General features: G+C 47.8%; 1 protein-coding gene across 1 annotated transcript; it reads left to right on the top strand.

The window, feature by feature from the left end:
* The first annotated feature begins 21,667 nt into the window (after window positions 1–21,667).
* Window positions 21,668–51,055, top strand: LOC119405006 (vitellogenin-1-like). The gene is given in 26 exon segments (XM_037671754.2): window positions 21,668–21,759; window positions 24,552–24,575; window positions 25,679–26,001; window positions 26,738–26,866; window positions 28,558–28,833; window positions 29,404–29,897; window positions 30,446–30,614; window positions 31,499–31,783; window positions 32,508–32,747; window positions 33,276–33,493; window positions 34,754–34,845; window positions 35,502–35,626; window positions 37,257–37,400; window positions 37,912–38,029; window positions 39,250–39,490; window positions 40,714–41,008; window positions 41,990–42,199; window positions 42,910–43,085; window positions 44,571–44,631; window positions 44,633–44,761; window positions 45,331–45,468; window positions 46,120–46,314; window positions 46,838–47,135; window positions 48,173–48,333; window positions 49,344–49,604; window positions 50,396–51,055. Coding segments are annotated over 26 exon segments (5,349 nt in total). The 5' UTR covers window positions 21,668–21,719; the 3' UTR covers window positions 50,903–51,055.
* Window positions 51,056–58,544: the final 7,489 nt, after the last annotated feature.

Below are 58,544 nucleotides of genomic sequence, written 5' to 3'. Positions count from 1 at the left end.
GAAGCTTGTCAGCTTCGTTGGTGTTGCACGTGGTTTTACGAGCAGTGGCGTAAATCATGGGGGGTGGGGGGTCAGCCCCCCCCCCCCCCCCTCGGCCTGACCACCATTGTGTTCAGGCCAGGGGGGGGGGACACCCCTTGCAAGTGTCCCCCCTTGAGATTTATCCTTCAAAAATAATATTTGTATTTCTTGGCAGTAAGGGTTGCGTACTCTCCGTAAAAGCAACTCTGAAATCTGCAGTCCTTCACTAACTCTTGGGTACGAGCTTTCCGAAGTTACTTCTTACGTTCCGCAATCATGTATTATGCTGGGCTTTGAAATGCGAAGTAAACGAAAAATTCCTGATCATCTACCGTTATTCACGTCGACGATTTCTCGGAAGCCATTCACAATGAAGTGTAAGCGCAACTGCTGGACTATGATTGTGTTACATTAAGAAAATCGCCGGTGAACATGAAAATGCTTTAGAAGAAAGATTCCAGAGGGAAAACGTGGGAGGCTATTTCTAAATGGTATACACGATCGGCGAATGGAGGTGAAGTTAAAAAAAAAAAACTGTACCTTTCGCGTTGCCACAAGAAAACGCTAACACTTTTACTTCATGGTCCAACAGGAACGACATACCTAAAAATATGCTGGAGCTATACCTATGAGTTACGCTTTGAAATACAACGTACGCGTATACTATTGGCTGAACATGCTGATTTCTTTTTCTAAATTTCATTTGACAGCATGATTTTAATTTTTATTTAGTTAAAACAAGCATATCTAAAAAAACAAAATGGCCGTCATTGCCAGATGTGTGTTCCTCCTTGTGATTTCCCTGGATTTACGCCACTGTTTGCGAGGTCCTTGCGTTAGTGTTCCTTGAGAGGAATAACGTGTGCAAAAAAAAAAAGAAGAAAACTCAGCGACCGTCTGAACGGATTCGCGCAAACGCACGGACAAAGAAGGTATGCACAAGGACCGTGTTTTGTGCCAAGCGCTGCAATTCGGGATACAGAACAGTGTGCGGAAAAGTGTCACTTTTCCGTGCGCCGGCATGCAGACAGATTTGCAGTTTCGAAGCGGGCCATCCCAAACGCCGACAGAGTGGTACAGGAGAACAGGGGCGTAGCCAGGGGGGGGGGGGGGTTCAAACCCCCCCCCCCCTGGCAGTAAGGGTTGCGTACTCTCCGCAAAAGCAACTCTGAAATCTGAAGTCCTTCACTAACTCTTGGGTGCGAGCCTTCTGTTTGCTTGCATATATACACACGCACACATACAAACGCACGCACGAACATACATAAATTATGGTTGAAATCCACTCCCCCCCCCCCGAAAAAAATTTCTGGCTACGCCCCTGCAGGAGAATTCAGCCATCTGTTAAAAAGACATTTTGACACAAGGTGAATGTACTGAACCCGTTGAAGTGCTGTAAAGGTTTTTACGTGCGTGTGTTAGAAGCACGGGCAAGTGGTAAGTGAATTAATCTGAACGTTTCATTTTCTCCTCTGGTTTTATTTCATTTATTATATTTTCATCGACTATAAATAACAACGCAGCGATGCTCACCTTGTGTACTTAATTGCGGGCTACGTATTTACAAAGCGCATTCTGCTATCGGGCTGCACAAATTGCAAAAATGCGTGCGTTGCGCTCATAGAAAGCACTGCAGGACAGCTGCAAAGTGAGATAACTAAAAATGGGCTATTTGAGGGCTGCTGTACACATCAAGGTTACTATACAACTTGACACACATATAATGTAAAGCAGGCTGACACTTTTGTTCAGCACAGTGCGCTTGCATTCAAAGCGAAAATTGTAGGGAGCTTTTTGCAGCTCTGTAAAGAGGGTGTTGCAGAAATTGGCTACGTCGAACATGTGAAGAATTGACCATATCAATGGTGAAATTCTGTTGAATCACGATCGCGGATTCATTTTCCTTTGAAGGGGCTCAAGCAGGCAGAAAGCGAGGGCAAATAAAAAAAAAGTTTAATACATGCATAACCTAAAAGGGTATCTACCAGTGTATTGCACATAAAATGACGCTAATTAATTTTTTTTGAAGCCATGAAACTAATCGCTGTCTCAATTTCTATTCAACTTTGAGCATACTGGCTCTGGGACGGCGCGACCTCGAGTGTAATGCAAATTCAGCATTGAGTAAATGGCCAAGAACAAATGGACAAGGCAACTCGCACTCTCAAGATATATTTAGTAGTGCGAGTAAATAGAAGATATCAAAGGTTATCGCGTGTGAATGTTAGAAAACGTCGTCAAAAATATAACGCTCCTGCAGGAAGGAGCTTTCATTTTTACTCCGTAAATGTGCAGATAAATCTTACGAAGATGAAGATCATTTTGCCTTCATCAAACATGTAACCATTGGCTCATTCGAAATAACACTTAATGGAAGAATGGTTTCATTATGTAGGCTTGAATTATGTCTGGTCGTTAGCTGCCGAAAGGTTCGCACTAATGCCGTGATCCTTGAGTGAGACGTAAGCCTTTTGGTAATTCGTAAATATTTTTATGTTCATAAAGCTCTTTTACCGGCAAAAATCTAGCAACGACCCACGAGAGTGCATGGTCGTTGGTAGGGGGCGTAAAAAGGACACTTCCCCCTAACTTCCCCGCCTCCCTGAAGCCGCGCCAGCGCTCCCCCCCTCCACCAGACGTGATTCAGCACGGGTTTGCACTCCTGAAGACAAAATCCTGCCGACGCCCATGCGCAAGTGCATTACCACAGCGCAAGCTGGCAGAGCCTCCGAATGCAGCGCCACTTCTGCGGGATGGCGAATGGGGGCCAACTTAGAGCAGCCGGTTTTTCCTACCAGGGGTGCTATCCTGGACACTGTCGAATTCCGCCATCTTGCCAAATTTTGTAATGGCGGCCCTTTAAGCCAATCGGAGGGGCCGTAGCAGCCCTCCGAGCCAATCAGACTTGACCAAAGGCGGAATTCGACAATATCCAGAACAGCACCCCAGCGCAAGCTAACACGCTCGTAAAACCATTCCGCCGCAGCACCCTCTGCGAACTTCAATGTGGAATAAACGTGGTTTTATTCATTCATTAACGTGAAACCAGACAAACACTAACGCAGTGTGTCTGGTTTCACGTTTGTGTCAGTGTTGCGCAGGTTATTCCTTTTTGTGTTAAAATGCACCAACTCGCCCAGCAAGTCCGTCTAAGCTCTTCCGCTAGACTGCGCGGCATATCGGCTTTTTTTTTTACTTTTAAACGCGATTTGAAAATATAAATCCTTCTCACATCACGAAAAAGATGCTTGAATGTGGCACTATCAGTCACAAGCTTTTCATTTCTACCAGGATTTAATCACACGTCCTGGCGCGAAATATTGCCTTTCTTTGCGAAGTACTTCCTTCGCTGCGCAGAGACGTTGCACAGATTCTGCAATCGCGAGAACGACAGCACTGATACTATCTCCTTATACTTCATCGACTCCCTATCAGTCTAACTTGCAAAATGCCGACATCTCAACTCATCAAAATACTGCAAGGGGTATGCAAGCTTTTAATGCAAAGCGGTCGATCTTAACTTCACCGCAGCGGTGGTCGAGTGGTTAGAGCGTCCGCCTCCAATGCGGGAGGTACTGGGTTCGATTCCCGGTGCCGCCGGGTACCCACCGGTTTATCTAATGGGGAGAGAGGTACCCCGGCCTGGCGCTCGGTGTTGTGGGTACTCATATCTCGAGGTGGCCTATGTCCTTTCGCTCTTCTTAAGCCTGCTCCATGCTCTCTTGTTGATAGGTTGCAGGAAAAATCCGAAAAATCATTACTATACCTTCGTGAATATCGTCCTGCAGATCCACAAGTATTGAACTGTGTTCATCAACTCGTTAACACTGTCTAAAAGCGACACACTGTCCGTTGCTGCGAAACCAGGCACACGTTGAGAGTTCGCGATGCAATTCTGCGCTGCTAGAATGCCAGTGCTGAGGAAACCAGCGTTGAAGTACTCTCCTCGTAATATACTGTAGTTGTAGGCAACTACTTCGCGCCACTTTTTTTTGATGTACTCATAGTGGTTTGGCTTGGTTAGGCTTGGGCTGTCTGGCCGAAACGATTTTTTAAAAGGGATCTTGAACCATTTTTCCAAGTAATGATCGGGTGATCACACTGTCGGAGTTTATTACAGCGAAAGCTTTTATGAGATCACAACAGCCGTCTTATAGCGAAAGCTGTTATATCACAACAGCAGTGCCGTAGTTTTCCGCCGCCGGTGTCCGTAACCGTCATTGCGCGAAATAAGAAGTAATGAATATAGAAAAAATTCACAAGGAGGGGATTTGAACCCTGGCCATTTGCGTGGCAGTTGAGTATTCTACCACGCCACGCCGGTGCTTGGCACTCCTTCTCAAAAAGACGCTATACAGGCGTCATGTCGGGCAAGGAATCGCAACATATGTAATACAGCGTAGTAGAAGAGTAAAATAACAACCAGGCGTCACACGATGCTAATTGCGCAACGAGTGTGTGGTTTAAATCTTCCTACCCACCACAAAGTTCTCCGCCATACTTCTTCAACGTCATCAGCCACATCATCAGAAAAATGCACATATTTCCATACAGATGTGTAGCGGATACCTCGCTTCTCCGCGGGATGACGAACAATGGCATAGTGGGGGGGGGCTTCCCTATACTTCAGAAAAATGATGATTTATGGCGTAGTGGATACCCTGCAAGTGCACTTGTATCAGTTGCCGCAAAGGAGTTTACAACGAGATGTAGAAAGGCCGCTCTTCCAGCTTTCGCGGGGACTGTGCTGTGTGTTCCGCGCAGGCCTGGCATTTTATGCCTCACAAATCAATCGCCGCACATTTTTAACGCGATAGCGTTAAAGAGCTCGTATCGCAGAAATTCCGCCGTCGGCGTCGGCGCTGTTGGTTGTGAGCGAAAAATGATCATCTTGTCCGTGACCGAAAAATCGAAAAAGCTGCAAATAAAATAAATAATAAAAATGTTGGGTCCGAGTGAGTATCGAACCCAGGCCGTCTGCGTGGCAAGCAGGTGTTCTACCACACAGCCACGCCTCTTTTTTTTTTTTTTTTTTTTTTTTTTTTTTGATCATGGTATTTAATAGAATGCGTATGAAAATAGTACACAGTACCGCAACAGTAGAGTTACACTACTACAGACACTTAGCGACAATGAAAGTACAAGCACTTTCACAAAACTGGAAGACTAACTTATAGTCTGCTTGGAGCTGCACTGAAAGTAACTTTCATGCTTCACAAAAATACGCGTCCTGTATACAGGTGTCCCAGTACGAGATGTAATATCCCAGGAATATTGCGTGGTACAAGCGTACATTGCCATCTGGCGTCACACCATGTCAATATCCTAAGGACTTGGTGGTTTAAAGACAGCCGCCCATTACAAAAGGCACACACATTACTGCGCGTATTCCCTTAAGACCGCGTAGTGGGTGCATGCCAACGTCGAAAAAGTTTCTCGCGCATAATTGCTCCTGGTTTAAAGCATGCTACCCATTACATAAGGCACACACCTTAGTGCGCGCATTCTGTTAAACACTCGTAGTGGTCGAAGTAAGCACTAGGGGCAGGATATCGCTATCGCGTTCAACTCTTAAAGGCGAAGCTTAAGCGTCCCCCAATTTTTTTCTCGAATCCATCAAGTACGAGCGGAGTTGTAGGGATTTGTCGTCCCCTTTCAGCGCTTTCTCCCATCTTTCGTCAGGACGAGCGAGCTGGAAGCTGGACAGAGAGGGATAACAAATGCGAAAGAAGCTATCACGCACGGGTCATGACCTTGAGCGCGCGTCATATAATGCAAATCGCTCTCTCCCGGTGGTATTCTGGCGCGCGCTAGTGCTTCTCCTGTGTCCCGACATGTGGCAGCACCCGGTGGCAAGAGGCAGATCATGTCGGAACGCCGCTCTAACCACGGATCATATCCTCTGGCTATGCCTAATAGAGCTTTTTCAAGCACACGAGCACCACCAACGGGCGCGCAAGCACTCAAGTACTCCGCAGCAGCCGACGCGACGCGAGCGCAGGCCTCACGCTTTAGCTTTCCGCCTGCGTCGTGCCAGCACTTCTCATATCAAGTGAATTTGGCAAAGTGCAACATATTACTGCGCAATTTGATCAATAACTTCTGTTTTGATCTCTTCCACGGCCAGGGGCGGCGCCAGGGTTTTTTTTTTTACGGGGTGGGAGGGGGGGGGGCGCTCACGACAAGCGAGTTCCTTTAGGGGAGCAGGGAGGCGAATAACTTATGGGTTGAGTTTTAAATATATTGCCGCTTAGGGGGTAAGGGTGGGGCAGGCGGAATTTTTTTTTCGGGGGGGGGGGGGGGCTGTTGCCCCGCCACGCCCCCACTGGCGCCGCCCCTGGCGCCAGTTGGGACGCCAGGGGCGGCGCCTCTGTACGATTTCCGTTTGTGTAGCGTCTGTTGGACCAGCTGAGTGGTCCTGAAGCGCCAATATATACACACACACACACATATATATATATATATATATATATATATATATATATTTTTTTTTTTTTTTTTTTTTGGGGGGGGGGCAGTATGCCCGTAAAGCACACATTAAATAAAATGGCGCAGCTTCGTTTCCTATAGATGAAGTCCAGGAGCGGTCAACGCAATTGGCGGATTCATTTGAAATCAGCGTACGTCGATACTGTCGACAAGCACAAGGTCAGATTCTGAGATTGAAAGATTGCACGAGAGAGGATAGTCGGAATAATTAAGATACATTGATTAAACGGCCTGCGCGTCGCTCGCACCGTAGGTAACAATTAGTAAGCTTCTACCACCCTTTGGCGGCAGGTGTTGCGGTTCGAAGGGTGGTAGAAGCTTACATACGCCCGTTATGTTTTCGCGTGTTTGCTCACAGGTGACCATATACGTATAGAGTTCGTGCGCGAAAACGACGGTACCCTGACTGTCATAGATTTTTAGAAAGATATGTATTGTCTTAAAAAAAAGCACCCTGTATATGTTCTTCGTTTTATGCTAAACAAACTGAAGAAACGTTCTGTCGAAAATCTTTCCACTCCCCTTTCCCATTACCCCAGCGTATATATAGGGTAGCCAACCGGGCCGGGCATGTTTCTTGTTAACCTACCTGAGTCTGTCTTTTTTTCCCTTCCTTCCTAGTGATACACCCATGTATCTAGCCAACGACTTCACGCGAAAGTCGCGGCGACCGGCCAAAGCTTAAAGTGGCATAAAAAATAAAAGTAAAATCAGAGAGAGAGCCGAGAAGCCGTAATCTTACCTACCCTCAGCGCGATATGGGCCGGCCGCTAAGGCAGACCGCGTCAGCCGTTTCCCAAAGAAGCCGATACGGTCGGGCGTGCTGTCACGGCTTCACCCTGGAGAAAAGGAAAAACTAAAAGAGACCTCTTGGTTTCCCGCAAAAACAACGTGATCGCACACGTCGGCGGCCGAATCGGCCAGGTGAAGAGCACGAGCGCGCCTGCGTATATCCTGGAGCAGTGCGTGCTTGTTTGCTGCGCATTCAGTGTTCACTGAGGCCCGACGGATCGTTGAAGTAGCTACGGGGGCTACGGTCTGAGCATGTATAGCGTGGGTTGCGGCAACACAAAGCAAGAAAAAAAAAAAACAAGTCTCTTTATTTTGCAGAAAAGGCCGCTATAGCTCGCCAGATTTCACCCACATTGCTGCCCTGTGGACACCGTTAGGTCTTGCCTGTCCCCGGTATCGCCGTTCATGATTTACATGATTTACATGAATGTACATGATTTGGTTTAACTGAAGCTTCAGGATGGCGGAATAGTCACAGTCTAGCGGGGCTCCCTGGGAATTGTTGAATTCCCAGGGAGCCTAACGCAGCACTTCTCAACATCATTCATCCCGAAGCCTTCGACCAACTCTGCCCGGACTGTGGCGAGGTTAGCAATCTAGATCGCATGCGCTGGCGGTGCCCCTCGTTACGGGGTCCCAATCAAATCACCGAAGTAAAGTGGTGCTCTCACCTAAGGAGCTCGGACCTATTCCGGGGCCTCCAGAGGGCCCACGATGCGGCTGTTAGGCTTGGCCTATCCGTCCCACGTGGGACCGGCCCGACATGCTGCCTTAGGGCGGCCTGGCTATCTCTCAGGATTCTTGTCAATTAGGTTCATCGTATCCGTATCCGCATGTCAAATTCGCCGTCTTCTATGTTCCGATTGGCTCACGGCGCTGCTGTACATCCTCTCTGAGATACTCAGAATGCCACTGTCACAGGCGTATCCAGAGAAGGGGGGGGGGGGGGTGCGGCAGAAAGGGTTCAGAAACCTCAAACAACATGGATGGGCGCTTAGTCTTTCGCGCACAGCCTGCGGACACTGCGGGGAAAAACTTGAGCATTCGCTGCTAAATTGCCCGACCTTCAACTCTTCTCGCTACACTTGCGCTGCTGGCAAAATTTTAGCAACTCAATTTAGCTCAAACTACTCTCCATTATTTCTTACTTCCTGAAGGTTCTGCACCACCTTGATATGGGGCCCACAAAGCTGTCCTATAAGTCTCAGACCCGGCGCTAGACTCTCAGCTGTACTCCACTTGCGTGTGATATATGACGTGTTGTTCGTGTGGCTCTCATCACGGTTTTTTTTTTCTTTCTTCATTTCCTTCCTCTTCTTTCAGCTTGTTATTCGGGTGGGCGTTATGTTCATTTCAGTAGACACTCGCTAGCCCACTTCTATTTATCTGTGTGTGGAGTCGACATATGTTTACGCGATGACATCTAACAGCGTTTATTCTCGTTGGCGATAACTCAGATAAACCAAAACCTTCTGACACAGCCTTTTCGGACATGTAGACCGATGCGAAACTAAGCAGATTGCTTGTATTCTCGGAGCGCCGACCAATTATGGAATCGTGCTCCGGAAGATGAACACTCTGTAGCATGTCACTGCATAAACAATTACGCTCATCGTCGATGTAAGTGTCTGCGCTAGTGTTTCGGGACCACACTTATGCTCGACACTGAACTTTTCCTGACCCAACCAATGTTCACCTCTGATAAGACGGCACAAGCTTGTGCGCAATCTTAAAAATGATTTTTTTACTGGCGTTCTTGTACTCTATAATAATAATTGTTGCGGTTTTACGTCCCAAAACCACGATATGATTATGAGGGACGAAGTAATGGATGGCGACAGAAATTTTGACCATCTGGTGTTCTTTAAAGTGCACTTAAAGCAAAGTACACGGCCCTCTAGCATTTCGCCTCCGTCGAAATGCGGCCACCACGGTCGGGATTCGACCCCGCGACCTTCGGGTCAGCAGTCGAGCACCATAACCACTAGAACACCGCGGCGGGTGTCAGTGTGGATTATGTCATAAGTTAAATAAAGAATATATAACTCAGTTTCCTGGACGAACTCTGCAGGAGTGGTCGGTGCAAAGGGTTCAACCCAAACACCCTGGCAAGGCTTGGACCCTTGCCACAATAATGAAAAAAAGAAGGCAATTGACGTTGGTATACTTCCTTAATATCTTCCTTTCCCTCCGCAAGCATTTCTTTTTTTTTTTTTGTTCTTCTGAAGAGCCCTTGCTATGTTGAGCAGATGACACGTGCAGTCCTCCTAGCGAAGCGCTAAGTCGTTATCGCCAAACGCGACGTTTTCTCTTCGAGGTGATACAAGCTTGGAAGTGGAGCCGGACAAAAAAAGTATAAAAGCCGCCTTCGAGCTGCGAAATTCAAGCTTTCCTCAGCCACTATACGTTTTTCTCTGTGAACAACTGTTGCGAGCGGGCGTTGAACCCAATGTCTTGAAGCGAAAGCACTGCAGAAAAGGAAGCTTCGAGACAACAATGTGTAAACAATGCGCATCAGCAGTACTTTGTAACATCTTTGTAGTATGATGACATTTTTTTTCTAAAACTGCCAAATCGAGAAACTCAAACTGGGCTAAATTTCACGGGAACGTAAATTACGTCTAAGTGTCCATCACTTTAGAAGCATTTGTAATGAGAATGGAGCAATTCCTGGTTGTAATCCGGTATCAAAAAAGCAGTTTCGAGTAAAAAAAAATGAGCGGCATCCTGTACCTGTTTGAGTCTAACTGAGCCAGATCCACTAAACAAGCGCGGAGTCAACACCTCGTGACCAAAACAATCAACAAGGCCGCATACAATCTGCTTCATTTGTGATCTAGTTGCTTTGCTATCGTGCTTTCGTTCCACAATTACCTTTTCTTGGGCGAGTTGGTACATACTGAAGGAAATTATACTGTACCGCGAAAGTCGAGCAGAAAGAATAAGAGGCAGAATTTTCCACTTTTTTTCTGTCTGTTAGTGTCCTTTTCGAGTTTTGTGCTACGGTATCATGTCATTCTTTCGCTCAAGACGGCATATTCGAAAAGTTGTCGTTGTTCCTCGGACACTTGGGCAACCCACTCCGGGGGATAGGCCATGGATCGGACGGTGCCTTGCTTAAGAAGTTAATTCGATTGCTGAAGGAAAGGGTTTGAAATTGTATAATTTAGCCATTACGCATTAACGATATAACCAAGTAAAATAAAAAAAAAACTAAAGAGAAACGACTAAAAAGGCTAGATAACATACAGATATACATATAGATAAATGAACAGCTGTGATTAAGGAAAGAAACGTTACAAAAAGAAATTGAATTAAGTTACAGTTAACATTCAATTCTATATTAGACTCTCGTAGGAAGTTGAATACAGCGTCGAAAACATTCCTGTGTCTAAAGCCAAGTATGGTAGCACCAAATGAAAGAACCACCGGAAGTGACAAATTCAAGCCCATCGTTCGAAGCGGTTCTTCTAGTAGACCTTTTTTTCTTTTTAGTTTTTAAGTTTTAAACCTTCGGAACGTCAAGAAGAAGTTATCCAGAGATTCACTGCCATTACAATAAATGTGACTGAGCCAGACTTTCATTTGAAAGGGAAGACAACGGAAATTAAAATATTGGGCACCGATCTATTCACTGGAGAAGAAGTGATCCCAAAAAACAATATTTTTTGTCATGTCGAAGATATTCAATTATTAGAAAAATACTTCTCATTACTCCGCTTTCAGATATAGGCTTAAACGTAACTGCAGAAATTGTACTAAGCTTCGGTGCATTTGGTTTGATATATTGCCACAGGGATGCTTTTAATGCGGTGTGTAATTTCATCCAAGCTGCTAAACGTACACCCTTTTAATCTTGATTTCAACGACTATTCGTAAAGTAAATAAAAATGCGTTAAAATCTAACAATTCTATTCGAAATTTTTCTGGTCAGATTAATACGACAGCCTGGTCTACTAGTGAAATCGCATAGTAATTGCAGCAGCTATTTTATATACTACCCAATATTTCCTTTTTATTATTTTTTAAGATTCAACATTGTTCAAATTACTTAACTCGAACCCAATTAATTACACCACGACTTGACTAATTAATTACCTAATTAATTTTAAATTACGATTTCTTGGCCAATCCCCCATAGTGTTGAAGGAAAAACAAACAAACAAACGGCGCGGCATAAAACCAGCTAGGAAGAAGCTTAGAAGGAGCAGAAGACCTGAAGCATTTTTGAAGACCTTATACAGATGTCAAAAACAAGAAGACGCTGCCGACAGCCCAGAAGGGCGCCCCTGTTTCCGGGAAGGACCCCTCACTCTACAAGTCAAGTCATCGCCATTACAACCACGCAACAAAGTGCTGCACCAATGAAAACACAAGGATGGTGTCAATTGTGTCGCAAAGTATTGCAGCATCGTTCATTCGCTGCCATTTAGACTTCTTTTGCCCATCCAATTCAATTTGTTATTCAAGCCCAAATGAAATTGTCCAATCTATAAGAGCCAAACCCAAATGTTACTCCTGAATACCGACGATAGTGGACTGTATACATTTTAACTGCAATATAGGTTTGAAGTATTTTGGTGTAATGAAAAAACTGGCAAAAAATATATGTAGTAGGCTCGACCATATTGTCAGCAGCAAAAAAAACTGCGTTTTTCTAAGTTTCGCTTAATGTGGACTTGGCTCTTCTTTTTTAAATGCCTCATGCATTCTTGTTTTTTAATCAAAGGAACCGAAATTTATTCATAACTCGGAAGGCCCATCGCTGTGCAAGAACACGCGAATACAAAAGAAAGAAAGAAAGAAAGAAAAGAAAACGAGTACTACCGAAACGAAAAATTAACAATAAGTGTTCAAGACAACTTGAAGTAAAGCCCCACTGGGCTTAACAACAAATATGATTATTTGCGAAAGTTGATTTCTGCAAAGAGAACTTTCCTGTTGTCTCTAAACACAATTTTTTACTGATCATGTTGACGCAACAAAGGCCATGGCCCCATTGGCCGCGCACGTGGCGTTGAAGGCACAAGCTTAGCTCAGTGTATTGCAGTATCAAGGCCATTTGTTTCTACCACACTATTCCACCCCAATACAACATAGCTAATGTGCCAAAAACCACATTGCCACAAACCACATTCACCAAAATGGGGGGGGGGGGGGCACCACGAAATTTTGGTAAAGTACGTGGGTTTAGATTAAAATAGGTGTTTGTCTCAAATAGTCAACCTTTTCAGCGAGTGACCCCCCCCCCCCCTTCTCCCGAAAAAAATTCCTGGCTACGGGCCTGCTCCCAAGACAACGGTTCTCTCTGCCCCCTCCCATCACCGTTCGCTATGGTCACGCTATTTGTAATATCACCCTCCCCTCCTCTTCAACCTCACTGCCTTACTCACCAGTTTACATAGCGTACAAATCAGGGCTAGTTAAGAAGCACTACGCTATTAAGTAAGGCAAGAAAATGAAAACAAAGATGGCGCGGTTCCCGAATTCGTCAAATTTAAAAGCTGTTGCAACTTATGATTTGTTGCTCAACCGGAAAAATTTAGACATCATACAGTGATTACCAGACTCGCGGCTCTCGTTACGCAAGAAATCATATAAGAAAAAAAAATGCGTCAATTGTTTAACATCGATCTAAAGTTATTCCTTTGTGATGGACAAAGCCGCGGATTTTCGATTTCCTTGCGAAAATGGTAAACATGTGATTACCAAGAAGTTTTCCTCCAGCATTGCTGCAATCCCAATATGCAAGTCTGCGCTATCTGGACGTTGCTGCGACTAGTCAAGGTAAGAAGTGACGTTTCTCTGCAGATTCCCGTGTCTTCTATCGCCCGAAAAAAAAAAAAAAAGGGATGACGGCTTTTCTTGAAGGCGTCTCTAAAGGCAACGTTGCTGCCTCTCGCCCAGCTGGCGTTCAAGGACCTTGCACCGAGCTTTCCCAGTCAGTCAGCGTGCCAGCCTCTCGGTAAATAGCGATAACGGCCGAAGCGACAACCCTGGTCAAACCGGGCAGCCGGCGCAGCTTGCAGCAGTTCTGCCGAAGTGAGCGGCAGACCTCTCTTTTTGGGTACGAGTATCAGTCAGATTTTAGCATCCAAGGTGATAAGACCTGTTGGGTGAGAAAATTACAGAAAGATGCGCCCTGCGTAAAAGAAAGAAAAAAAGAAAGAAAGCAATGTGGCTCAAACAGCATCCTTTTTTTTGTTTTTTTTTGCCAAGTCTAAGGAGTTAACTATACAGAAAGCCTACGCTTGCTAAGATACATCAGAACTCAAGCGAGCAAAATGGGTAATCGGCACTGTCTATCACAGGCCTAACACGAGGCGCTGCACTCTAGCTCCTATGGATGGAGCTGCGTCTTCTCCTCGTACCAGCTGCTATTGAAGACGAAGCCACTTACAACGCGAAAGCGCGCAGCATACGGAGATATTGGCGATCTGTGGTGCTATTGTGGATACAGTCGAATTAAGCCTTATTGTTAGAATTCGTAATGGTGGTATTCTAAGCCAGTCAGAGAGGTCATAGCAGCCCGATGGGCCAATCAGAGTTGACCAATGGCGGAATTCGACAACATGGCGGAATTTGACAATGTCCAGAAACGCAGTAGCGGTCAACGTAAGGCGTGTTTTGAACGTCCGTCGACAACATTGACCCCGCTTCGAGTTGCGAGTGTCATATGCCGTCAGCACCAGCAATGTTGCCGTCGATTTGTATAAACTTCGACGACAAAGCAGGAATGGCGAAGTCACGCGGAAGTTCTCCGATATGGGATGGTCATACAGTGCGTAACATTCTACAGCCGACTGTAGGATTGGGCATGTTAGTACACCATGATTAATAGTGCATATCAGCGCAAACGACCAGAGGGGACAGAAGAGAGGACACCGAGCACTGAACTTCCGACAATTTATTTCTTTGGAAAGCCTTCGCTTTTTACATAAACACACTGGTGCCACAGCCATGCCCGGAACACAATGATATTGCAAGAATTCATCACGTGGACAAACATAAGTACATCTTTTCTTTATCAGTGAGCGCGACAGAGGGGGTACTGACACAGTCATCCTTTAAAGAAATAATCTTTCCTGCCTCGATGATTTCGCGTGTGGTGCGATCTCTGCATTTTGCGACAATACTACAATCTGAAAATCTACACCTACACGTGCTAGATTGAGCAAAGAGCCACCTTTGCTTTGACCGATCAACGTTACACAAATGTTCTTTCAACATATCGTTTAAACAACGACCCGCTTGGCCACCGTAATATATTCCACATTCCACAGAAAAGGGTAGCTGGTAAACTACATTAGGAACTACACAAGGGTAGCTGGTAAACTACATTAGGAACGCAATCTCTAAACTTTTTGGCATGGTTGGTAGTACACCCACGATTGGGTCTGGACATTGGGACAGACAATTTGCACAAGCTGCTCAATTTTTGTGGGGTCGACAAAAGCACGTTCCCGTTCACTCACTGCGCTACTTTTTATGATATTGTGCACTTTATGCATATATGAAATTAGGGCAAAATTCTGTTTCTCTCTAGAAGCTTGGACTTCGTCAGTATTCTCTCTTGACTGAAAATCACGCAACAGTCCTTCGGTGACAGAAACTTGCACATGGTCAGGGGTCCATATATGCATAAAACAGTGCACAACCTCAGAAAAGTAGAGCAGCTAGTGAACGTGCTCCGCAGGTTTCACGTTAGTGGAGCTGAAACACCTTTGCCTACGTGCTTCGCCAGTCCCCAATTTTAAATGCGCAGCAGCTTTTGCTCGGGGCTGTGTCCATCCTTCCCTCACGCGTCCGCTCCTCACTGCGTATGCGCCAACTCTCCCCCCTCTCCTCGCGTGAGCGCGAGGAAGTGGGGTGGAGGAGGTGACGTAAGCGCTGCCTCCGCTTCGTTTCTCCTCTCTCATTTCTCTCTTTCCGCCACAGCTGTGCGCTTGTATATAATGCGTTGCGCTCTCGCTCCCGTTGTACTCTCCTTCGCAACGGCGCTATGGACGCTCGCGAAGCTGAACGTAAACGGCAACGCCGGCAGGCGAATCTCAAAGCTGCGAGGCAACGCGAAGCCGAAGCGCAACGGAAACATCGAGCTTGGGGGGGGGGGGGATATAAGCGGTACACAACATATACACAACTCCACACACAAATGAAACATACACGGAAACATACAAATGGAATAACAATGGAAATACAAGTGAACACCAAGCGCTGCTTCGCATCCTCACGTGGCTTCCCTTTAGTGGGAGATGGTGTAATCTTTTTTTCTTACGTTTTAACCAACTGTAATATGTTACATATTGGGATGATAGAATCGATTATATAGTGTAAATTATTTTCAGCCATGGCGATTACGTACCGGCTAGGCAAGATGTGGAGACTTCAGCACGTGACCCACGTCTCAAGATTGTGACCCACGTGACCCACGCCCGAGGTCGGATCATTTTGCTGTGACACTGTCCACGGGGTTGGCGCGCCCACTACGGGTGGAGCCATCCTGCAGATAGAGCTTTACCGGGCCGGTGTTTTGTGGCAATGCCTTTTCCGGTGCATTTTCATCTTCTTTCCCGTCATTCTGACCAATAAGCAAGCGCGGAGCATTAAAAGGCATTGGCGTAGGAAAAAGCATCGCTACAAAATGCCGGCCCTTAACGATATCTTGCTTCTGAGAGACAAACCAAGTAGGCACACGAAACCACAAAAACTTGAGACAGGAGGCATATTGAGGTTCCTTTTATTAAAAGAACTTTTGAAGAAATTCGTATAGAAAAAAGGCGTCAATACTGGCACCCCTGTACGTATCGTTTGGATGTGGCTATATAAGTCGATTCGAATGGTGTGGTATTAATGACGCGACAGATTCCGAGTTATACAAAGCACGAAACTTCGATACTGGCCAAAAAAAAAAAAAATCTCCCGCATCTTCCCACGGGGGGAACTCGAGTAAATGCGCCGCAGAGTGGTGGGGGTATCGCGTGAATGTTGCGTAATTGGGTATGGTTTGGGAATGCTTAATTGTTACACGATGCGCACACCAAGTACGACTTGAACGGCTCCAGCGTGTACGAATTTCCGTGTCCGCAGCTCGCTTCAAACGCTTGCGTTCAGCGTCGTATGCTCGTCTCTTCGCAGATTTGTCTTCTGCGTTGCTTTCTGTTGTTGACGCCGACGACGGTGAGGGTGGGGTAACGTTGCCTTCAACGAGTGGTGGGACGCTGATTGAAGGTACTGTTGCTTCCATCGCATCTACTCGAGTCAAGCAAAGCGTCAAGTCAAGCGAAAGCCAAGTAAAGACGCCCCTGACTGAATTCCGAACGCGCGCTCCGCCGCTTATATACACACCGCCCGCGTTCGAGGGAGAGGAGGGAGGGAGGAAGAGAGAGAGGGAGAGGAGAGGCTTGCTGCCGGCACGAGACGAGCCGAGCATGCGCAGTGGGGGTGTGGACGGCGCCGCCGACGCCGCAGGTGCGACTAAGAAATGCTCCGCATTTAAAACGCAAGCCACGCATTAACGAGACAGAGTAAATCTAAAATCGGGTCGCTCGATTTATATAATTAAACTTCGACCGTCATTCGAGCATTACTAACCTTAAGCAAGAACTTCTTAATTTAATTATAATTGTTGGGGTTTAACGTCCCAATAGCACGATATGATTATGAGGAACACCGAAGTGGAGGGCTCCGGAAATTTCGACCACCTGGGGTTCTTTAACGTGCACGTAAATCTAAGTACACGGGCCTCAAGCATTTTCGACCCCATCGAAAATGTGGCCGCCGCGGCCGGAATTCGATGCCTTGACCTTCGGGTCAGCAGTAGAGCATTAAGCAAGAACTTGACCTACAGCCATTGGAAGCCCGTCACTCTTTTTCATTTTTACGTCTCCTTCATAAATACGTTCATGTTCTGCCGTGTCATCACTTACTAATTCACACCCCTACGCGTACATCACGACGTTTACATAACGGCCTCAGCATTATAGTTTTTGGAAGGACTCAAGCTTTTAATTCATCTGCACTACCACGCGCAATCGCACTATGGAACGATCTTCCGAAGCTATTGCCACAATCACTGACTGTAACTATTTTCGTAAGCAACTAAACAGATATTTTAATATTGTATAAGCTTTTCATTGGATACTGCTTTACTGCTCTTGGCCTGTATTGTACTTTGGTTTGTATTTACTGTGCTTCGTATTTTGTTATTTATTGCTCTGTACCCCCCTCACTCAATGCTTCTTCAAAAGTCGTGCGATCTACCTATTCTAAATAAAACATAAAAATAAAAACGCCAGGCCTGTGCGGAAAGCGCAGCACAGTCACAGCGAAAGCTGGAAGAGCGGCATTTCTAGAGCCCGTTATAAACTCTCTTGTGGCAACTAATACAAGTTCACTTGCAAGGTATCCACTACGCCATAAATCATAAATTTTGTGAACTTGGGAAGCACCCACTACGCCATTATTCGTCATTCTTCGTAGAAGCGAGGTACCATCTGTAAGGCATTATGTGCACTTTGTCGATGGGACGGCTGATGACGATTAATAATTATGGCTGAGCCTTCTGTAATGGGTTGGAAGCTTTAAACGACCCACTAGTTACGTAATTCGCGTTGTATGACGCCCGATCGCTATTTCACTCTTCCACCACGCTATATAACATACGTTAACGTTAAAGGGACCGACAACTGCCCAGAATATGAAATGAAATGACTCCACGGACGGAAAGATTGTCCGTCGTATTAACTCAAACCAACCCTGCTTTTTTCGTTAGAGGCGGATTTATATTTTTATTTCTTAATTGAAAGTCGCGAAAAATGACCTGTGGCGCCGCAGCCGTCGACAAAGTGAATGCCCTTGGCGCCCGACGCGCATGCCAGGCACGTTCAACGATGTTCTGGTATCTTGTAAGATAAAGTAACGACTATAATTTTTTTTCTTGGCGGCCACAATACGGCGGCGACGGTGGCGTACGATCGGTAACCAAGTGACGATCACAAACCAACCAGTTATTTGTCCGAAATACACTAGTGAAGCTCTAGGGCAAAGATTAAAATTTTAGGATCGAAGTGTCATGGATATAGGTTTCTCATTTTCCAAGGAACTGGGGTGGAGGAGGAGTTGAGGAGGGGAGTCAAGTTGCATTTACTTTTTTGCACAAGATAAAAAAATAAATATGGTTTGCTGCGACCAAAACTCAAGTTCGGAAGTTTGTTTACAGAAGGTTCATCAGTATGGTACATGTCTAGAACAAAATGACGTCGCTGATGAAGAGCGGCTGTAGCAGCCATACACCTAGAAGTAGAAACATGACCAAGATACATGCTCCTGTTGCACATCATACGATCACAAGAAGAGAACTGGCATCGAGCAAAAAGAGTATGGAATTTTCGATATACATTCGGCCTTTTCGGAAAACGATCTATAACTTTCTAATTGGATATTGACTAGCTTCGTTGCTTCAAATGTTAGTTAATTAATTTTGCCTAATTAAGCAATTAATCAGAACACGAAAATTGTGTGTGTGTGTCTAACTCCATGCAATAGTCGGGAACATGAATTTAGTCGCGTCTTCATAGAGTGCGTCGGCATATTTTTAAAGGCTAATGTTAGTTGGGGCACCCTGCATACTACCTACACACGCATGCACGGAATGCGAACCTCCCCCCTCCCCTCCCGAAATAAAATCATGGATACTCTTTTAATGACATCGTTCATATAGAGACCCTCTTGGTGTGTTCTTTCATACGAGTACCGTAACCTGTCATCAAGCCAAGTCTCACCGCTATTTGCGGATGTCTGCTGGGGCTTGTACCGTCGAATTTGTCCACTATTTAGAATCCCCTTTCCTAATTATCACAAGCCAAGCTTGGCGGCCCGTTCGCGGGCACTCTGAACCCTACGTGGGACTAGCCGGGTGGCGCGGGGTCTCCCCTGCGTCTTCTCTGGACCCCAATAAAGTTTGCATCATCATCATCATCCTAATTATCACAAAACATGCGCACCGCAGACCGCACTCACCTGTCTCGTTTATAAGAGTGGTGACCACGCATTTTTCTTGATGCCCGTATAGAGCTTCATGCCACCCTGCAGTAATGATAACCAGAGCAACATCCATTCACACACGTATAAAAAATTATGGAAATAATTTTCAGCTTCTTATTCAATGATTCCATTTACACTGCCGTTCTCGTTTAAAATAAAAGGCAAATTGTTTTAAACGCAGTCTTGTGCAGTGGTCCATACATATTCAGATGTATGGACGGTGTGCATGTATTTCCAATAAATAACCTCTTCAGCACTGTGCGCAAAATCGTGCGCGCCAAGTGTGTGTGCCAAAGGCGAACGAGAAAGAAACGAGATTCCGACAGATCCCACGCATTGCGGGAATCGATTTCATGCGAAGCAGTCAGCGAGTAGCTGCCTATGCCGCATTTCTTGAACTTGAGATAAGCGTTATGATGTGGATCGACGTGTTCTTGCAAAATGAGCAGTTGTGGGCATATCGATGATTTACCAGGCACGTCGACTACACTGGCGCCTACAAGGTAGCTTATGGTCAGACGTGACGTCGGCGCTCACGTCAGAGCACAGACGCCAGTTTTATCGAAAGTAAGTGCAAGCTACGGTGCGATGATGTGGACATCATAAGGAGCGATCGCCGGCGTATTCCTCCTGGGTCGAGCAACGCTTGGCTATAGCTTGCCGAGTCATAGGGGTACGTATGTAATGTTTATTACATTGTTATAAAAGCGAATAGCCAACACTGCAGGTACAATTTATATTGCCCCAGCATGACGCCTGTATGGGGTCCTCTTCCGAAGCAGTTTAAAGCACTGACTTGGCTTTGTGGTAGAGTACTTGACTGCCATGTGGAATCCTTGGGTTCGATTGCGGCTCAAACCGCGATAGTTATTCTTTGCGTCCGTGGGGATTTTGCGCGTACTGACAAAGCCGCCGACGCCGACAAGAGATTTTCTTCGAGACAGGCTCGTTAACGCTATCGCGTCGAGATTTCAAACGTTGATCCTTGACGTCCCTGGGTTGACCTATACTGTGAAGCTGGAGTGGCGCATACCAGCGTTCCGCAGGCTGTGGTATGGGGGTATGCGCCGCACGTGACTGAGAGAAAGGGTTTCAGGTCGCACGCGACAGGCATGCCACATTATTCATGTCATGGCCCGTTAATCATGTACGTTCTTCATGCAATGCTAATTTTGGTATATACCAAGTTAAGGAGACGGCCACGAGAGCGCCCAGACATAGGCGGCTAGGTAAATAGATACAAAGATAGATAGAAACGGTCAAAGTGTCTTTGGTTCGCAAGGAAACCTTTGGGACTTAAAAAACTTTACTGAATGACTGGATTTCTTCAACTTGTTCATAAAGGTGGGTGGTTTCCTTAGTCCAGGTAGTCGTGCCTCGAAGCACCGACAAAAAAATCTTTCTACTGCATTTGAATACTTAGGAATTATCAGAATGTTACGAATAATATGTGCAAAGTGCTTCAATAAAACGAATTTTACTCCAACTGTCAGTACGTCGTCGTCATGTAACGGGCTCCCTTATTTTAGTTTATATGGAAGTGTTTTAAAACATGGGGCACATTTTCGAAGTGACTGGACAGGTGCTTTCTAAGTATGTTAGACGATCTTGCAAATAGTTTACGCGGAGTCTGTAAACCTCCTGCAAACTTGACGAAAGTCACTAGAGAATGGAAAATTCCTGGAAGGTTCTGGCGGCTACGCGTTTTTCCCAAATGTGAAGATGCTGGAATCTGCTTAGAGCTAAAGTTTCTGCGGGACATACTAAATCGGCACCCATATGGGAACGAGATAGTCGCTAGCAAGCGCTCCTACTGCCCAATCTGAGTTTTAATAACAATTTACGGGGTTTTACGTGCCGAAATCGCGATATGATTATGAGGCACGCCGTAGTGAAGGGCTCCGGAAATTCCTACCACCTTGGGCTCTTTAACGTGCACCTGAATCTAAGAACAAGGGCCTCTAGGATTTCGCCTCCATCAAAATACGACCGGGATCGAACGCGCGTCTTTCGGGTCAGCAACCGAGCACCGTAACCAATGTGCCACAATGGCGGCTGTATGAGTTCTACCTTGCCGAAACAGTGCACCCAACGTGCTCCAACAATGCACGCAAAGTACCGTACTCTCTTTGCAACGTCCGGATGAAACTGCAAGGAAGCGAAGAGGTGCCGCTTCTCCTCACAAGCACAGGCCGCAGCAGCAAGCACACGGATCGGCAGAAGAGCCGCTTCGGCTCCGTTAATCTCGGCTGCTGAGCCGAGCAGCCGCGGCGTCAGCCCTGTATCAGCAGCGGGTCCCGGGATGCTATATAACCGGGCCCGGTCGGCGGCACAGAGCAGCACGCTCGGTGGTTCCCGTGTACGGCCCAAGGATGCGTGTCCTCTGTGGTCTCCCGCTGCTGCTTCTTGCAGGTGAGCAGCGCCGCTCGGCGCAGGGGATACGCGGTGAAGCCCTTCGCTCGGGCTCGTCCGGGGACTATTTTTCGGAGTACGCGTTCTCGGAGAGGACTGTAGCCATCGCCCGCCGCTCGCTGGTCCCTTTGCTCACTGACCGACTGGCCCGTCAACGCCCTTGGAATATAGACGGACAAGCAGTGGTTACGTACTCCTAGCTATGACATCGTTCCGTGAGGGACTCGGAATTGTGGGGTTTGACGTCACGGAGCTTCACAGACGGTTGGTTGGTTTGTAAGGTTTAACGTCCCAAAAGCGGCTTAGGCTATAAGGCAGGCCATAGTGGGGGACTCCGGGTAATTTCAACCACCTGAGGTTCTTTAACGTACACTGAAATCGCAAACGAGCCTCAAGCATTTCGCTTCCATCGAAATGTGACCGCCGCCAGGATCGAATCCGCGTTCACAGATAGGTTATGAGGGACACCCCACTGTAAGGTTTCGTGTTCCTTAAGATAAAGGTGGGTTTTTTACGTGCTCCAAGAGGGTGGCAAACGGGGGTCTTCGCGTTCCGCTCCCATCGAGATGTGGCTTCCGTTGCAGGTATCGAACGCACGACCAGGGTAGCGCAGCCCACAGAGAAGTCGCGATAGGCATTATGCCTCGAGTAAAAATGCCTCAGCGAGGCTTCAGGCCATGGCTTAGGCTAGCTGGCCATGTGCGACTGCAAGCGTGACTTGGTCACAAGTTTTGAGACCTAATGGAGAGTAAAGAGGGAAAGCGAATTTGCTATTCATAGTTGCTGTTTTGTAGATAATAGAATAAGCAATAACGTCGTCTGAAGAAGGTTAGAAAAGGTTAGGTAGAATATCTATGTATAGCCGAAGGTTTATTACCGCGCCACTGACCTAAAGCAGCCTTAAAAGTTTCGTCGCAGAAGGTGTTTATTTCATTGAAAGAAGAGCCCGTTGTAGATCAGTGGGGCTGTAGCGTGATAGAAGTCACTCGATCGATGGCATACAGTCACTGCTCCGTACGCTCTAATCTGGACGCTGTTGGAGTAACAGCAGGAATCGCAAAGTCCTGGTGCCTGTCCTGGCTGTAGCTATTGAGCGCTTACCCGTGTCCGAAGTTTGGGGCGTCTGTTGTAAATAATGTAATGGTAAGACACGCGTTTCAACATGCTTTCGTCTATATGCATTGTCGATTTAGTTGGCCGCAAGGTTCGCAGTAGCCATCAAAGCCAACGCAAGCAGATAGCTGCGTGTTTCACCTCAAACCGAACTCTAACTGGAATAATGCAAGCGATGGCTGTAATTTAAATGATGATTTTAATAACGTGTAATCGCTAGGGTATTACGTCCCAAAACAGCGATATGATTAATATATAACAATATCTGGGTTTAACATACCAAAAGCACGATATGATTATGAGAGACGCCGTAGTGGAGGGCTCCGGAAATATCGACCACCTGCGGTTCTTTAACGTTCATCTAGACTTAAGGAGACGAGCCTCTATCATTTTGCCTCCATCAAAATGCGGCCGCCGTGGCCGGCATTCGATCCCGCCACCTTCGGACAGCAGTCGAGCCCGGTTAACCATTCGACCACCGCGGCAAGTAATCATGATTTTTTTTAAGGAAGCGACTGCACTTTCACATGGATCCAACAAGATTCTGCGATTTTCATTGCGTACAGTGATCGCCTGCACGACAGCTTTTCTAAGCTTACCCGTTACATTGTTCCTTCATGATTGTACCTAGCTGTGCAGAGTTAACTCGTCGACGACTGCGGCCTGTCAGTGGTGCGCAACAGTCACGTGCTACGATTAAATAACAGCGTCGATTAAATTATGATGTCTTGTGAACAAAAACCACGGTCTGATATGAGACACGCAGTCGTGGTGAATCGAAGATTTACGCTGATGATTCGTAAATTTCAACGCGATGCAAAATTAAGTGCACGAACGCCGTTGCATTTGGACACTCATGAAAATATGGCCGCCGCGGCTGGCATCGAACTGGCGACCTAGAGCTCAGTAGTGTGACGGTACGACCACTAGGTTATAGCGGCAGGTAAGCGTATGCACAAGCTTGCGTCACTTATGAACATAACACAATCGCTTACGTTGTGTAGCAGGAAAAAAATTTCATAATAAAGAAAATACCGTACACGGAGCTACACTAACCTAAAGATAATCGATGATGCCAAACAAGAACTCAAGACCGCGAACGCGCGTGCGACGAAAACCGCCAGAGTCGGTTAATTGCTCATCTCCATTTTGCGGCGCACTACTTAACTTTGCTATCAAAATTTAGTAATTTGGTCGAACCTTGAACATATTGTGACAGCCCACAATTCTTACGTTGTGCTTATGAAAGATAGGTGGCACTTCTGCTTTCACTTATTGTATTCCCACGATTTTTGTTTATTTTTTTGCGGCTGTGCGATGTTTAATCTCAACACCGCAGAAAACAAAGGCATTCGCATGCCGTTATCTTTATTCATAGCAGGAATAACGTAGGCAATACACATTCAACAAATAAGCAACGCTACGTCAGTTTCAAGAAATAACATAAAAAAAACTCTTTGAGTGTGAGCAAAGCTGGTTAGGAAATCAAACAGAACTTGTTCGAAAATGTTGCCATTTGTCGTATGCTCTAAGACCGATATAACTTCGAGTGTAGGTCGTTAAAATCAGGGAAGTGTTCAGGCTGCTGTTGATACATGTTGTGTACTAACTATTATCCCCTTGACTGTACTGAAGTTACGTAATCAATTATATTCATTCCATTTTTCTTTCTTTTTCAGCTGCGGCAAATGGCGTCCTCTTCGGTGAGTATCTTCGACGATTAAAAAGCGACATCTCAGTGTATAACTATATAAATGTAAAATATTCATTTCTACATTGCGAATTCAAAATAAACACATGCCAGCGCACGGATGACGCGGTTGTCAAAACGTCACTTTATTTACTTGTAACTAATTCGCTACATAGGGTTCTTGCGTTATCACGATCCTTACACAAAGCTCGCCAAGCCAGGACCTATAGCAAGAATCTGTGCTTCTCTGCCACTTGCTTAAAAGAGCCGCATTGCCGACAGCAGGGGCGTAGCCAGAAAAATTTAACGGGGGGGGGGGGGGGCACCTCCTTGATCTGGAGTGGGGGTCGGGCAGGCAGATGTGATAGAGCGTCATATTGAGCTCTGTATGCAATGGCAAACTAAAGTTTCGGGGGGAGGGGGCCCGGTGTGCCCCCCCTTCCCCCCTGGCTACGCCACTGGCCGACAGTGAATATTTACAGTAAGAATTTGCGAGCACACCACTTGTAGGGAAACAGCTTTAACTTACTTTTCCAGCCGAACGACGAAGTTTTCGAAAAACAAAAAACAAAGAGGTTGCCGGTGAACATTGGGCCCTCAGAGACTTGTTGGTTCTCCTGCGATCGCAACTGGCTTGCAATCGTAGCGATATGACACAGAGACCTCAGTCACGGGGCGAGCAGAGGTGCGCTCGCCTTCTCCCCATCCCCTCGAATTTATCCACAATAAGGCGAGCCTTCCCACGCCCCCAATGCCGTATAATTTAGCAGCCCCAACTACAGGCTGAATTTCATTTTAGTTAAGTAACGCAGTGGTGGAATTAACCTTGCGTAAATAAATTTCCAAATTTTTATCGCTGCATTGTTGGACCTATTCCGTGTGCCTCCCTCATTGCACAGTTAGTTCCCCTTTCTGCCCCTGCCCCCCCCCCCCCCTCTCTTCCTCCCGCCCTACTCCTGGGAAAATAGGAAGCTACGCCTCTTAAAGGCATACGAGATGCGATAACTTGTAGATAGGAAGGAGAGCGAATAGGTCAAAGACCATCAAATTTTCTGCACCCAACACGACCACCGACAAAGAAAAAAACTACCACATGGCAATGCGTGTGCATCGCAGACGTGGTGCCTCCGACCCAGTCGGGCGGCGTGGTCTACAAGGTTCGGGCCACGGTTGCCCTGAAGAGCCCCGACCTGAGCGTGACCGAGGGCGCGGGACTCCAGTACGCGGGAGACCTGGCCCTCTACTCGTCGGGACAGGACACGTACTTGGCGCAATTCCTCAACTTCTCCGTGGTCAAGCACGAGAAGCTGTACGGCGGCCTGGACAACCTGACCGCCGTGCCCCTCAACGAGTCGGTGCCGCTGTTCAACGAGAGCAGCGCGGTGGACTACTCGCAGAAGTTCCGCCTGCCCGTCAAGTTCGTCCTCAGCGCCGGCAAGGTGAGGCGCCACAACGTCCAAACAAAGAACAGTGTCCTATCTAATGGCACGTGCGGGTCATCCTTTAGTTCAGACCACTCTGGCAGGGCTACAGACGTCATGTAAAAAGAGGAACAAAGAGTGGCTGCTAGCGCAATTAAGCTCCTTTGATAATAAGAACGCGGGATAACAACTTTCACATGTGATACATTCTCGTAGAAGAGCTTTAAAGCTGTTTCTAACGCTGTACGCAGACAGCGCAATAAGTGCAATGTACAATGGCACTAACGAATTTAGATTATAGAAATCGGTTGGCCACCTGAATAAGCGTCTATAACTCTATAACCGCCTGCCCAGCTAGCGTAATAAGTACAATTTACAATGACAGTAACAGAGTTAGATTATAGAAATCGGTTGGCCACCTGAATAAGTCCCTCTATTATTAACGGGCATAGTTACTTTCACCAGCACGACAAACAAGTCTCTACTAAACAGACATTTGAGAAATAATTATACCTAGTGTGCAATTCAGTGTTAATTATGTATACGCCCACAAAAACTTCTACAATTTCTCGAGACGCGTCGAAAATGACTGCCCCTAGCAAGCGTAATGTGGTTGTTACTGATCAAAGAACTACGCTTACAGAAAAAGACCCCCAAATAACATCATACGGATCCGTCAGCCTTTTCGATGGGGTAGCCCTTGCATCATGCCTTACCTGACGTGTGCTTGTGCGCATACGCTACATTTCGACAGGTGGTGAAGTACGAAGTCAGCCCTGAGGTCCCTGTCTGGGCTCTCAACGTCTACAAGTCCGTGCTGACCCTCCTCCAGAACCAGGTTGAGACTCCCCAGGAGGTTCCGGTCGCGGCCGCCTATTACGAGGTAAGCATCACGCCGAATTGAGGGGGATCGATAACAGGGCACCGCTATTAAAGGGACACTGAAGAGAAAAACGATTTTTCTCTTAGTAACTTACTCTCTCACAATACCAAAATCACCACGCTTGCAGCGAGAATACGCTTCGCAAGCGAGAAAACGCGCCAAAACAAAGTGCGGGTGGCGACGCCACTCTGAAATTCCCACACCAATCACCGTGACGTCATAGAATTTGACGGCGTCTACTGGGATCTATGTAGTACCTAATGGGTAAAAGATGAAGTACGTTGTTCTCTAATGGAGTTAGAGGCTTAACATACCAAGTTTGAGGAAACTTCGTTCATACAACGTCGCCAAAGTAAGAAAAATACACTTTCAAACACGTGATGTCACGCGCGGATATTTCGGCTCGAAGTTAAAAAAGTGAAACTCTGACCTCGATTTTCTCCTATATTATAAACCTACGATGGCGAAGTTTAGAGTCATCAGAGTAAAATTAATCAATATTAACAGATTCATTGTTTCACTTTAGCGTCTCTTCAACTGGTCAAGCTTGAGCTCTCAAGCTGCAGTAGAGAACGACGCGCCGCCTAAAACACGCAGCTGAAGCAAACAGAAGGACAACCGGATGATGTCTGCACAAGGTGTGAACACGCGACATAGCCTTACGATTTAGCTTGACTGTTAGAACGTGTTATGGGTTTTATGCGTTACAGTAAGGAGCTTAGCCCTACAAATCTAAAACATTCGCTTCTACTAAAGCATACGCGCATACTGTTCTTGAATTCCTGGGTATGCCAAGATATTAAATAGCTGGAGCCGCGACAGCACCGTCTTCCGGTGCTGTCGAAAATTTTCAGTTTTGCTTGCATATATATACATGCGCACATACAAACGCACGCACGAACGTACATAAAGTATGGTTGAACCCCCCCCCCCCCCCCCCGAAAAAAATTTCTGGCTACGCCCCTGGTGCGACCATCCTGCTCACTATCGAATTCCACCCTACCACCAGATCCGCCATCTCGTCAGCTCAGTTTGACTGACGGAACTGCTATGGCTTCGCTCACTCGCTCAAGACGCCAACGTGGCGGAATTCATCAGTCTCACGTATACAACTTTAATACGTTGAACTATCTTCAGAGACACGTACGTTAAAGTATTATTGCCTTTGCATCGTCGAAACGAAGAGCCCATATTATGGCCTTCGACCATTGTAACGAGGCGTTATCTTATCAGACAGAGACCCACGAATCGAGTTGATAAGTCATCTGGTCCCAGTATTCCATAGGTTGACATGAAAAGTGGAGTACACTCAGACTCATTCAAGAAATATATTTTGCGCTTAGGGGTCACTCAGGCTCATACTTACCAAAATATTACTCACCCAGACTCACTCGGACTCACAGCTCGATCTGAGACTGAGTGAGTCTGGGTGAGCCGGCTCATGAGTGAGTTAGCCGAACTATTTCGTACTGACAAAACTTTTCGCCAATGAGCTTGCCAAAGCTGGTAGACTTTGCATATAATGTGTCCAACATCAAATCAGGGATGGCTGCAAACTGCACTTCCCAATAACTGACTGCCCACGAGCTTCTAATGAATACGAACCCTGATTCCTTCTGGCTGGCGCGGGTATTAACGATGTCGTGAAAACTGGGATTGATAGTTCACATGGACGCATTTCCCGTGCGCAGGACGGCGTGAGCGGACACTGCCGCGTCACCTACGAGGTGCACTCGCTGACCAAGTTCCTGCCCACCGAGGGCAAGGTGTACAACGTGACCAAGACCAAGTACCTCGACGACTGCAAGCTGCCCCGTCCGGTGCACAGCGTCAGCGGCGCCTACAGCAAGGGATACCCCGCCGTGTGCGCCAAGCACCTGCCCAACAACTTCCTCCCGGGATTCCAGGAGGACACGTCCGCTTACGAGAGCAAGCCGCTCGTCGGATGCCCCGAGGGACTCAGCCCGGTAAGGAGGAATCATTGACACAAGGTGGAGCATTCAATACGCCTAGTGAACCCTTTCAATGCGCCTGCCATACACATCTGAACATTATTCACTCAAACGTCACCTATAAAATCGTAATTAATCCGATCGCCGAATGTAATGAAGTAATGTAACCGAGTAATTTTAAGAAAGTTGGTCATTACCTTCCTAATTACTTTTGACTAAATTATAGATTGTCCGCTCCCCTTATGGCATAAAAATTGACCTAAAAAGGGGAAAGAAACATAAGAAAGACAACTTAATCTTAGTGCAAAACATTAAGCGTGGGACGTTGAACAATGATTTCAGTGTAGATGTGTTACAACTAAAGCGAACATGAGTTAGTGACTGGATGATGACCTTTTGGTACTGTAATTTCAAAGTAACTTCATTGCTTTTCAAAAGTAAAACTAAAGTACTGTCATTACCTTCGGCCAGCTGTAATTTGTAAAGTAATCCATTACATTTTAAATATTTTAGTAAAGTAATTAGTAATGTAATTTAGTTACTTTTCAGGAGTAATCTTGCAACTTGCCCCTGCTACTTGTTCAGGTCGACTCCGTGGTGACCGCCCACGAGGTCTCCTACTACAACGTCAGCGGCAGCCTCCTCGAGAGCGCCCTCTCCGACAGTCTCGCCGTCCTGCCCCTTCTCACCACCAGGGTCGTGGTTCGTACGCGCCTTCAGCTCGAGCTGGCCTCCCTCTCGGTGCCGCCGACCAACCCCGTGGCCTTCAACGGCGAGCCTCACACCTCCCTCGAGCACCAGCTGCCCGAGGTCGCCGAGTACCTCGATCTCCCCGTCTACAGCTACCTCGTGGGAAGCCCCGAGCAGGTCAAGCCCGAAGTCTTCACTCAGGTCCTCGAAGAGGTCGCTGAAGAACTTGTCAGCGTCGAGCTCGACACTGAGACCAAGAAGACTCCCGCGCTCATGCTCAAGCTCGTGCACATGGTCTCGCTCCTCAACACTGACCAGCTGAAGCAGGCCCTGCCCCAGTCTCTCCTCGCCAACACCAGCGTGCTGGAACCCAAGCAGCAGGTCCTCAGGTACGGCCCGAGCACCAGCTGCCTCGAGCACCAGCCTTTGAACATAATTAGCAATCACAAATGGTTTCAGAAGAGATATTGTCACGCTTACTTTATTGACCTCAACTTCAACGTGACAGAGGTTAAGAGTAATTTCGTATGCGTATCACTAATGGAGGAATGGAACTATGTCCTGCAAATAGAAGCTCCGAGAAAAGGGTACCTACGGTTGATGTTAATCCGAAATATCGAACAGCTGCCTAAATGGTGGTTAAAACACACTGAGCCTATTATTAGCTACGGTTTAGTGGGATCTTGAGATCGATTATCGCATCCAGTCATTAGACAACAATGAAGAGATGAGTCGCTCTGTGACAGCCACCGCCGCTCTCTAATCTAATAAAAACCAAGCAGGACGTACACAACCCTACAAATAGGCACGGGGATAGTGGGAGGAGTGGTTGGTCTACCATTGCCATTTGATTCCAGTGCGCAAAAAAATGATACCTTCGGTCTGTGCAATGAGCGTGTGCGGAAGTGGAAGCCCATACTTTCGCTTCATTTTGCAGGGCCCTGTACGTCGACCTTCTCGGCAAGGCCGGAAGCAAGTCCGCCGTCGAAGTGGCTGTCCACCTCGTTAAGCAGCAGGTGCTGAGCTTGTACGAGGCTACCCGCCTCCTCCGTGAGCTCTCCGTCTTCCAGGCTTACGTCGACAAGGACACCGTCGAGCTTCTCTTGGTAAGCATGGCCGTCGGAGCTCATGCAATTCTATGTCCGAAAGCTGCCCGCCACACTACTCCAAACTCAACCGGGTTCAGTGCGTTCAAAGCGGCAACTACAAACAGGCACCTACACTAACCTCGTCATTATGCATAAGATCTACCCTGATTTACAAAAGACCAAGCCATGTAGGTACCGTACTAGTCGGACCACACTAGTTCATATTCTCTGAGAGTGTCCAGCACTCATTGCCAAAACTGGAGACGCGGTTCCCAATGAGGACAGTCGGGCGCATTGGCGGGCCGCGCTGCTCAGCTCAGGACTAGACCGCCAACTCTGGGCGATCCAGCAGGCCAAGAAGCTGCTGAGACACGGTCTCTCGGCCGGCTCCTAGGCGGGAACCCAGCCCGGAAACCTGCAAGAACTGAATAAAGTTATTCACCCACATTCTTGGCGGCAATTAGCTAACGCTTCTTCTCACGATTTATTCATTGTCGAAAATGAGGAAAGAACGTGAAAGTGGGCTTAGCACCGTGAATACGCACGCGCGCATAAAACGAGGAGAGAAAAACATTTACAAATTTTGTTACCAAGGCCATTGGCATCGGCATTTGCGAGCCCACCCAACCGATTGCGTAAGCGAACAAGCTCACGAACTTCAAGCGATTAAACGTAATCAACTGAAGTGCCTGTACAAACGGGGCTACAAGCTCGTCAAGTTGCACAGGTGCAACTTTTACTTGCTGTCCTACCGTCAACATTTGCTGTTCATGGTGGCTCGTTTGCTGTTCAAGTAAACTCGTTTTACTTCAGTGATGTCTTTGAGCGAAAACATCACATGTTGGCTCAAGGATGACACATTATGAATACATCACAAAACCATTGGGGGCACTTCTTTACAGGAGCTCTGCAAGGCCACCGAGACCGTTCTGCACCCCCTCGTCAAGGTCGCCGTCTGCGACACCCTCGGTGAAGCCGTGAAGAAGGCCTGCCCCACCAAGGTCCACTTGGAAGCAGTGCCCTACCCGACCTACAAGAGCAGCTGGCGTCGCATCCCCAAGCTCAAGACCCGCTACGAGCAGACTCCCGTGGTGCCCAAGCACCTGCTGCCGTACGAGTCCGTCGAGAGGCTGGTTCTTCCCCAGGAGAAGCAGTGCACCGTCGCTGACCTCTACGAATACGTTAACGTAAGTAACGAACCGCAAACGCATTCACTTTACGGTAACCAAGCTAGCATCGCGTGCCTCCGGCGCTGTGGTATAGCTTGACATCGTGTTTTATACCTAGCACTCACAGTTCACAACTAGTACATCATATGTAATCAGTGCCCACAAGTGGCCTCTATGCGATGTAGTTTCAAGAAATCATCCATGCGGCCTCTAGTAACTGTTTTCCACCGCTCTGACTACGCAGTGCTAGATCAAAACTAGAAACCGAAGGCACATGGCTGCATTTTACTTTTTTCAAGCCTAACAAATGGTGCCGGGTGACTTCAAGCAAGCACCGATCGAACAATAGTAAGCAGTTGATACAAAGCGCTCAAACAGTAGCTCTGCATAGCTGCATTAAAACAAGCATTACGTACTTCTTTGTTAATGATACGCCACCTTTGTTAATGATATATGTGCAATATCAGAATTGACAAATTTTTTATCTTGTGAGCAATTAGGCCTTTGAAAAGGACGTTTTTGTCAGATGCACTTAAGACAGATCGAAAATACCCCGTTTTTAAATAACGTTGTAATTGTATTCTGGAACGTAGCTGCTCCACAAAAGAAATCGAATTTCATTGTTCTTCATTCGCAGAGGTTCTATGGCACAGGAGATATCAAACAACTTGATTGATTTCACTCTGTACACCAAATCTTCCTGATCAAATTGATAAGATGATGATGCTATCCAATCCACCAGGCTCTTGAGGAGGCCCTCAAGGTCACCAAGGACTTCAAGGTCCTGGTCGGCTACCTGAACGCTCTTGGCAAGGTCGCCAAGCCCGAAGTGCTGCCCGTCCTTATGAGCTACCTGAACGGAAGCGCCGAGAACCTCTACGAGCTCGCGGAGCAAGAAGAGGATGTCACCGAGACTGTCTACTTTGTCAAGAAGGCTGTTCTCCTCGCTCTCAGCCACGTTGTGGAGTACTTCCCCAAGGAGGTCAGTATACAAAACAACCAGAGATGTTACGTTGCTAACAAAAATAATGGATGCCATGAGAGCCTTCTACCGCGTTGCGATGCAATCAACAAAGTACCTTCGAAATTACTTGATGCTTGGCGGGTTTCTTGTGGAACCAAATGCAAAAACAAAGTCGGTATTTTTCAAACTGCCTTACACAAGCCGTGCTTATTATACGGCTTAAGCGCACGGAACATTTAGGAACAATGTTCACTCTGCACAAGATATATGGGTTTGTGCAGTTTTTTGTAGCCGGACAACTATGCTAACGTTAGCTTCCACAAAATTTACAAAATGCAGGTTTCACGTGAACCTTGCAAAGGGCTCATTCACGTGAGGTTACGTCCAACCATTCAGTGTTCTGTAGATACCATGATGCCTCTCCCCGAACCGCAGAAATGCGGGGTAGGAAGTTCGGCGAGCTACCTATTGCGATGATAATCGACTCAGCCACTCCTACGAATATGCGCGGGCGCATAGCTAACGCTTGTCTGACACGGTGTTCAGGTGAGCCCCCTGGTCCGTACCGTCCTGCTCAACGTCAGCGAGCCAGTTGACGTGAGGACCCTGGCCTTCGACGTCTGGCTCAAGTCCGTGCCCACCAAGTGGGACCTGCAGACTGTGTCCCTCGTTGTCAAGCTTGACCGCAGCCTGGAGCTTAAGAGCTACGTCTACTCCGCCCTCGAGTCCGTGGTCAAGGACAAGCACCCCGCCAACCACGTTCTGTAAGGACACTGCGTAACATTCGCATGCTACGTTATACGCTTGCACCTTGTTGGGAACCGACAACCCGGGAGAGATGGGGGACCAAGGACACCAACTTTGTATGCAGAAAACATGCGCTACCTCAGACAACTATACGATAAAAACTTTGGCGGTGAGGTACTTAGGCGACCCCCATTCATTAAATGTCACGCTTCAGACAACGATTATTAGGACTTTAGTTCAGGGAAATGGCGTGCTTCAACAGCCAGGGTTATGAAATGAAGGAGGATTATGTCGATAACGGCGAATAGCGAGGCGAACAGTTTTTGCGATGCTTATATTTGCATCAGTCCTCTCTAAACAACACGCTATGCCGCATCGTTTTACTCAACAGTCACGGCATACTAAATGTTATGACTCTTCTCTAGATCTTAAACGTGTTATGCAAGCGAAAATTTACAACTGCGGAAATTTACTGAATGACATCAGACTTCTTACACCACGGTAGCAGTCGTTTCAGTTTTTGACACGAGGGATGCCGTGCGTAGTTGATGTCATTTTTCAGCATCACACCTCGGGAATATCTTCATGACGACAACTATTTCGCCTAGATCGCGCGACGTAGATGTTCCCTACGTGTAGCAAACCTTGTCAGACAGTAGAGAGAGAGAGAGAGAGAGAGAGAGAAATAAATGTAACGCAGAAAGGCAGGGAGGTTCAACAGAAGATAACTATCCGGTTTGCTACCCTGCACTGAGGAAAGGGTAATGGGAGGCAGACAAGTAATAAGGAGCAGTATGAGTCGACATTTCTCCGTTAAGGCTTCTTTGTTTGTTGCTCAAAATCAATAATTGGCTGGATCGCAAGGGACCACACTCAGGCATTAGGAAGCCAACACTTATGGCAATGCATTACAGAGGCCTCGCGGGACGACTACATAAAGAACTTGTTTCGTGAATGATTGTTACCATTGGCCAATCGTATCCGCTAATTATACAGGGGGCGGGGGTGTAAAGAAGGCACTGGCCCCTCCTCCTCTCCCAAGCCACACCAGCAGCTGCCCCTACAGCCCCACCGGCGCTAACTCCACACCCCCCCCCCCCCCCCTACCCATAAGACAAATTCCTGCCGACGACCACGGTCCGGTGTTATGATTTGCGAGAATTTTCGCTTTCGAGTAGTTCTAGGCCGGCAGCACTTTATGAATGCAGTCCCAGATGCCTTGTAATTTAGCACGCTAGTGAAACGTGCAGTAATAATTGTGTTCCCGTACTTCGCAGGGCTAGCCGCGTCCGTGGAGTCTTCGTGCACTTCGAGGCTCTGAACGTTGGTCCTCGCTACTCCAAGTACGTCAAGAAGACCTACTACAACGGTAAGCACGGCTCTATGCCACACGTGGCGTTTTGGTGCGTAACACAAGCCGCGATTGTGCGTTTCGGGTGACACCTGCCTTCGAGTATGCGCTAAGTCCGACAGGCATACAAAAAAATTGTACGTTAATTACGGAGTTCAAAGAGGCACTGGGAAAGGCAGCAACAGTCAAGTAATGATACTTATGCTTGGATGCTGGCTTGACATTTTTCAATGTGAATAACTTAGGTACCAGATGAGGCAAGTTGTCCTAATTAACGACTTCAGTTACGGCAGCACCCGGCGCTTACATGTCTGCACTTTAACTCCTAGAAGCTTATGAAAAGAAGGTGCAAGTATATCCCTACTCACGTAGGCATCGTACTGATTACGTCGCCACGATCAATTCTTGACAAAAACCAATAACCATCAAAAGCATGTGTTTGCTCAGTATAATCGGAACGGTTAGTTCTGAAGTGCCCTGTGAGCCTATGGAATAAACCACTAGTACAGCCAGGAATATGGATTCCTAAATGGCTCATTGGCCCAGGAAAGGATAAGCGAGATCAAAGCAATTATTGCATTCACTGAGCGTAAGAACTGGTGTAGGGAAAGGGATGCACTCGCGGATCAAGATGTTCAAGCGCGCCAGGACACTTTCTCGCCTTCGCTTTGCAGTCGCCAAGCAGTTCGGAGTCGAGTCTCTCTTCAAGCACGTCGCCAACAACGTTTCCTACTTCCCCACTCACCTCCACGCCGGACTGAAGTACAACCTCGGCCCCTACGTCAAGACCCTGCTCGAGGTTGGTCTCAGACTCAGAAAAACTTTTTTCGAATAATTACTTGAAGGAAATGGTTTCACGTGCCAAAACTATGGTGTAAACAAGAGGCATGCCATATAGGGGGACATGCACGCTTAATATCGACCACCCGGGGTTCTTTAAAAGGATACTGATGTGAAAATTTTCAATTGTCGTTTTTTTTGCGTCAAATGAAAGGCCAAGCCCTCAAGAGCCTAAAGAGGGTAGTGCTAAGCGCGAGTGCACCCTGAAAGGGTAATTGCGGTATGTTTTTAACAGCTACTTTTGGTTCCTACTGTGCCCTGACGTCACAACACGGTACGAGCTTCTCGTCAGGGGCTCGCACAATATATAGCAACATTTGCACGGCCGCTCCGCAATGGTGATGCACAAGCGATCATTTTTAATGTTTTGGTGAACCACAAGCGGCTATCTTGGAAGTTTTGGTAGCTGACGTCATTACAACTAGCCAGACTGCTGCGTGAAGTCACCAGAATTGGTACTGTAGCATGACGTCAAGCTTGTGTCGATGAGGTGCGCCATGGAAAAATTGACTTTAATATCAAGCTAAAATATCTTATCAGCATTTGCTGAGCTTCACACTTGCTCAGAGCCGTCTCTGCATACAGGTGATTTCTGTGGCAGAGTGAACTCACCTTAGAAAAAAGGTGTAAGTACCCCTTTAAGTAGCACGGAAGCACACGGCCCTTCTTTATTTCTTTTTTTTTTTGCATTTCATTGAAATGCAGCCGCCGTGGACGAGAATGGGAACCGCGCCCCCTTGATTAGTAGCGCGAACACCTCAACCACGGCAGGCAGCATTGAGACAGCGAAATCTCGAAGGAAAGGCTAAAGGTTATAAATGAAGCAACACTGACGTTCGACATATGCGGGTGCGAGACGAAGTGAAATCACCTACCTACCCTCAAACAAGGCAATGCCCCGTAGCAAGGAGTGTATTTAAAGCTGCAGCGGCTGGTCCCTTATTTCATCATGACTTCAAACCGATGAAAATTATCACGTAAAATGTTAAAAAAAGTCCAACAGCCTGTGCATCAGGAAGAAAAGCGTTGCGCCGTTCAGCAGTCCGCGTTCGAATTCTTCTCAGTACATTTTCGTTCCTGCACATTTTTCAAAGTTCTGTCATTTAGATTGACATCTCTTTTCGAAAAAGATACACAGTATATTGTACTGACAACTCTTTCCTCAGGAGCGTCAAAATGAGGAAATCTTACACCTTCTATGTCCCTTAGCCTGTTCCCTTGAACGCATCGAGCAGTTACTTCCGCCAAGGTCGTGTTCTAATACCGGAAGCAGAATGCGTCTCCAAACATAGCAAGCTTGAGAAAATAGAAAACGTTATTAAAGAGTCATAACATGATTGGTTTGATTTCGGTTGCGACGGCCCAGGACGCGGCCCGAGCTCAACGTGTCCTGGACTAAGGACGCCTCTTCTGAGCTCCCAACTCAAATAAAGACGTTTATTCTCTCTCTCACTCGAGCAGCTTTACACAAGAAGCAGCTACCTCTGTTGTGTATTGTCATTTCAACGGTTCAGTTCCATCGAAACCACTTGAACTGAGATGGTCCCGCTTTCCTAACGTGTCCCGCACTTTATTTTACCGTCTCACAGGGCAAGCTCCTGCTCAAGGGTGGTGAGAAGTTCCTTGCCGAAGTCTTCTCTACCTATGGCACCTCCACGCTGCTGAAGAGTGTCCCTACCAGGAAGATCGGGTCTACCTACGAGAGCGGCGCCAAGTACTCCGTCGTCAAGGAGGTAAGGCTAACGGCCAGCTCCCCGTGGACGTCATTTTGGTTAAATAGCAGAGACGTCATCTCGGCCCCCATACAACGTGTGCTAAATGAGTAGAAAGTTAGAAACAAACGACCAGCTAAAACACAACGTGCAGAGTAATAGCACTAACGGTACGAACAATCGCAACTCATGGCTGAAAGAAACGGAAAAAGAAACGTGTCCTCTGGTACTTCAAGTATGTTCCAGCTAGCCCAGCTTTCGAACTTACCCCTTGAACATCGGTTAGTGAAACATGATTTAGGTTCGCTTTGACACAGTCAGAAGGTAGGCTCTCGCAGAAGGCAGCAGTCCATTTCCAAAGACAAGTTCGCATGCGAGAAACAAATAACCAAGCAACGAATTTCGGTAACGTTCGAGGCTATGCATCAGTGTTTTGGCCTGGGGCCTACTCGTAGCGGCTATCGTTGTAAGGTGGTGGATATTCGGACGATGCTCCTACACAGGCGCCTGACACCTGACTATGTTCTTCCAGCTGAACCTTGAAGCCCGCAAGGTGGAATTCCCGAAGGCCGTGCTGTTCGCCAAGTTCCTCGGTGGAGACGCTGTGCTGCCCGTGGACAAGGAACTCTTTGAGCAGCTCAAGAGCGAACGTAAGTTATCTTTCAACGAATGCGCAGAAACTTGCGAGCAGACTAAAGAATAGTGGATCACTATGGGAGAACTATTTAATACCCCCGCTTTACATGGCTAAGTCTCGTTACGTTGAGGCGATACACCGTTAAAAGCGTTGATTGTGACACTGCACAACAGGGCAATGCAAATGTGGAGACGCGATAACGCGAAGTGTGCGTTACCACTATGAGTTTTAGGCTAACCTTCCAGTGGACATTAAACGGGCCCTGCAACACTTTTCAAAGTAGCCATAGAATGGCTTCACTAAAGGAGCTTATTGCCTGACGAATCGACCGCCGCAATAATTTTTCGAATCCGTCCAGACGAGCGGAGTTACAAAGATTTGTCGCACGCTGTAATTGCTTTTCCTCTTCTCTCGCCCCGACAAAAGCGCTGGAAGCTAAGTAGGGAGGGATAGCACAGGGGGAAAAAGGTACGTCACGCGCGCCTCGTGACCTTGAGTACTCTTTCTTTTTTTTTTCTTCGAACATGCGGCGTACTTCCCGTGCGATCGCGCGCGCGCGCGGGCAAATGACGGCCTGACCCGGCGGCCGCAGTAACTATCGAGCGCGCCATGTTCAAATCAGCCAATGGCGTAGAACTTGAGTCAATGACGTAGCGATTTTGGGTAAATAGCATCATCTGTCGAGAGAAGAGGAAGCGATTTTTTTAGCCGACTTTGAGAATTTATTGTAAATCCCAGGCCGCGTGCTCCGCTATAAAGTTTGGCTCGCGTGTTCTCGGGAGCCTCGGCTACCGATCGGCAGCGTTTTCTGATCATGCTGAAAAAGTGTTGCAGGGCCCCTTTAAAACTACCTCTTTCTCATTAACGTTGAACATTTATCTCTGCACCGCCACACCAATGCGTACATTGCGTTCCGTCACGTGCGTTATTGGTTCCTAGGCCTAGTACACGCACAAATTACCACAAGGAGTGGGCGTCTATGGACCGTAATACTGAAGCTTTCACAAAATGAACGATGACACACTGGCGTCTGGTTTTCGCGTGCCCATAGAAATTACTTGCCAATTGGGGATAGCGGGATGTAGAGGTCTATGAGGCCACCTGAACGATTCCATTCTATTCGCTACCCTCAAGCACACATCTCACGCACAGTGCGCACGATCACTCACAAAGAGGTAAGGCATCCGCGTCAAGTGCATAAGTAACCTCGTTCCGATTGCCGCGCTCTTGCAGTGGTCGAGTACCTCAAGAAGGTCGCGTCCTCTGGCCCGGTGACCACGCACCTCGTGCGCGTGCTCCTGCCAAAGAAGTACGTCCACGTCGAGCCGACCGTCGTTGGTCTGCCCGTGGTTCAGACCGTCCTGCACCCGATTGTTGTGTCCCTGAAGCTCAAGAACGTCTCCCTGCTGGCTGAAACCTCTGTCGACTCCCTCCTGCCCGTCACCCTCAACGTCACCGGAACCGTGCAGCCCCTGTAAGTCGCCGCTTCAGTTGCCCTTTACTTTCTGTCTCCCTTCTTCTGCGAGAGGATGATGATGTTGCCGATACATTCAGATCCTCTGCATTTGTGACCTGTGCTTCCAGCACAGTGTTTGGTAATCTTGCACTAGTTACCTCTTTTACTAGGAGAGAAGGAGCAGAGGAGGGAGAGGGGGAATGCAGCAAAGGCAGGGAGGCTAACAAGGCAATGTCCAGTTTGCTATCCTGCGCGTGGGGAGGGAAATGAGGGGTAAGAAAACGTGAGTGTACACAATTCACAACACACAGACACAGTGCAGCGTATCTTCAGTCGATCACACAGTTCAGCTGTCTTCACGAACTGCAGAAGGGCTCACAACTCATCAGCCCAGAGAAGAAGCAAGTCACAGAAGCAAACACGGAACGTTTTTTTTTTTTAATATCCGGGGTTTAACGTCCCAAAACCACGATATGATTATGAGGGACGCCGTAGTGGAGGGCTCCGGAAATTTCGATCACGTGGGGTTCTTTAACGTAACCATAAATCTAAGTACACGGGCCTGAAACATTTTCGCCTCCATAGAAAATGCAGCAGCCGCGGCCGGGATTCGGTCCCGCAGCCTTCGGGTGAGCAGTCGAGCGCCATAAGCACTATACTACCGTGGCGGGGAAACACGGGACGTCTCGTCGCAAACAATAACTACGCGCCTTCGCACCAAGCTTACGTGTTCGCAGTTGAATGTCGACACAGCGGTTTACGCGACAAACAAAACGGCAATTTTTAAAGAAATGGAACATCATACAATATAAATATAGCAAATGTCAAGATATTGTGAGCAGATCGCACACTACAGGAACTACGGTTGTGCGCCCAATTTAGGAAGAACAGGGTCCATGAATAAGCACTGCTCACCCACCTCATTAATGTCGACTATCTTTTGAGAGCCCAATAAAATCAGTTTTCAAGCAAAGGCGAAAGTTGTTATATAGAAAATAGCGAACATCAGTTTAACACGTGAATGTCAAGTCAAGCGCAGTACGCGATCGTCAGGTCAGGTGAAATCATTAGGTTTCTTTTTCAAAGGGCAATCTCTATGGGCGCAATAAGGGTGCTTATGGTCATGCAACCTGCTTCAAGCATCATAATTATGGCCAGGTGCAAAAGCCAGTATGCCTACAAGACACATTATTCTAAGCAAGAATGCTCACCGCCTCCTTTTCTTTTCTTCTTGATTACAGCGTCCTGAGCGTCAAGCAGAACCACGTGTTTGTGCCCGCCGACCTGACTGAGGAGTCTCCCAGCGTTGTACACACCAGCGTCAAGCACCTGCACGCCAAGGCTCACCTGACCCTGGGCTACGACAAGAAGTACGAGAAGAAGGTCCATGTCGCCGTGAAGCCGACCTTCGGCAGCGTCCTGCTGAGCGCCGTCAGCACCGAGCACGTCGTGGAGACCCCCAGCCCGTTCCTGCTGCTTGAGAAGCCCGTCGTTGACCCCAAGAAGGTCGTCGACAGCCTCGTGAAGCCCTTCACGGTGCGTATGCATTCTAGCCAATCGCACGTAACTCTGGAAACTCGTGTCGTTGCCATCTTTCCCCGATTGGACAATTGAGGTGGCAGAACTTGCGGACGTCTGTTCCGCACATTGGTTTGAATCTACTTTTAGCTTTCTCAACCCCTTTTTCTACCATTCTCCCTTCCCTCAGAGGCGAAGTTGAGGTGACCACCTCTGATAAGGCATGGGACGTGCCTCCTCCTTTCTGCGTAATCACCGACAAATACTTCATTTTATTTTCTCATATAACGCATCATCTGGAGGAATCTAATATTCCAATGTTTTCTGTGAATATGACGCTGGGTCTGATGCTTCCTAAATATTCGAGACGCAGTTTAATTTTCGTCTACAAAGTTCGGGTAGAGTTTCCAAAAGGACACACATACGTAGGACTCCCTCACAATCGCTAACAATTCGCAACTGAAGATATTAATAAAGGCGATAATTTAATTTAAGAAACACATTTCCAGACTTGTGCGGTGGGGTTTTGCGAAGAAGGTATGCCACTTTCTTACAAGTCAGACAGCAAGAGAGGATTAGGGGAGGAGCTAGACGCTCAGGATAAGGTGACAATGAAGTGATTGCTACGACTAACGAGCTGCTTTACCCAACGAATAGACCTCTCTGTTTGCAAACAATGTAACGTCACTGTGAGTGTCACACCCACAAGCCCCACGCTCGGAGCAGGCACTGGTTGGCAAAAAAAGTTTCTCTAGTGGGCAGAGAGGTGACCCCGCCTGGCTCTCGATCGACGCTCTGGCTACTCACATTTCGAGATAGTGGTCTCACCTTCCCACTCTCTGTTTTCACTCCCCTTCCCCCAACGACGCTGCGCCGTGCTTCATTATGAATTGCAGAAGTAAGCCTCTTCCCTGTCCTCAAAACCAATACCACTACTACCCAGCGAGTCTTTGCATGAAATCCAGGACTACACAGTGACTTCGCGATCCCGTTTCGCAGTACCACAAGGTCTACGAGGCCAAGCTGGTGAACGTGGCGGTTGACGCCGTGAGCCACGGTCCCCTCCTTCCCCTGCCTCTGTACGGAAAGCTGTACCACCTGCCTACCGAGCGCATGACCAAGTTCGTCGAGTACCTGACTCACACGGGAAGCAAGCAGCACCTCCTCAGGGTCAGCGTCAAGCCCTACGAGAAGGACCCCGTCAACGAGGTCAGTTGGACAAAAGTGTAGACGTGAGATCACATCACCTCTTAAAAGAGGCTTCAGGGGACTTGCTAACCTAGTAGGGCAAATGGAGATGACGTGCCTGAGCAGATGGGGGTAAAAAAAAAACCAAGTGTAGCTCCATAATTTGTGTCAACTTAAACATGAATAAGACGGTTTATATTTATTTTATTATTGTAGATTAATATAAAACATGCTGGCGTGGTTGATAGATGGCTATACGGTCCAACATTTTTGTGCATATATTAATAATAACAATAATAAATGTGGCAATTGAATGAATGAAAAAAAGACAATAGTATGCGTACTGGAAGATTCAAAGTTGTCATAACGACTATGACAAAACTGGCTGCATGAAGCGCAAAGCGCGAGCACCACTGGGTTTTTTTGCTGAAGTTTGAGTCTTGTTTTTTGCTAAGATTGCATTAACCGATCACCCGCTCATTCTAGCTTTCGACTACGCTGCAGAATGATTTCGGAGTGGAGGAAGTAGCGAAGTTATTTAGCTAGCCTTGTTGTAGTTAGAGACCATAATTAAACTGGGTACACACCTGCGACCACCACATAGTACAGTTATCGTTACTTATGTACAATGGTGGAAGTCTTATAGTACGTAGAGCACACAGTAATCATCGGATTTCCTGTAGAGTGACCAGCTTTTTCAATGGGCCTTCGTACTTTAACTGGAAACGCAGTGGGTGGCCACCTTCAAGTACGAACACAACCTGGACTACCTGGCGAAGGCCACCCTGAAGAAGGTCTACACCCCGACTAAGTCGTCCGCCTACAACGAGAGCGACGAGACTTCCTACGAGCACATGAGCTACAGGCCCTCGACGCCCGCATACGAGAGCTACGAGCCCGAGGAGAGGTGGGTACACTTGGAGAAATGGGTGTTAACCTTTTGACTGCATCCATTAAATGTAAATTGGTATATGGACAAATCAGTTCCGCCCAAATTTTTCGTAGAAATGTGTGATCACCTTTGGGCTATAGCCGATGTTGACCATAAGCTTCCTTTACAAGAAACCTAGCGGATTTCCGCAGAACTTGTTGAGTGCATTCAATTGCCGATCGATTCGGCCTCAACCTGCGATTTGCTGTGTTCCACGTTAGACCAGATGTTAGAGCGACCTCCCCAGAAAGTCGTTTGTCCGGCTCGGGGCTCGACCCTCGGACCAGAAAGCTTTCGTTTTGAGAAACCGGGATTGCCTACACTTGTGCATTCGTGACAGCTGGAGTTTGCATTAAGAAACAGTTCTCAGGGCCGGAGCCGCAATGATTCCTTGTTTTTCACAGAAAATCATTTTTAAAAAAGACGCACCGTATGAAACATTTGCGACAAACTGCTGCGGAAGCGACGCGCCCATTCCATCTACAATGTTTACCTAATGAAGGGTGCACATGGTATACATATTATTGTAGACTCTTGATAGATACCTCAGCCCGCTTGTGATTGGAAGTTTGGTTTAGCGCGTAGCATTCCTTCCGCACGCGTTATTTAGACCCGACGAAGGCCAACTTTTAACAGCGAAGCTGTTCTTGGTCGAGCCTTTCATGTCTGGGATCCGTGGTAACGCTTGCGGGCACCACAAACGGGTCTGCGCCACAGACATTGGGTAAATCTCACTACTCACCGCTGGTCCACTAAAAATGAAGGCAACAGTTAGCCCAACAAACGGGTATGTGCCACAGAAAGCTTTGCGGCCTGTCAGAAAACTACCATCATCATAAACGCGTATGTGCCACAGAGATTGGGTAAATTCCACAGCACACAACTTCCACTAAAAGGGAAGAAGGTAATAATTAGCCCAACAAATGGCGTGTGCGTTGCCACAGTCACACCACTGTCACGTCATACTTTGTGGTTATAAAAGGTGGTGGCTATACTACCACCTCAAAGCTTAACAGAGAGTGTTTAATAAAGAGCAGTGATGCAACATATCGAAGCATCTTAAGCGAAGGCTTCTGTGTAAACCTGTGTATAAGAGTGGTATGGTCAAGCTGCAATAAAACTATACTACCACCTCAAAGCTTAAGAAAGAGTACTTAATAAAGAGCAGTGATGGAGCATATCTGAAAGACTTGCAAAACATAGAAATGCGCTAGCCTGACGAAGGGAACGCCATCAGCTTCGCTGTTTCATCGGTGTCCGCGAAGCGCAGGACTGGTTTAGAACATTGATATCGTTTTAGGCTTGTTAAAATAGCTGATTGGGCGAGTTGGTGATTCATGATACTTGAAATACGAGCGCGTAACTTAAACAGGGACTTCGGATAGCAAGATGTCAGTCATTCAATCAATCAATTCTTACTTAAAGAAGGATTTAACACGTCTTGCTATTTTTGTCGAGCAGCTACGACTACTACCCCGAGTACCACCAATGGAACAAGACCCTCGTGAAGCACGTGCTCAACTGTCACCCTGGAGGGCAAGCAGGAAGGCTCCCTCAAGAAGCTGACCAAGCTGGACTTCGCCTACTACCACACCGTCAACAAGACCCTCAAGCACTACTACGTCGACGTCAAGACCCTCACCAAGCCCCTGGTGAGTCTTTCCTCACTGCAATTCACTATAAAAAAAACTTCCTGACATTCTATGAACCGTTCGTTGCCTTCAACAGACATTCCGTTAAGATGCGACAGAATTCGAGAGGTATCGCGAAATAGGCTGCCGATCAAGGAAGCATTACTGGGGCGTGACGGGTGACGAGGGCTGGCTTCTAGCCGAGACGTAATTAAGGTTCTGGTATTCACATAAAATAACTATTAACAAGGCATGGCGACTCAATACGCGTCAATGCTACTCGCGCACCACACACCCTTGGCTGCCCCTAGGCTTGTCTGCTGCGAACGGTAGGTGTCGCTAGCAGTGAGATCGCTTACAAGGGCACCAATAACGAGACCTGCCTCTCGTACATCAGGTGTAGACACTCAACAAACATTACTTAGCTTGCTGTCATGCTGGAATATACTTCGTACTGTAATTGAACTGCAGTTACTTGGACGGTAAAGAACCGCCGATATGTGGTGTCAGCAACAGCAAGATTCAATAAACTCTTCTCAAGAAACTCATGCCTTCTCTCCATTCTTTATTATGTTCTCTGCCTGTTTCAGGTGTCCGTCTTCCTGAACCTGTCGCACCCCGTGCCCCCGAGCCCCTTCTGGTACGAGCCTTCCTTTGTTGGCAAGGACCTCGTGAACGCCACCCTGTACGTGACCTACGGCAACGAGCCGGAGCCTTTCGTGCTCACCGTAAGTATACTGCGGCCTGATGCGACCCAACCGACTCAATTTCGGCTCAACCAGCCTTAATTTCTTTCCGTATACATTTCTCTTCGGTCAGATATCGGACGCTCGTGCAAGTTCGTGCACAAATGGCCGTCGTCGGATGATGTGTGAATATTTAAGAGGTTATCACGACATTGTAAGCTGAGTCGTACCACGTCGGGCTAGGGTTCTTCCATTCGCATATGAGCTCACAAGCGCGTGCAATTGATACGCCTGCACGCGAACTGAAATCAAGAACACTGACATTTGTAATATCATTTCGCGAGTGTTGCTTCCCTCAAGGTCATTCGTAGAGCCTGCAACAATGTGAGCACTGTAAAATCGGTCTGACTATACTAATTGAAAAGAAGGTAACTATTGTAACGCGCGCGACATTAAGCCGCGACCAAGGATATGCTTAACCGAAAGAGAGATATCGAGCCTATGATAACCACAGCGGGCAAAGTACACTCATTCGGCCCCTCTACATAAGGAAGACGGCTCAGAAACTCCGCTCGATTTGGACAGCAAATAGCTTGTGTCACGCCTGTGCCAAATCTAGCACCTCAGTTCGTTCGCGCTGTATACGCACTCGCCAACGACCCGAGTGACACGGGGACGACGCGCTGTTCGCAGTACAACGCCACCAAGACCGTGGAGCAGCTCAAGGGCCTGCACGCCTACGACGCCACTCCCCTTCTGCACTGGTTCGTGCCCCAGTGTCTGGCCGACCAGTACGCCGGTAACACCGTCAGCTACGCCTGCAGGCTTGCCACCGTGCACGACGCTCACCTGAACAAGCAGGTCGTCGCGTTCAAGGTGCCCACTCAGGTACGCATCTCGGAGCCTATCCTTTTATGCCCTTCGCGGTGCACCACACTCAGCGTGAATGTTCTAAAAGGGGGAGAATAATGATAAAGGAAGGCGGGGTAGTTAACCAGGGCTGAACCCGGTAGGCTACCCTGCACTGGGGAAGAGGAAGAAATGTTGAGAGGAGAGGAATTTTGCCAGTGTTTTCACGCTCAGGATGACATTGACGGTGTCAACAGTAAGGACGGTACAAGCAGGCGCCTCCTGCTAAAACAAGTCGAAGGTAACGCTAGACCCTGAGGCACAAAACAGCTGGTACGATTAAGCCAGAAAAGCATGCTACCAAGCAGCAGCGCTTAAATAATGTTTCGCGGCTACTAAAGCTCAGTCTTGCACATGATACCACTCTTAACAGTCACAACTAGTGTGTAGCTTTCTGTGCTATTCGAGAATCGGTCTACATTCGTACTAAGTAAACACGACGCGTCTCGAACGGACAGATGAGGCAGTATGGACAATGTGACGCTGCTTTCTGCCGCTACAGGTGAGCCCCAAGGTGAAGAGCGTCGCGCTCAAGGTCCTCTCGTACCTCAAGTTCAAGCTGTTCCCGTACGCCAGCTTCTACGCCCTCCCGCTGACCGAGCAGGAAGAGTACCACGTCGTGTTCAAGCTTAACAAGACCGACGTGAACCCGTACGTGACCGTGGCACACGGAGAGCTGCTCCTGCCCGGCGAGAAGGTTGTCCTGACCGACCTCAAGCTGTCCAAGTACCTTGTTCCCAACCTGGTCCTGTCCGGCTTTGACCGTCTCAAGCACTCGCTCTACGAGAACCACCCGCACCGTGAGTTGAGACATCTTTTTAAAGCCAGAAACGGCAGGAGCTTTTATTACTCTCCAGGCACGCAATCAAAGACATAGCTTACGAAGAGATTCATGTGCTGATACGCGAATCAAGGCAAGATAAACAAGATGCGGAAGGAGCAGCCTTCCAAAATATGTTTGCTGCATTTCACAGCAATTGCGCGTATAAAATGGGAAATGCAAAGAGTACAGGTTCAAAAAAACGGGGGACAGAGCGAGCAAAACCTTCAGAAGCTTCGGCAGAGCGGGAAACCGGGCTAATTGGCATGGTTGCATAATTAATGGACAACGCTCGTCCTATCTTTTTACGCTACATACGTGTCATTTTTTGTCGCGCTGTCCTTTAATACTTAAAAAAGCTGCATGTAATGATTCGGCTTCGTTTCTAATACAGAGGCAAGTACTGTAAACGAAATAATCCATTAAAATACCTCAGATAGCGAAGAATTCCATGCTCATGCAAGCATTACTTTCAGTCCATCATAATTGGGAAGGCCCCATATTGAGCGCACGTACAGAGATTACGGTGTACAGTCCCTGAAGGGCAACACACGCAACACTGAGGTTTTTGTTGCCGACCGATGTTGCTAAGGTATCGGCGGGTGTAACAACACCCAGACGTAATCCCATACGTGACTGTGCCCCCACCCCCCGGAAAAAATAACACGGAAATTAAAAATATTACTCTGCGATCGCGCCAAGCTTGAAGCAACACCCGTGGGCGTATCCGGATTAGTGTTTAGTTAAGTCTGAAAACTGTTGACAGACAAAACCACAGTTGTTTGAAGACGCATCAAGTAGATGACATGTCTGCCATGGACTCCGATGCACTTGGAAAGCACCCGAATGAATTAGAATTTCTGAGCTGAAGAAAATCGCGATATATTTCTGTATGCAGCACGCACACATGGCGGGCAAATAGAAGTTTTCTTGGTCTAACACCATCACTTACGTATACTATCAGTTCGTTGATCGCTGCTTGAAAATTAAGAGTTTCTTGCCTCGTGCTCGTCGCAGCGCCCTGCAGCGTGGGCAAGAACTGGGTCCGTACCTACGACAACGTGAGCTACCCGCTCGAGGTCAGGCCTAACTGCAAGTACCTCGTCACCAGCGACTGCAGCGCCAAGCACGACTTCGCCGTCGTTGCCCAGCCTCTTGACCTCACTGTCGGAACCAAGGTAACTAGCGTGTCCTAATTAGTTCGCACGGCGTAAAGCGTCGCCATAATAGCTTCCTGAGAAATTAGCAGATCAGTGCAGATATTTTATGGCCTTGAAGAAGGTTAGCCCTAGTTCACGCAGTAGGAAATCGCTCTGCTAACTGTATGACGATGCCTGTTCAAGTCGCCCTATAAAGGGTGCGCCAATGTCCTACCATGCATGGGCCTAAATTTCCTTACCTCTACTTGGTCTTCCAGTTGCATGCCTGTCTAGATGGGACTGCCGATATAAATAATTTCTAGAGGGCGTTACTGACGCATCTTTAGAGGACGAGTTACACGGCCTTGAATGGAAGACAAAATTGACAATGCTATTAAATCGGCAAAGCGAGGCTAGTAATAATATCTGGGGTTTAACGTCCCAACACCACGATATGATTATGAGAGAAGCCGTAGTGGAGGGCTCCGGAAATTTCGACCACCTGGGGTCCTTTAACCTGCACTTAAATCTAAGTACATGGGCCTCAGACATTTGCGCCTCTATCGAAAGTGCAGCCGCTGCGGCCGTGATTCGATCCCGCGACCTTCGGGTAAGCAGTCGAGCGCCATAACCACTAGACCACCGTGGCGGGGCGCAAAGCGAGGCTAGAAAGTTTAGTTAGCGTTTAGTTTAGTTAGTTTAGTTAGACAACGCGGTCCGCGAAATAACAACGCACACAAATTCCTAAGTGCGGTGATGAAGAAACGGATAGTTATGGTTCAGCGCCACCGAACCTCTCACGTTCGTTCTTTTTAGCGTTCACGCTCTCACGCTTTATTCAGCGCGTCTTCTTATAACGTGCATTTTTACGACATTAGCGTATTAGTTTCCAACAATTGATCGTTAACCGACCGTTTCCTCAAGCCAACACTCAAGTTTACGCTCAGATTAGCACGAGGCACGTGGACCTCCAGTTAATTACCACTGTAAAGTATACTACAGCGTTTAATTTACTTAAACCCCTTGGTCGTACGGTTGTCCACTTGCAGAAGCTCGTCGTCCAGCTGGGTCCCACCGTGGTGGAGCTTCCGCCTCCCGACCTGTACAAGGCCGAAGTCCTGCTGACCGTCAACGGCACCTACTACGTCGCCAACGCTACCCAGGATGTCGTGCTGCCATACAAGTGGGACCGCAAACTTCTCGTCACCGTGTACCCGACCAGCGGACCTCACGACCCGCCCGTCGTCAAGCTCACCAACTCGCTCAAGACCTTCAAGCTGCTCTTCGACGGTGTCAACTTCTTCGTTTGGGTGAGAAACTTGAACAGTACAGCCGCGATTCTGTGAACCTGCCTTCAAGATTGACGCTGTTTAGACGCAACCGTCAAGTCTCGTTCGGCTTCAACTACTGTTGCCGCTTTTACTACTACTACTACTACTACTACTACTACTACTACTACTACTACTACTACTACTACTACTACTACTACTACTACTACTACTACTACGGATTAAAATGTAAAGTACGCCGGGATCTGCATTTCAGTGTCGCCAAACGCTTTGCGGTTAAGTGGCTTTGCAGTCAACTAGGGGATAGTCACCTAGAATTGCTGATCAGTCGGCGTGGAAAGAAGGAGCACACTTCTAAAATATATCCGGTCCTGGATAATTTACTACCATAATGTACTAATTATGTTTCATCAGTAATGACTGATTGATGCTCCATTCCCCACAAAAGGGACAGTATAAAGGCCATAAGCACATCCCGAAAAAAAAAAATGTTCCCGGACGACGACCGCATTAAAACTCCGCGAAGACTAGACGGATTGCCTATAAATCTAATGCTTGAAGTTTTGCTCATTGCGTTCGTACAACAGTTTTCTCATCCAAATTGTTTGCGTATTTTTTTGATAGTTGGCTATCATTAGCATTCAACGCATAGCCCGTAGTTTCTTCATTTAAAGCTGCTCTGATGGCACTTTTCCAGAGTGCTAAAATAACTTAGCAGATGCGAGCACACTTAGAGACAAGTATACGTGTTCTTTACGGCACGCTCGAAACACCGTGGAAACTAAAACGGCATTGTCGTCCTGTCCTTGCAGGTGAACCCGCTGTACCAGGGCAAGACCTGCGGTCTCTGCAGCAACTACGACAACGAGCCGTACCACGAGTTCGTCACCCCCGAGAACTGGCTCGTGTCCAACTACTCGGAATTCGTGGCGAGCTACGGTTTCGGCCTTCCCCAGTGCAAGGAACCCCTGGTTTCCGCCGTCCCCGTCCACTACCTCGAGCAACTGAAGAAGCCCGTGGGACACCAAAGCGTCTACCCGACCCACCACGAGTACCCCAGCCACCACCAGGAGTACCCGTCCCACCACGACAAGTACCCCAGCCACCACCAGAAGTATCCTAGCCACCACCACAAATACCCTAGCCACCACGAGTACCCGACTCACCACGAGTACCCGACCCACCACGAGTACCCGACCCACCACGAGTACCCGTCTCATCACGAGTACCCGACCCACCACAAGTACCCGACCCACCACAAGTACCCTCCCCACCACGAACCCTACCCGCACAGCGCGAACCTCCAGCGCGAAGGTTAGCATATTTCTTTTTTAAGACACTGTAATACACCAGCAAAAAGTAGGTTTCAGGCGCATCGAGGCGTCGCTATGTTCATCTCTTCAAGCCGAAACTTGCTTCTTGAGTGTATTGCACTTGTTTTGGAAAAATAAACTCAAACTCGGTTTGACAGAGAACAAGTTGCTGACGAATTGTCGCCTTTGATGCTGTCGGTGTGATAACTCATTTGACGACGACATTCACCATTTAATAAGCTCCTCTTTGGCCACCGCTACGCCTCTAGTTTGCTTCTAAATAGCTCACTGCCGAACAAGCAGAGTCATTTCGGAAGCACTTCTTTGTAACGTTTCCGGCTTTGCAGATTCTAAAGAAAAGTTCTCAACAACGACTTTGCCTTGTGCGTTAAAAAGTGAGCGGGCGAGAGGTGTACGTCGCAGATTATGCCGGCGACGCCTTTTTAAAACTTACTGAGATTTCATCATCAGCCAGACTACGCCCCCTGCATGGCAAATGCCTCCCATGCTTCGCCAATTAACCCGGTCCTGTGCTTGCTTCGATTACGTTATACCCGCAAACTTCTTAATGTCATCTACCCACCTAACTTTCTGCCTCATAACTTAGTGAGAATAAGGAAGTATAAATTATGCACGCAGTATTGTTGACGCTGCCGTGACAAACAGCGAGAAGTCTGACATCTTCGGGTCGTCGCTCTCTCTCGCCCTGTTCCATCCGCAGAGGACAGGTGCTTTGAGAGCCGCACCTTACTCCGCGATCGCAAGCAAGAGATCTGCTACAGCGTGTCCCCGATATTAACCTGCAAGAGCGAGTGCCGCAAGACTAAGGGAAGCTCGCGGGTGACCGTGGGTTTCACTTGCCTGCCCCGCCACAGCGCGCTGGCCAAGGAGTGGACCCAAAAGGTTCGGGAGGTCGGCTCCCTCTGGCGTCCTTGCACCGAACTACCTTGTAACGTTGCAGGAGAGGGTGCGCGTACCCGAACAAGTGCGTGCCTCTCGTCGCCTGAGACCATCGTCTATAGCGTTCAGGCGGCTTGACAATTACGTTTAATAAAATCGTTAGTCAACTCGTTACGCCAACGTTGCATTGTTTGTCCCTGATACTGGAAGATGGATGACACGGGCCTCGGAACGGACCTTCCCTTTCAAAGGCGCGTTGAAATCCCTCTCCTCGCAAGTCCATTGGCTTCTGCGGATTCCGAAAGATGATAGCGGTTCACATCATCGTAATCATCATCAGCCTGATTGCGCCCACTGCAGGGCAAAATGCCTCTCCCAGGCTTCGCTAATGAACTGGGTCCTGTGCTTGCTGCGGTCACGTTATCCCCCCAAACTTGTTAATCTCATCTGGCCACCTAACTTTCTCCTTCCTCCTCGCACGCTTGGTTTCCTTGGAATCGAGTTTGCCACTCTTAATGACCAGTGGTTATCTTGCATTCGCGCTAAATGCGCTAAATGGCCCAGGCTCATTTCTTCTTCTTGAATCGGATCACACGGATTCACGCAATTTCGCAGCGCGGTGGCGCGACAGCTTCGGCTTCCACAGAAATGTCGCAGCCAACGGTCCTCCACAAGATCATCAGCGAGGTGATTGTGGGAAAGGCATGAAAACTCATTACGCTAGGTTTTGAACACACTAAATGGTTTTCGGACTGCACAGAGTTCGCTGACAGCTTCGTCCTGAAGACAAACTTCAGCGCATACTAAGTTATAACAAAAAAGGCTACGAGGCAATGTAACCTCGAAGAATGTACGCACGTGCAAACACGTCGGCTAATAAGAGCCCATCCGTTCTTTTTGCACACACACCTGTTGCGATCACACCCTGCATAAAAAAGGTCGGAGTGATACCCTCTTCTGACAAAAATGACTTAGTAGCGATTGTTACGAAAGCAGCTCACTCTCTCTCGCACTATTTTGCTTCAACTTCGATTGCGAGCCATATCTCAGCGAGAGAGTGTTCGAGTTTTAAGCACCTAGACTGATGCAAATGGTGGTTCAACGACGTGGGTCACTCGGACATGGCACCAGGCACTTCACATTTAATTCGACCCATCGGGTCCAAAAACCGAAGCAGTGAGGAGCAAACACCCTTTCGTCACGTGACTACTGTTACAATGTCACGTGGTGGGTGCAAAAAAGGACTGGACTCATGCAATCACGGAGTTATGGGTATTCTGACGTGTCGGCCACGCTTCACACACTCGAAATAGCCCCGTAAAATTCAGTAGAGGAAATAGCCGAGGCTGTCAAGCATTAAGGTCTATCCCGACTAAGAGCCACGACAAACCCTCAGAGAACTACCAGTCCTATGTGCACCTTTGCCATATTTCCACGCACTGTGGGAATGCCCCCGTACCGCGGGATTTGCATCTTTTCCCCAGCACTTGAGGGCCCAAAACATACACAGGCGATTGTCTTACGCAAGCGAATGAAGCGCTTTATAACGCTCCTAGCCATCAGCCCACTTCCTGCATCGACGCGGTCGTCAGTGAGGAACATTTAGCCATAGCGTACTACTGCAGTACCTAGAATACAATCGTCACTATAGTGCTATACTGTCCACGCACAACCATAGCCCACAACCAACACGACCTATTAAAGGGGCCCTGCAACACTTTTCGAGCATGCTCAAAAAGCGCTGCCGATCGGTAGTCGAGGCTCCCGAGAACACGCGAGCCAAATATTATAGCGATGCGCACGGCCTGGAATTTACAATAAATTCTCAAAGTCAGCTGAAAATCGCTCCCTCTTCTCTCGACAAATGATGTATTAGTCCGCAAAATATGACGCGATTGTCGGCAGTTCCACCATTGGCTGATGTTATAATCACGATAACACCCTCATTATTACTTTCGTTGTTAATTTTGAGTTCAATAAGTAGATAATATGTATGTTTATATTATGTTATCGCGTTAAAAACACCGAACAAACATTAATTTAGCACTTCCGGTCTCACCGACAGCTCGTCTGCTCGTAGTTGCGTGGTTCCGTTTTCTTCGCCATGCGCAGTGCCGAAAACGTGAATATTTCTGTGCTTTTGACCATCGCCGGTTGCCGTTGAGAGTGGCAGCCGTTCGAGTGTTGCCTCGTCAGCTGAGAACTGCAGCGTCGGCACGTTCTCACGACCGACCGAGGCACGGGTGCAGCGTGTCTCCGATAACAATGCTGGCGTCCGGTAATGGCGGCGCTTCGGGGTCGTGTGCCAGTGCCGTCTTACGAGGCGGTGTATCGGAGTATGGGCCGAAACCGATCTCAGCTGTCATTCGTTCCAAACGAGCGCGCACGTTTGCTTCCATGGTTGGCAGAGCGATGAAAACACTACGGCGTTCGAGGTGCACACCCAACATTACCAAACCGACGCGCAGTATTCAAGCACGCGCGATACACAGCGCGATCGACTCCGCTCGACGAGAACGACGCAAGCCGACCGGAAGTGGCGGCACAGACCACGTGGTTGCGCCGAGACGCCAGAGAGAAAAAAATGAAAAAAAATGCCGCCGGCGCTGACGTCGCCTCCTCGCTCCTCCGCCCTCCCTCCCTCCCCTCACGCCGCGCGCAGCTTTCCGCGCGCTCGCTGCGTTGAGTTGAGAGAGAAAGCTGCGGAACGTGATCTCTATAATTTGGTAACACCACTTAGACTTGACGGATTCGAAAAATTTTTGAGGCATATGGCTCGTGAAGAGTCATACGTCAATCATGGGACTATTCCAATATAACAACGAAAGGTGTTGCAGGGCCCCTTTAAGGGCGGCACTGGCTGCGATATCAGCATCGTTTCGATGCCGGACGTTCTTTTGTTTTCTTCACTCGGCACACTGTTTACACCGGCTTATAGGCCACCATGAAGACGTGCCCGGATGCGCCCGGATGACTCGCGAAATGGCGCCGTATCCATTACACCCCAGGCGATGTGAATGGCCGACGAGGCTGCAACCAGTATCGTAGCAAAGGGTGTGGCTTGGGGGGTTCAACACATACGGGGGGGTGGGGGTTGGAGGAGGAACCCCTAAAATAATATTTCTGCCTACGCCCCTGGCTGGAACTCTATCCGCCTCGCGTAGACACCAGGTAACACTTGATTCGCTGGGAGTTGAATGACCGACCCTCTGGCAAGGAAGCATTCTTTTTGCCCCTCAGCTGTAGAGACGCTGCCACAGGTAGCTACTGCACATGTACTGCTCCGCGAAGTAGTTCGGTTCGGCGCGCGTTTCGAAATTAGTTTTGGTTTGTGAACCTTCCGTACCTCCTGTGACGGCCATTTGATTCTTCGAGTGGCCGTCACAGGCTTAAACAGCCATGTGCTAGTGAAATTCGTCACAAGCTCCCTCGGCGAGTCGTCGGGAAAGCTAGAGGGTGACAAGCGCTCACATGACGTCGAAGACGCTATTTTGACTGTGAGGTGCACGTAAAAGGTGCGACGTTTTCACAGGTGCAAAAACGCGAAATGACACTGCATAAAGCAAAACAAATATAATTATCTACTTGGTGCGCGTTGACTCTCTCTTCAAACAGCGCCCCGTAGAAAATAAAGCGATGTTGTTTTTTTATTGTCACGAATAAAACACGGACGCAGTTGTGGGACTATAATCTTCAGCGGTAGCACACGCGTAGTTTGGCTCTCTAGCCTTCCCTTCATTGCCAAGAAAAGTTGTCCGCGAGTACAGTGAAGGCGTAGGGCGCTCGTAAGGTGCGCATTGCAAACTGCTCCCACTGAACACTATACGCGCTTGTCGCGGAGGTTCACCCTTGCTTGTGCCACGCGGTTTCGGCGCATCGTCACGGAGAATTCATTCACATCGGCCAGCCGCGTCCATATGACTTTTCGGGCTTGCCGATCAGCCACTTGTTCCTGTCCTGGGAACCAGCTACTGAATCGCAGACTCTGAGCACCAGATAAGGGCGATGTCTGTAGTGGTTATGGTGCTCGACTGCTGACCCGAAGTACTGTGGCTAGCCACCACACCTGAAGGTCGCGCAAGGCACAATGCGCAGCAGTAAAGTGTGGACTTCCGAGAGTAACCAAGCCGGGTGCCTCTAATCTTCGAGGCTATAACAAACTCAGAACAATTGTTTTGCAGAAACAGAAGATGGCAGCGCTCCGCAGGCAAGATTGCTCGATTCTTGTTTGTATTGTCGGTTTCGTTTTCAAGTACGCGGCCTCTCAAACGAGTGGCACATGGGGTATTTTATCGAAAATACGAATGTCATTTAACGCAATTTATGTTCGCCAGAAGACCAACCTATTGTGAATCACATCGCAAGACACGATTTTGTGATTAAACAAGTCGGTTCGAGGCCATGATCAACCCAGGACCACTGCTTTACATTCGCAGATGACGGCAGTGCTCCCATGCAAATTAGGCAAGCTTGCTCGAATCTGTGTTCGTTCTGGATTCTATTGTACTGTCTCGCCCCGAGTGCAGTTTATTCTGCGCGTTCCCACTTCACCAAGATACAAGTGAAACTTTCACTTACCTATTGTGCAGCCTTGCATGTTCTCTGAACATTAAAAGTTCAGGCGAATTTTGCAGTTTCGCCGCCGCTGAAAGCGAGGCTACACATAAAGAAAAAGTCGAGCATTTGGGGAGTGTTTCAGCCACACAATTATAATCGTCAGTCACTTCGCGTTTTCTGCTCGCGTTATCACCGCGGCCCCGCACTTCCCGTTCACGAACGGCGCGGGCGTTATCAGCGTGACATAGTATTCTTGATAGGAAATTGACGAGAGCCGGATTTTCAAGAAAGGAAACGCGAGCAAGCCAGATGACTATTATTGTTGTGTGGCAGAAATACTGCCCCAATACTCAATTTTTTTCTTAAAGTGTAGCAGACGTACGGCATCAGTACAAATGAAAGTGCGCTTACAACGACGCTATCATCGACGCGTGGGTGGGACTCAAATATTCGCTTCCATCAATTATTTTATTTATTTTTGCCATAAACAGAGCGGAAACTTTGTTCATTACCTTCAAACGGCGGTTTCGCAGACATGTTGACTCGACATGCCGTCTGCTCACAGTTCAAAGCTAGAGTGGCAGAGCTCCTAGCCAGACGACAAGTCGACATAGTGCAGTAAGCGCAAGTTTCACACGAGTCAATGGCCTTCTATTCAACTGCCGGAAATGGAATTTCATCGCACAACGTGACACGCACTGCGACCTGGTTCTGCCTTCGTGGTGACCGAATGTCAACTGGTTTCAGTTTTTTTTTTTTTTTTTTTTTTTTTTTTTTGCAGCGAGCCAGCGGCCGTGAAGCGAAAGTAGCATGTCAGAACAGGAGGGCGTTTGTACAAATTGCCAGCAAACGTTGCCATTTGAAAGAAAGCCTTTCCCATATCTCATATAAGGGGCCATTCCTGAAGGAGAATTGGTGTCAGGATTACAACAAGAAGTCCATACCAATCTCCAAAATGGCTAATACCTGGACGCCGATTCTGAAATATAGTTTTAAAGACGATAGTCTTTCTTGGGGAACTTAAACGCAGAAATTTTGGTCTGTCTTTCTGTCTTTCTGTTTGTCGGCACGTCACCCGATTCAGCCCACCGGCCAAAGTTGAACCACTTGCTTACCGCCCACCCAACTTGAACTGGTACGGCTGTTCATACTTGTCAACGTTGTCGATTAAAAAGTAAATATTACGCATATCTGAGGCGTAACATCATTAGGTAAGTATTAGGTGGTGTGTTCCTTTAATAGAAAATACATAGATACGCAATTTTAAAGACCTTGATGGTAGGCGTTTAACGTGGAGACAGTAACGCGTTTATTAAAAGATTGCCACAGCTGAAGCGATCAGCGGTCCAAGCCGAGCAAGCGCGAGCGCCAACAACAACCGTCTTCTTCTTCTTTCGCAGGCGTTCTTGTCTGCGCCCTATCATGTTACAAATCACTTTTTTTTTTTATTTGCGACATAGACTTGCCCTTAAGGCATAATATTTGTTTTGTATATTTGTGTTAAATGTGCGCCGTTAGGCCGGTGTTGTGTATGAAGTGAAGAAGTGTCTTGTGGAATGTGTTGTCATGTATCCATCGGTCATAACTGTTTGTGTCACTGTAGCGAAGACCAGCTTGCAGGAGATGACGGGAGCTTTTGCACTCCCCCGCGGAAAAGGAGCCATCCTGGCGACCTAAGGAACAGGTACAACTGGTGGGTCATAATGCGGCTTCAGTCGATCGACGTGAACAGTCTCGCGGCCGCGACGACGGCGGTCCGTAGATGATTGAACAGGCTCAATAATATAGTTAACTGGGGATGCTTGACGTAGGATGCGGTAGGGGCTTTCGTACTTAGGCAGTAGCTTTGTGGAAAGGCCGGGAGCGGAGGAGGGAACGCGAAGCCACACCAACGTTCCAGGCGAATACGACTGAGGAGGCAGGTTTTCGTCGTGACGGTCCTTCTGGCCCTACTCGCCCTACCATGTTACAACCCTAGTTTCTTAAGGTGCGCTGAAAATGCGACTGCGCTGAAACTTGTCTTCCTCCGTGCCCCCTGCACAAGGTCATGTTGTGTTTCGGTTTCGGTTCAGTATTGCATTGTACGAATGACAGGGGGAGCCGCTCTGGCATTCCTGTTTTACCCAGGCGACGTGTAAATAAGAGAGTTTGTGGAGAGTACTCGTTGAGTGCGGACGTTTCTTCTCCTTCG

The sequence above is a fragment of the Rhipicephalus sanguineus genome, chromosome 9 (assembly GCF_013339695.2).
Source record: "Rhipicephalus sanguineus isolate Rsan-2018 chromosome 9, BIME_Rsan_1.4, whole genome shotgun sequence".
Taxonomy (NCBI): domain Eukaryota; kingdom Metazoa; phylum Arthropoda; class Arachnida; order Ixodida; family Ixodidae; genus Rhipicephalus; species Rhipicephalus sanguineus.
The sequence above is the reverse complement of the archived record's forward strand: the minus strand, read 5'-3'. Positions and strand labels throughout refer to the sequence as shown.